The following is a 72,089-nucleotide window of genomic DNA, read 5'->3' as shown; positions in this document are numbered from 1 at the left end:
GCTTCGGGAGTGAAGCTGCAGACCTTCGCGGTGAGTGTTACAGTTCTTAAGGTGGCGCGTCTGGAATTGTTTGTTCCTCCCGGTGGGCTCGTGGTCTCACTGGCTTCAGGCGTGAAGCTGCAGACCTTCGTGGTGAGTGTTACAGCTCATAAATGCAGTGTGGACCCAAAGAGTGAGCAGTAGCAAGATTTATTGCAAAGAGCAAAAGAACAAAGCATCCACAGTGTGGACAGGGACCCGAGCAGGTTGCCACTGCTGGCTCCGGCAGCCTGCTTTAATTCTCTTATCCGGCCCCGGCCACGTCCTGCTGATTGGTAGAGCCCAGTGGTCTGTTTTGACAATGCACTGATTGGTGAGTTTACAATCCCTGAGCTAGACATAAAGGTTCTCCACGTCCCCATCAGATCAGTTAGATACAGAGTATCGACACAAAGGTTCTCCAAGGCCCCACCAGAGCAGCTAGATACAGAGTGTTGATTGGTGCATTCACAGACTCTGAGCTAGACACAGGGTGCTGATTGGTGTGTTTGCAAACCCTGAGCTAGACATAAAGGTTCTCCACATCTCCACCAGACTCAGGAGCCCAGCTGGCTTCACCCAGTGGGATCCCACACCGGGGCTGCAGGTGGAGCACATCTCCACCAGAATCAGGAGCCCAGCTGGCTTCACCCAGTGGGATCCCACACAGGGGCTGCAGGTGGAGCTGCCCGCCAGTCCCGCGCCCCACGCTCGCACTCCTCAGCCCTTGGGTGGTTGATGGGACTGGGCGCTGTGGACCAGGGGGTGGCGCTCGTCGGGGAGGCTTGGGCCGCACAGAAGCCCATGGAGGCGGTGGGAGGCTCAGGCATGGCGGGCTGCAGGTCCCAAGCCCTGCCCCGTGGGAAGGCAGCTAAGGCCCAGTGAGAAATCGAGCGCAGCGCCGGTGGGCTGGCACTGCTGGGGGACCCAGTACACCCTCCGCAGCCGCTGGCCTGGGTGCTAAGCCCCTCATTGCCCCGGGCCGGCAGGGCCGGCCGGCTGCTCTGAGTGAGGGGCCCGCCAAGCCACGCCCACCCGGAACTCCAGCCGGCCAGCAAGCACCGCGCGCAGCCCCGGTTCCTGCTAGCGTCTCTCCCTCCATACTCCCTGCAAGCTGAGGGAGCCGGCTCCCGCCTTGGCCAGCCCAGAAAGAGGCTCCCACAGTGCAGCGGTGGGCTGAAGGGCTCCTCAAGTGCCACCAAAGTGGGAGCCCAGGCAGAGGAGGTGCCAAGAGCGAGCGAGGGCTGTGAGGACTGCCAGCATGCTGTCACCTCTCACTATGAATCTTAAATTTGGAAAGGAAAAAGAGAAAATCAGTAATTTTTACTGTCTGCTTCACTGGATTCCACAAAAATACATGCAGAAGTCTGACTGGTAAGAAAATTTTACTTTTTTTTGTTTTTTTGGCCAACTTGTCAGGTCCCAGTTTCTCTAGACTGTGGCTTCTAGAAGAGTAGAGCTGTTTCGTTACCCTGCTTGCAGGACCAAAACTGTAGGGACCAAGAGAGAAAGCTTCCTCCTTTACCTTCTGAAGTTCACTGAAAATCAACTTACAAAAGGCAGATTAATAGGAACAAAAGCCATACAAAATTTATTTTAACACTCATAGCCTGGGGGAATTGCGGGGGAATGATCACCCACTAACCTGATGTAGTACAGAAGCTTATATTACCTTCTTAGAGGAAGAAGGAGATGGGGGATGTAAGCAATTCTTTTGAGGAATAGTTAATAATTGTATATGCAGCCTCTATAAGCTGGCTGAAACTGATTTAAGAACTGTAATAGCTTATCAGGAAAGAATGTAAGGTCAGTCCTTTGTCCAATCAGTGTTGTAGTGGTCTGGGTTTAAACCAGTTGATAGCACCTGTTGTTAGGGAGCTGAGCAAGGGTGTGGGTTTTCTTATTGTAACAGGAAACCAGGAACCCAGTTTTCTTATTGTAATAGGAACCCAGTAGACAGAGTAGACAGAAATTAACTTGTAATTGATTCTTTTGGACTTTGAATGAGCTGAGAGGCAAACATTGCTTGAAAAACGCTGTCCAGGTATGGTTGCATTCCTCAGTCTTGCTTTCTGAGATAGATAATGAGATTTCAGGGAAGGCATGGAAGGCAATTGTGTTCTTTGGGGGTCTGTTACTTAGGTAGATAAGGAAGCGTTAGTTCACAGCCTTATCTTGTGCTATGGGAGAGACAAAAGCGTTGAGACACAGGAGTAGGGGTGAGGTTAGAGAGACCTTGAGGTTGCTTCTTTAGCTCAGCATGTTAAAGAAAGTGCCATATTTTGGGACACAGTTTTCTCTGCGCCAAATTAGCATGCCTTGTAATTTGTTTTTAAAGCTGGAATGTTGAATTGTGTAATAGGAACTGAAGTAAGTAAGCCTTTTGTGTGTAATTTTGATATGATTTGCTGCTGTAATCCCCAGTGTTGAGGGAGGGACCTGGTGGGAGGTGATTGGATCACGGGAGCAGATGTCCCTCTTGCTGTTCTTGTGATAGTGAGTGAGTTCTCAGGAGGGTTGGCTGTTTAAAAGTGTGTAGCACCTCCCCCTTTGCTGTCTCTCTGTCCTGCCGCCCTGTGAAGAGGGTGCTTGCTTCCCCCATTGCTTTCTGCCATGATTGTAAGTTTTCTCAGGTCTTATGTGGCCTCACAAGACCTGTGAGTCTTTAATTGCCTCAGAATTTAAAGCATGACTTTAAACTATGAGTCAATTTAACCTGTTAAGCCTGTGGAACTTGCTTCCTGTTAAGTCTGTGGAACTGCGAGTCAATTAAACCTCTTTTCTTCATAGATTACCCAGTCTCAGGTAGTTCTTTATAGCAGTGTGAGAATGGACTAACAGAGATTTCATGGTAATCTAGCTAAGAGTTTGACTGTTTAATGTGTGCTGTAGCTGTAGGTGCCAAAACCTTCAAATTCCCCTAACATCCTTATTTTTGGCTCCCATCTTTGCTTGGAGTTTGCTTTTGTTCCGCTCCTCAAATTCTGTCTGTGTCTTGCAGCTCTTTCAGCTGTAACCCACTGATGTTTTGCTGGAAGCTTGTTGTCATGGTCCTAAAGTATGGGAAAAGGGAGTCTTGTATACTCTTCAGAATAAATCGCAGTCTGTGTTTTGGAGCTGTAACCTTCATACGTGTTTCCCCACTGGTAAAAGTTTCCTTCCTCTATTCTCTTCCTTGGCTGCAGTGTTCACCATCTATTTCCTTGAAGCTCTGGTCCCTGTGATGATCCCCCATAGGTTACACAGAAAGATAAGAGAGAGCTGTAGTTGGGATGAATTATCTTCTCTCTGCTGGGATAATGCTTTGGAGTTGAGCTCTGACAATGTCCTTTCCCTGGATGCAAGGCCTTTATTATAGAGAAGACTTCAGGCACATTTCCCAATGGTTACTCTTCTCCTTTGCCAGAGCTATAAGGATTCTTTCCTGGATTCTCATTTTGAAAATCTGGTGGGGTTCTCAGGGGAAAAGCCCACAAAAGTGTTGCATTCTTTATGAGACTGCAGCCCCTGGAGGGTTCTCACTGTCTTGCTATTTTACCTTCATTCTCCAGTCATTCATCAAAATTACCATTTAAGTGTTTTTACCAGCTCACGGCTTAATTGGCTTCTGCTCCACATCAGCACCTTTCAGCTGGTCTGTCCTTCTGGATGTGACTTTTCAACCAGATTTCAAGGTGGCCACTTGCCTTGTGACATCAGTTCTGGGAAGGGGCAAAAAAGAAGATTGATTTTCAGCTTGTCAAATTTTATCTTAAAGATGAGAGTGACAACTTCTAAGCACTACCAGTGTTTCACAGCTGAAACTGGATATTCCTTCTCTGCTTATTTGCTTATGTATTTATCACAATCTAACAGGTTTTATCCATTTATTTAATTATTTATAGTATTTTCCCCCACAAATTGGCATAAAAAGTTTAGTACAGGCATGACTTTCTGTCTTTTTAAAAGATTTTTACTGCTGTATCATTAAAGTTTAGAATAGTATCTGTTTTATAATATTACTCAATGATGTTTATTGATTTAATGAGTTTATGTTATTTTAAATACATATATATACACTCTAAAGTTGTCAAATAACCCTACTTTCATTTAATCTCCTTTTCATTTCCTTCTTTTGATATCTCTTTCATATGCCATTCTGTCTCTATAACATTCTACTTATTGGCAGCAATCCAAGATGAATGCCTGATCATTCATGAAAAAACAATTGGTTGGATGGTGGTTGTTTAGGTAATTCAACCATTTCTGGAATAATTGATTTCAGAGATGAGAAATAATTTTCATCTCATGTACCAATTCTATTAGATTAGTAGTAATTGCTTAGAAAGCTGTGCTATGAAGTCAGATTGAAAATTTCACTGTCAATGAGGTTTGTTGTTTTACTTGATAGGAGGAAAGAGTTATAGCTCTCTTGGTCTGTATGTACCATCTCTGGCCACTGGCACAAAAGCATAAGTTAATAATTTCTAAGTAGGTGGCACATGGCTTCCATAGGCATGTCTTAGCTGTGCACTTTCTAAATTAGTCAATTCCTACAACTATGTGTATATAATTTTAATAACATATCAAATGCTATTATTATATAATTATATATCATATAATTATTTAAACAAATAATTTTAACTTGATTTTAGTTCTTTCCAACAAAAGAAAACATCTTTATTTAATTTTTATTTTATTTTAAAATTTTATTACTATTATTTTTGAGACAGGGTCTCTCTCTCTCTCTCTCTCTCTCTCTGTTGCCCAGAGGTCTTAATCTCCTGAGCTCAAGTGATCCACCCACCTCAGCCCCCCAGTAGCTGGGACTACAGGTGTGTGCCACATTGCCCAGTTCAGAAAACACCTTTAATTTCCAGTAACTAGTGAGCTTTCTATAAATATGATTAATCTTAGTTCATCTTACTTAACATTTAACTTGTATTCTCAAATAGCTTATGTATGTTAGATTTTTCCATGTGAATAATATTTTCATTAGCCCTATAATATTACATTCACTAGGATCAAATGCAATCAATTTAAAAACCATTTAGATAGATGTGATTTCTGGGAATTCATATTCAGACAAGTGGTTGGAATTTAACATCTTTATTTTAAATGGTAAAAATTTTCAACAACTGGCAGTCTAAAGTTATGAATATAATCACTTAAATCCTTAGGAAAGCCTACCAGATAGCATATCCAACCCAAAATAAGAAGGTGGGTTTTTGTATCTTGTACAGGAGAAGTATTGAATAGCATATTTTAAACATTTTCTTTTTCATATTGGTACAACACTATCAGTAAAATCATTTGGACAAAGAGCTTCTAAGTTTCAGTTTTAAGTCTAAAAAGTACTAGGAAAATTTTTTCCACTACACGTTAATTGCAGAATGAAACATGGTGGCTACTTTTTCTCTTTGTAAAAGCCTTGACACAATGTAGTCTGGCTTCTTGTCACTGAGATATTTATTATTATTACATTATTTGATAATTTTATATTTTTTTGAATTAAAATTAATTCAGATTACTGGTAGTATTTTCAAAAATTAACAACTCTAAAATAACCTTAAAACAGTTAAATTCAGGGGACTAAACCTGTATTATCTGAAAGCAGTGTAGGTTTGATTTGCTGAAAGATAGAGATGAAGCACAGTGAAGTACAATAGGATGTATACCATTGATGTATTTGGATTGAATCCAGGTCTGCTTTAGAAATTCCATTATTTTTATCCCATAGAGTAGTTCAATATAATTGTTTGATATCCTGCCCTTACTGACCTTCTCCTACATCATGTCTGTTTTGGTTCCTTGGGCTGGCATTTAAGGCCTGAGAGTAAAGCATGAAGTAAAATTAGACTTGGTTATATGATCTAAAATGCCTTAATGCAATTGGATACATTAAAACCTACCTTAAGAAAATTATAAGAACATTTCAATTTTAAAAGTCACTAAACTAGAGCTAATCTCTCTAATATGTCTAGGGACAAGCAATACCTTCCTTTTTTCCTTCTCTTGATTTACTTTGCTTTGCTGCTATGGAGGTATTAATTTTGTTCCATCTAGTTTTTAAATATTAATTGCACGTGTCAAAACAAAAAATTTCTCCTGGAACTGGATGTCATATAAAAATGTCATACCGAAAGAAGCTGAAACATGAACTCTAAAAGCTTTGGTTAGCTAAATGAATATTGACTGGCAAATACTACATACAATGAAAAGCACTTTATAGAATCTCAATTAATAATATGAAGGCTGCGTCTCAGTTACCAATGTTTTATCACATCTAAAACATCAACAATGTAACATTATTAAGACGGTCAGACTGATCTGAAAGTATCTGTAACCTCCTATTTAGTCTATCAGATGTGTGAGGACTAGAATAGAGTTAAATATGTAATTGTCTTCACTATATAGAATTTATTGTGATGGCTAAAGTGCTAGAGCTTAAGCATTTTCAGGTATTTTTTACACTATACAATGAAGAATCAAAAGAAGTTGCATCTTGAAATGATTACATCCAAAAGTTATATCACTGACAACTTCTTTCCTACAATGTTCATTTAACAGCATTTTATGGAATATGTTATATACAAAAAAAAGTTCCAGGAAAGATAGGAGGCAACATTTATTGTATACCAAAGATGGTACTAAGCACTTTGCATGGAATAAAGCACTTAATCTTCAGAAGTACTAGAGAAAACATATTTTTATCACCCCCTTTCCAGGTGCAAAATACCGAGAAGGCATGGAGAGCTTAACTCACTTGCTGGGCCCCCTAGGGCCACATGATTAGTAAACGGATGGTGGAATTTGGATGAATCCCAGCATACTTTACCCTCTGCCCTGTTCTCAAATATAATAAGCTATATTCTTAGAAACATAACTAGAGGCAAAAGTAATTAAGGAGAGATTTGAAACATAGTTCATCCACTATGAGTATTAGGTCTCCTCGCCCTGATTTATTTCTTTTGTTGCTGCTGTGTAGATATAGTATGGTAGGCAGAGTAGCAGCTCCCCAAAGATGTCTTTGTCCTAATTACCAAATCTGTGAATATGTTACCTTACAAGGCAAAAGGGACTTGGAAAATGTGATTAAGGATTTTAAGATGAGGAGATTATCCTGGGTTATCCTCATGAGTCCAATGTAACCACAAGGATCCTTACACGTGAAAGAGGGAGGCAAGAGAGTCAGATGATGGAATGTGGGAAGAACCCAGTCCATCATTGCCGGCTTTGAAGATGGAGGAAAAAGTTTATGAGCCAAGGAATTCAGACAGCCTCTAGAAGCTAGAAAAGGCAGGGAAATAGACGGTGCCCTAGAGTCTCCATAAGGAACAGAACCCTGACAACATTTTGATTTTAGTCTTATGAAAGCTATTTCAGATTCTTGACCTCTAAAACTGTAAGAGAATAATTTTTTTTTTTTTTTTTTTTTTTTTGAGACAGAGTCTCCCTCTGTTGCTCACGCTGGAGTGCAGTGGTGCAATCTTGGCTCACTGCAACCTCTGCCTCCCAGGTTCAAGTGATTCTCCTGCCTCAGCCTCCAATGTAGCTGGGACTACAGGCACCCACCACCATGCCCAGCTAATTTTTGTATTTTTAGTAGAGATGGGGTTTCACCATATTGGCCAGGCTGGTCTTGAACTCCTGACCTTGTGATCTGCCTGCCTCAGCCTCCCAACGTGCTGAGATTACAGGTGTGAGCCACCCTGCCCAGTCCGATTTGTTGTTTTAAGTCATTAAATTTTTGGTAATTTGTTACAGCAGCAATAGAAAACTAATATATAGGCCCAAAGCAAAATCTTTACCAGAAAGTCTCCCTCCCTCTGTCCCTCCCTCCCTCCTTCCTTCCCTTCCCCTTCCCCTTCCTCTTCTTCCTTCCTTCCTTCCTTGCTTCCTTCCTTCCTTCCTTTTTCCTCCCCTGCCCCATATTCTATAAAAGACTTGGAATGTTTGGGCAACGTATACTTCACTGAACTTTATTACCAGCCACCCTGTTTAAGAGATAATCAAAGCACCAATCACTGCATTGCATGCTTTAAACATGCAATGTCCTGTCACCCCAACCCCCTACCCCCAACCCTGATCTCTGATGTTCTCAATGTTAGTTCATTTAAGGCAAAAGATGGATTTTCATTTCAGTTGCCATGCTGATTATGATCAAATGCTAGTGTAATCTTGAAGTATAAGTTTCAGAAAGATTCTGAGGCCGTGATGAGGTTCAGTAGAAAAAAGCACTGTGGTCAATTATCAATGTAAATGTTTGCCATGAGCCCTGGAGGATGGAAACAATGCCACAACCAGAGGTGAAAGAGTGAGAAGGCCCACTTTAGAGAAATGAAGGAGAATTGAGTCATCGGGAACTTTTAGAGTTTATAAAGAATCTTGGAGGTATTGAGTAAATGGTGAGTGAAGTACCCGAAGGGAAAGATCTTGCCTTATTTCAAATATTTTTTCTTAGAGATTAGTTGGAATGGTATGTCCTGGACCTCATGACTTGCTTAAGAATGTGCATGTCACTGTGTATTTGAATAACAGACTTCCATAGCCTTCAAGGTTTCTAGCCGACTGTAATCCATGCATAAGAGTCCCTTTGGCTCAAGACGACTTACAGACTGTTCAAAACCATGAGTTTTTTTACTCATTATTACCATTGATAAAACTACTGTCAGCAACTTTTTGTAGCTACCAAGTATATCACAAACTTAAAAGGCATATGGCCAAGGAAAAACTGAAGATTAAGTGGCACAATTATGAACTTTGGATTGTATTTGTTGGGCCATAGTTAAATATCAGATTAGTGATTTTTCTCCCTTATCTATCCTAAATCTACTAACTGGCAATCTATTCATGTTGAGTTTATGGCACACAGCTTGTCACCAATCAAATGAATCTTGTCAGGTTAAAAAGAAAAAAATAAGTGCTGTGTGAGTATTCCAAAATATAGATTCCTAACATATAATAATCATTTAAGACTCAATCTAAATGTCTGTGGTTACATATAAGTAGGGCATAACACATAGAGAAGTGGAAAGAGAGCGATGTTTTAGGATTGATATACAGTGAATAGCTTTGCACAAAAAAATTAAGATTCTTCTGAACCTACCTTAAATAAAGCATCCGGCACATGATAGAGATGGATCACTTGCTCTCATAAATCTGGCATTTAAACTGAACTAGTTATGAATATTCTTGACAGAAAGATTTAGCTGTATGCCTCGTCCCCCCACCAGTGACTAAATAATTAGTCTTTCAGTTAATCTTCATTACCATTGTCATCTTCCACCTTGTCCTTTGAAAACAAGATTGAAATAGAAGGATATCTAGAAATTCATGTTGAGAAATATGAGGGCTGTGAGCCATTCGTATGACAAAGGTGCTTAGAAGAGACAGCAGAAGTTATTTCATCTAATCTATAGACACACCAATGTCAAATTGACTAAAATTTCAAAGGAGATTTCAGCTCATGGTAATTCTGATGAATAGTCCATAGACAGCAAAGGGTAAGATGAAATGCAGGCTAGGGGGAAGCACTAAATTGTCTTTCACATTCTTTGTAGCTCTCTATTGTTCCTGCTCCCTGCCTCCCAACATATCTAGCTATTATTTCAATCTTACAGCTCAAATTCACTAATGGAAAGGAGCTTAGGTGGTATGAACTAAAGTCACAGATATGTCTTTTGATTCTCTCATGGATTCTATAAGAGAACAAGAGGCTGGGCTTGGTGGCCACGCCTGTAATCACAGCACTTTGGGAGGTCAAGGCGGGCAGATCACGAGGTCAGGAGCTCGAGACTAGCCTGGCCAACATGGTGAAACCCTGTCTCTATTAAAAATAGAAAAAATTAGCTGGGTGTAGTAGCGGTCACCTGTAATCCCAGTTACTTGAGAGGCTGAGGCAGGAGAATCACTTGAACCCGGGAGGCAGAGGTTGCAGTGAGCAGAGATCATGCCACTGCACTCCAGCCTGGTGACATTGTGAGACTCTGTCTCAAAAAAAAAAAAAAAAGAAAAAAAAAAACTAGAACAGGAGAGACTGATTGAAACTTTTTCTTAGGCGTTAAATACTCCATCAACAGAGGGCAACTTCATTTAAGCACTATTGGCTGGTAAATCACCAGAAGTAGAAGTTTGTTTATTTACAACAAACAAAAATCAAAACTAAAACTAATTATAATACTGCTTATTTAGCATTTACTAGGCACTTGGCAATTTGATCACATGTCTAATTTTTACCACCATTCTACCCTGTAGGTATTAATTTCCTTTAATAGATGAGAAAAGGGCAAAGAAATAAAGTAACTTGTTCAAAGTAATCGCAAGTTTGTCATTGAACAGGAGCTTAAAATGATATTTGTAAGATTTCAAGCAAAAATTGTCAGATGGTTTTACTTGTTTGAAGCACATCACAGTGACTTCTTTTTTTTTTGGTGAATCAAGGAGGAAAAAGGGGCATTGAGAAAAATTAAGCTATGTGGAGAAAATTTAAAGTAAAAGGAAATAAACTTAATCAAAGGAATATAGTGTTTTCTTAATGTTAGATTGTTAACCTGCAATTATGCTACTCATAGCCATTTTATTAATTAAAATAAACCTCTTTGGCTGCACATCTGTCCAGGAATCACAAGTTTCTGTATAGGCAAGTTGCATTGATATTAGCTCTTATGAAATACAAATTGAAGCTATTGTTAAAATACTGAGGTTTCATCCTTTTTTGTTTTTGCATTACAGACAACTTTTTAAGGAGGTTCTCTGAGCTCTTTACCTGACCTCCATTCTTTGTTTGCACAAGTCCATAAACAGAAGCTTTATTGGCACTCAACCATAGTGAATCTTTTCAGTGAAATTTAGAGAATTCACCTTCCTGTCAACAACAGATTTAAGAAAGTTTTGTTTTCAATAGTCTTACATAACCTGAGTCACTTATTTTTCGATACTTTCTTTTTTTTTTTTCCTCTTATTTTTCCTCCTTCTTCTTCTTTTTTTTTTTTTTTATTATACTTTAGGTTTTAGGGTACATGTGCACCATGTGCAGGTTTGTTACATATGTATCCATGTGCCATGTTGATTTCCTGCACCCATTAACTCGTCATTTAGCATTAGGTATATCTCCTAATGCTGTCCCTCCCCCCTCCCCCCACCCCACAACAGTCCCCAGAGTGTGATGTTCCCCTTCCTGTGTCCATGAGTTCTCATTGTTCAATTCCCACCTATGAGTGAGAACATGCAATGTTTGGTTTTTTGTCCTTGCGATAGTTTACTGAGAATGATGTTTTCCAGTTTCATCCATGTCCCTACAAAGGACACGAACTCATCATTTTTTATGGCTGCATAGTATTCCATGGTGTATATGTGCCACATTTTCTTAATCGAGTCTATTGTTGTTGGACATTTGGGTTGGTTCCAACTCTTTGCTATTGTGAATAGTGCCGCAATAAACATACGTGTGCATGTGTCTTTATAGCAGCATGATTTATAGTCCTTTGGGTATATACCCAGTAATGGGATGGCTGGGTCAAATGGTATTTCTAGTTCTAGATCCCTGAGCAATCGCCACACTGACTTCCACAATGGTTGAACTAGTTTACAGTCCCACCAACAGTGTAGAAGTGTTCCTATTTCTCCACATCCTCTCCAGCACCTGTTGTTTCCTGATTTTTTAATGATGGCCATTCTAACTGGTGTGAGATGGTATTTTTCGATACTTTCTTTCAGGACCTAGTATCTAAATCAAGCAAGAACATCTTGTATTGTCACCAAGTGATAAATTTATTTATGAAAAAAGGTGTTGCTCTTTTTTCATTTAGAAATAAATAAATGCATTTTTCTTCCTAGACATAAATTAATTCGTGCTTTTCTGTCCCAGACATCTATGACATGAGAAGAATGTAAATCCACAACTATCAAGGTGATTAACATTGTAAACAGAAGAATTGCACTAGAGAAGTCCAGCAATAAATTTATAAACTTTTAAGTCTATCATAAGCTAATAAAATATGTTGCAAATTAAAAGGAAAAAGAAAACTCATTTGATTTCCAATGAGTTACTCTCTAGTTATGCTATGTTATCTTCCATGTATCTTCCTGTCACAGTAAGCTATTAAAGCTGAAGTAATTGGTTACTTTAACACACAAAATTGTGACATTTTCAGTGCCCAATCTGGAAGAAACTAATGCCTTTGCTCTTAGGTGCCCCTTCCTTGGTGGTGAAGTTTCTTCTAATCAGGTTAGAACATTAGTTAAAATCATTATGATTTAAAAGGAGAAAGCTTTCGCATCTATTTTAGAGATGTAAATATTTTGAAGCTAAACAGCAACACAAAAGCATAGAAGTTGGGCTCTTTTCAAAAGTTAGATTCAGGGAAGCATTCAGTCACTCCTTAAGATACTTTTAACTCAAAACCTGATTACTGTAAATCACCAAAGAGTACCTAATTAGGTGAAATTAGTTCAAGTCAGGAAGAATAAATATGGGGTGCTTCATCATGCTTCCAGTCAAGAAGGACATTGCTATTTGAGGCCACACTGATTCTAGAACTGGCTATAAACTCATTTTGGAGAGTATTGTGTTTGCTATATTCCCTGGAATCATATTCATAAAGTTGTATTTTAATATTATGTTGCTAAGTTTTCTTAGAGGATATTTAAAAAAACTCATAATAAAATTTCTGTTTGAATTGGGTGTACAAATTTTGAGGACATGAATCTCAAGAATAAACCTTGTCTCTCCCTGATAAATTTAAATTCTTCCTCCTTTCTAATAAGATCACATAACTATATGCTATGGTCTGAATGTGTCCCCAAAATTTATGTGTTGAAAACAATCTCCAGTGCAACAGTGTTGGGAGGTGGGGCCTACTGGGAGGTGTTTAGGTCATGAAAGCTCCATCCTCATGAATAGATTAATGCTGTTACAAAAAAGTTTTTGGGAGTGGATTCCCTCTCTTCCACTCTTTTGTTATGTGAAGACACAATGTTCCTCTCCATTTGCCTTTCCACCTTCTGCCATGTGAAGGTGCAGCAAGAAGGCACTCACTAGACACCAGATGCGTGCCTTGATCTTGGATCTCCCAGCTTCCAAAACCATGACAAACAAATTTCTATTATTTTATAAATTATCCAGTCTGAGTTTTGGGTTATATATAGCAGCATAAAATGGACTTAGACAAAATGATTTTCATTTTTATTTGACTGTTGGAAAATTCAGATCCAGATTTTTTTTTTTTTTTTGAGATAGAGTCTTGTTCCATGTGGCATGATCTCAGCTCACTGCAGTGGTGTGACCTCAGCTCACTGCAACCTCCGCCTCCCGGGTTCAAGAGATTCTTCTGCCTCAGCCTCCCCAATAGCTGGGACTGCTGACATGCGCCACCATGTCCGGCTAATTTTTGTAGTTTTAGTAGAGATGGGGTTTCACCGTGTTGTCCAGGCTGGTCTTGAACTCCTGATCTTGTGATTTGCCCGCCTAGGCCTCCCAAAGTGCTGGGATTACAGGCGTGAGACACTGCGCCTGGCCCAGACTTTAAGCAAGCACAATCACTTTAGATATGTTTGGGCCATACACCATCAGCTAGAAAAATGCCTACTATTTTTTCAGTGATGTTTTCATTGAAAAAAGAGAATTCTTGTTCCAAGTAAACTTTGACATATTTGAATGCTTAAGATTTTAAAGCTCATGCAATGCATTAAATATTAATGATGACATAAGAACTTGGGTTTTTGAGGTTCTTAATCCCTTGACCCAAATCCATTTGCATAGACATACCTCTTTGTATTGTGCTTTACAATTATTGTGTGTTTTACAAATTGAAGATTTATGACAACCTTGCATCAAGCAAGTCTGTTGGCACCATTTTTCCAACAACATTGTGTCCCTGTGTCACATTTTGGTAATTCTCACACTTTCAAACATTTGTATTATTATTATGTCTGTTATGTTGATCTGTGATTAGTGATCTTTGTTGATATTATTGTAATCGTTCTGAGGTGCCACAGACCATACCATAAATATATTTATAATATAGTAAACTTTATAAATAAATATATGTGTTCTGATTGCTCTATTAATCAGCCATTACCCCATATCTCTCTCCCCTCTGGCCTCCCTATTCCCTGAAACACAATATTGAAATTAGGCCAATTAATAACCCTACAATGTCCTCTACTTGTACAAGAAAATGAAAAATGCTACTCCAGTGAACACACAAATTATAAGAAAGTGAAACAGTCTATTTCTTATATGTAGAAAGTCTGAGTGGTCTTGATAGAAGATCAAACCACCTACAACATTCCCTTTAGCCAAAGCTTAATCCAGAATAAGACCCCAACTCTTTTCAAACCTATGAAGGCTGAGAGAAGTGAGGAAGCTGCAAAAGAAAAGGTGGAAGCTAGCAGAGGCTGGCTCATGAGGCTTAAGGAAAGAAGCCATCTCCATAACACAAAGTGAAATAGCAAGTTATCCAGAAGATCTAGCTAAGATAATTGATGAAGATGGCTACACTAAACGATAGATTTTTAATGTAGATGAAACGGCTTTCTGTTAGAAGATATCATCTAGAACTTTCATAGCTAGAGAAGTAAATTCCTGGCTTCAAAGCTTGAAAGGAAAGGGTGAGTCTCTTGTTAGGGGCTAATGCAGCTAGTGATTTTAAGTTGAAGCCAATGCTCATTGACCATTTAAAAATCCTAGGGCCCTTAAGAATTAAGCTAAATCTACTCTGCCTGTGCTGTATAAATGGAACAACAAAGCCCAGTTGACAGAATATCTATTTACAGGATGGTTACTCAATATTTTAAGCCCACTGTTGAGACCTACTGCTCAGGAAAAAAGGTTCCTTTCAAAATATTACTGCTTATTGACAATGCACCTAGTTAATCAAGAGCTCTGATGGAGATGTACAAGGAGATTCATGTTGTTTTCATGTCTGCTCACACAGTACTTATTCTGCAGCCCATTGATCAAGAGGAATTTGACTTTCAAGCATTATTATATAAGAAATGTATTTCATCAGACTATAGCTACCATAAACTTCTCTGGTGGATCTGGGTGAAATATATGGAAAACCTTCTGGAAATAATTCACCATTCTATATGCCATAGGAATGTTTGTGATTCATGGGAGTAGGTCAAAATATCTACATTAACAGGAGTTTGGAACAACTTAATTCCAGTTTTCACGGATGACTTTGAGGAGTTCAAGGGTTCAGTGAAGGAAGTAACTGTAGATGTATTAGAAACAGCAAGAAAATTAGAATTAGAAGGTGGAGTCTGAAGATGTGACTGAATTGCTGCAATCTCATGATCAAACTTAAATAGATGAGGAGCTGCTTCCTGGGGATAAGCAAAGAGAGTGGTTTCTTCAGATGGAATCTACCCCTGGTGAAGATGCTGTGAACACTGTTGAAATGACAACAAAGAACTTTGAATATTACAGAGACTTAGTGAATAAAGCAGTGGAAATTTTTGAGATTGACTTTAATTTTGAAAGAAGTTCTGCTGTGGATAAAATGCTAACAAACAGCATCACATGCCATTGTGAAATCTTTTGTGAAAGGGTGAGCCAATCAATGAGGCAAACTTTATCTTTGTCTAATTTTCAGAAATTGCCACAGCCATCTCAACCTACAACAACCACCATCACCCTGATCAGTCAGCATCCATTAACATTGAGGCAGTACTGTCCACTAGCAAAAAGATATGACTTGCTAAATACTTAGAGAGTCATTAGCATTTTATAGCTAGAATGTATTTTTTAACTAAGGTATATAGATTTTTTTAGACATAATGCTATTATGCATTTAATAGACTATGGTATAAACATAATTTTTATCTACACTGGAAAACCAAAAAATCATGTGACTTACTTTATTGTGATATTTGCTTTATTTTGGTTGTCTGGAACTGAACTCATAGTATCTCAGAAATATCACTATATATATGGATTTAGCCCTATTTAGCATGAGCTTCCCAAAATTCTCATGCAATTTAGGTCTTGGGTCTTGTAATTTGATTGTTACGCTTTAGTTCTTTAAAACTTACTTACAACCTTAGCTGTGACATATAAACAGATTTTATTTTCATTTCTGTTCAAAATTGCAAATGACTGGCACTTGACTATAGAAATAAGGTGGTGGAGAGATATTACATTTGCCCAAATGAATAATTTCTCGTTTTAGGGAAAGAGAAATAATGCTAAGTTCTAAAACTATACAAGCATATAGAGTTTCAAAAGCATTACAAATCTGTTATTCAAAGATTAGTTTACTAACTTTAAGAAATTTCATTGTTTTGTGTCACATACATGCTTATTAATGCATCAAACATTTTATGATAAACATACTTTCAAACACCATATAAATTCAATAGGAATTTGCAACTGAAAACATAATATATTTCATTTAAGCCTAAAAAGATCTGTTTTTCAAAGCAGGGAGTTCCTTTTTTGGCCATTCAAAATAGATAATATTCCCTAAGTTTTGTTTTCCTGTGCTTTTGTACAGTAACAGTCATCCAAGACAGTGATTGTGAGATCGTGACCCATAACAATTAATTTGTACCCTGAAAATAAAACAGTGACAATTAGCATCTTACTATTTCATAAACTCAAATTATATTCCTGTGTATTTTTGACAGTTTAAAATTTATTATTGTAAATCCTTATGTAACCCATTGCCAAACATCTCCAACAAATAATCTACACTCTCTTTTACACTATACTTTTAATGCATGTAAAATACGGATAAGAATTATTATTGAACCTTTCCTCGCTGTGTCTTAAACTGAAATAATTTCTTTTATGACAAGTAGTTAACATTATAGAGATGCAGAACAGACAATGGTTGCCAAAGGTTAGGACAGGCGAGACCGCTGTGATTATCAATGAGCAGCATGAGGAGTTCCTTTGTGATCATGAGCCGGTTCTATATCTTGATTGTGGAAATGGTTATAAGAATACATACATGTGGTAACATGTCATATAATTATACATGAAAATAAAAAGAGTGCATTCAAAAATTGGTGAAAATGAAGTACAACCTGTAGTCTAGTTAATTGTATTATGCCAATTATTTTCTGCTTTATATAATGCACTTTACTTATGTAAGATGTCAACACTGGGGAAAGTCGAGTAATGAATACCCAGGACTTCTTTAAAGTATGTCTGTAACTTGTGAGTCTAAATTATTTCAAATAAAAAGTGTTTTTTTTTAAAGTAATTATGTTAGCTGAGAAAGTATGGTAGGTTTTGGTGATTTTGTTTTCAGTAGGCAATGACCTAATACATAACAAAAAGAAAATGACCTATGTGTCAAACAGGAATAAATACATAAAGGAACCATGTTTAAATATTTTTGAAATCAATTTCCTACATTTTGATTTTAATCTGATATTATAATTGCGTAAAAATTTCTATTCTATTCTATTCTATTCTATTCTATTCTATTCTATTCTATTCTATGTTACAGAATGTAAGGTTTCCAATTCACGTATGTCTTAATCTAGATGAGTGTGAGGCTGCTTCAGATGTAATACCATTGTTCCTGAAGAAACTACAAGAACATCCAGACTCTGTGCCACACATTCTAAAAAGGCTATTTCCACATCTCCTTAGGGTATGTGATGTAATTTATGGAGAATGTCCCATCAATATTCCACAGTAACTTTTCCATGTACTTTATGACAATAAATAGGTAACATCTATTGAGTACTCATTATAGTAACAGGGACTGTGCTGAAAGCTTTATAAATTATCTCATTTAATACCCAAAGTGAGCCAGTGAGATGATAGGTTATTGTCATTCTAGTTTTACAAATAAGGAAACTGACGGTTAGTATAAAAGATTAATCTGTAGGTCAAACAGTTAGTTAAATTACGGAGCCAGAACAGCTAGAAAAATGGTGGTGTCAGAACTTCTATCTAGGTCTTTCTAGTCTGCAAAACAAATCTAGCCAGTGAAGCAAATATTTAAAGTCACCATTCTTCACTAACCAACTCTAACATTTATGCCCAGTTATAGGTGCATTTTCTATGAAGGGATATAACCAAATTCCTGGTGAAACTCTTTGAGACCTTTAGAATAAAAGAAATCTATATTCTCATGTTCAAAATTATGTCTATAAAGCAAACATGTAGAATGTGGGGCATATCTCTTCTCAGTTAATTTTATAGATGTTCTATTGAAAATGTTTTTCCTACTGATTAACCAATTAAAGAAAAAATAATGGTGTTATAAATAGAAGAGAAAACTTTACTGTACTCTTCATGGAGCAATAGAATACAACACAATCTGAAGAATGTTTCAACTTTAACACAAGATTGGCATAAATATGGCTGAGGTTTTCTTTGTAAACATGGTCTTTGTAGGCACTGTATTGAGGGTTCTAAATGTTTGCCATTAACCTGTATCTACTAAAGTGTAGACTTTGATCTAAGGTCCACATTGTCTATTTTGAAACAGCATCATCATCTCAGGCTAGCCCACAAAACACTGCAACTTTTCAAAGTTCTCCAGCACTACATTCAACTCACGAGGTTCTTCCCGCTCATCAATGAAACTAATGCATTCAGCCCAGTTTATAGTTCAGATTTCTAGAATGAGGTACTATTGGCAGCATCAGCTACCCCAAAAGGTGTGTCTCTTATCTAGTAGTTGAAATTTCTGTTTCCACAGTAAGGGCCCAATGAGACTTGCACAGTTGCCGTGATTTATAAAAAGTGCTGTATTCGTCTAGACTTCAGAAGGTTCCCAGTTCAATGTTGCATAATTAAGGCAGGTTTTACAAAACAAAACAAACACTTGTTCCAAACTTCATGCAGATTCTTCAAATTTTAAAATGATGATGATGATATAATAAAAAATGTAACAATAACTACACAAAAGATCCACTCATTTTTAGTGAGGAATTTATTGACTTACCATGTAGATTCTGTATAAACTAGATTTTTGTAGTCGATTTCAGCACAACACAAAATATGTGAGAGCCAAGTAAATCTTGCTATTTCTTATTATTAACCTTAACTCATCATTTTGAAATTTAATTTTTTACAAGTTTAGCTCTTTAAAGTTCTCTGAGAGCAGTAACAGTGTGAATTCACTCCCATAGTAAATTTCTATCATATAAAAGAACCAGTAAGTATGTGATGAATTAGTATTTGTGGATAAGAAGTATAGCTGATTTTTTTTAAATGCTGTAATACATCACAACCATTGAGAATAACTGAATCATGATATCTCTTCAAATTGCCACTATTAAGAAAAATTCTGTATTTCATATTTCTATTGTTACATGTTTCTATAGGGTATAATGTGTTATGAATTATATATTTGATATAAATCATTATAAATATGTTTATGTACATATATGTTATATATATTCATTATGTATATACATTCGACTTATTCTCCTTAAAATACTAAAACTTTTAATAGAATAATTACAAGTAAAAGTTAAAGTAGCAGCTAAGTTTAAGAAATGGTGTTTGGGTCAATTCCTCTTCAACAAGTAAATTAACTATTATGGTACTATTTTTAAGATAAATTTTGGAAAATTTACAAATTTTTCAGTTCTTTAGCCTACAGAAAATCAGCAGAATGTCTTGAACATGCAGGAGAGTAAGGATGCAGAAAATAATTGCCATGCAAAACAACTCAATTGGGATCTAAATTTCTAAACAAACCTGCTGTTTCATCATTTTATATTAAGCCCTGTTAAAAATAGTGCTTTAATCCTAATTCCCCCTCCTGAATTATTAAGGCATAAACACACAGAGAAATGTATGTAAAAGAAAGTGAAAAGCATTTATAATCCCAGCTCCCAGAGATGATTGCTATTAACGTGTTGGCATGTAAATAATGATCCCGAACCAAAAGCAACCTAAATGTCCATTAGACAAAGTATGTAACATCTATATGATGGAATACTATTCACCAATTAAAAGGAACAAACACTGACATATTTTAAGTCATAAACAAACTTCAAAAATAACATGTTAAGTGAAAAAAGCCAGAACGAGAGATCACATACTGCATGATTCAATTTATATAAAATGTCCAGAAAAGCTATATTTATAGAAACAGAAAGTAGATTGTTGGTTGCTAAAGACTGGTAATGGGAAAGGGGATTAACTAACTTTAAGAGGGCAAGAGGAAGGTTATTGGGGGTAATAAAATGTTCTGAAATTGATGTATACTGATGGCTTTACCACTACCTGGTAGAGTTACTGAAACCATTGCATTGTATATTTGAAATCAGTAAATTTTATGATATACATACCCGATAAAGTGGTTAAGCATATATGTGTTGATGTAAAACTTTCTCAGCCTTCTCTAATGCATATAAAGGCCCATAATATATATGCTGGTTTACTACACACACACACACAAATACACACACACACAAACATGCATATTTATTGAGCATATACAATGGACATTTTCTACTTTAGCATAGTGCTACATCACCATTTTTGATGAACTATAAAACACTATTGTACAGGTATACAATAATTATTATTTTTCTAGTGTTTCATCTTTTACATTCTTGTAAATAACAAGAATGTTTTAATTTATGCAAATAACCAAACCAATGTGTGAAGGTATATACATAAATCATTTTTCTCAATTTTTCTTATATGTACATCTATATATCTTTACACATTGTTTATTTGCATAAATTAAAATCCTATAATTTGAAATTCTGAGTAGCAAAATTATGTACATATTCATACATAAAATTATGTATTATTCCTGTATATATATATCTATTTTTCTATTAGCAGATTGTCCTCAGAAACATTGTACCAATTTTTATTTCATCTTTATATAGTGGGAATAGCCATTTACCTTACCCTTAGAAGGAAATGGATATTGTCAATCTTATTAAATCTAAGCCTATCTTTAAAATATTAATACAGTGCTACATTAATTTCTAGTATCTACATGGAGAGGTTAAACATCTCTTTACATATTGCATGTTCATTTGCATTTCTTCTTTTGTGAATTGCCTACTGGTTTACCATTACCATTTTTTCAATTGAGTTGTTTTTAATTTATTGCTTGGTAAGATTTATTGATTAACATTATTAATAATACACACTTCATATAGTTTTCAAATATTGTTTATAATTTTTTCTATTTAACATTTTAAATATTTACGATATGAAAGTTTTACATTTTTATGTAATCAAATCTATTAAATTTTTGAATTCGTTTTTCTTTTTGATGTTATGCTTAGGAAATCTTCCCTCTTCCAAGGTTATAAAAACATTCACCTAATTTTTTTTCAGTACTTCTTTGGTTTTCATGTTAATTTTAACTTCAATAATTCATAACTTTAAGGTTTGTGTGGTGGCTTGCGCCTTTAATCCCAGCATTTTGGGTGGCTGAGGCGGGCAGATCACTTCAGGCCAGAAGTTTGAGACCAGCCTGGCCAACATGGTGAAACGCTTTCTTTACTAAAAATACAAAAATTAGCTGGGCGAGGTGGCACACACCTGTAATCCCGGCTACTCAGGAGGCTGAGGCATGAGAATCACTTGAACCTGGGAGGCGCAGGTTACAATGAGCTGAGAGTGCACCACTGCACTCCAGCCTGGGTGAAAGAGTGAGAGTCTGTCTCAAAAAAATAAAGAAATTTTTAATTTAGTTCTATATAAGTGTTACGCAAAAAATCCAACTCTACTTCTTACCTTTATGACTCAGTCTTAGCAATAGTGACTGAATAATCTATTTCTTCCCTAAGTTAGTTTGAAGTCAGCATATGGGTTTCAGCTAATTTTGAGAAAGTACAAGTATTACAAACCTCTGGCATGGTATTCTCATTCCTGGGAGACAATTTTGCAGCTGTTAGTTATTGTCACCAAAATCAATAAAAATTTATGGCAATGTTTTCTATTTCAGAGATGAACTGGGAACCTTGTCCCTAGGGATGCAGATTGGCACTTGACAGTGAGTTGTCTAATAGGAGAGATGCAATGTCCTTTGTTACTTCACATAAACTTCTGCTTCATCACTGATTTGGAGTGAATTCTCTCTGTGTATTACTCCTTTCTGGATAGGGGGTATTTTAATTTAAAAGAAAATGTACAAATCCCTGTGAATTATGATAGATATAATAAAACTGTAAATATAAAATAATAGATTTTATTTTATATTTATATAAAATAATAGATTTTATTTTATATTTATATAAAATAATAGATTTTATTTTATATTTATATAAAATAATAGATTTTATTTTATATTTATATAAAATAATACAGTACTTAAAGTATAGCGTTTAGAGCAAGCACAGATTGCCATGCTTTATGATGTATCATAGAATATGTACATGTATTTGAAGACAAATTATAAAGAAAAATGTGAAGAAACCACTTGCCTTCTAGCCCAGGGTAGAAAGGGCCCTTGGCTAGAAATAATAAACACTGGTATCTATTGAGTGTTTTCTAGTTGGTAGGCACTGTTCTAAGCAATTTATACAGGTTGACTCCTTTGATCCTCACAATAACTCTATTATGAGTCCATTGAAGCACCAGAGATTAGGTAACTTGCTCAAGGGCTCACACTTATAAAAGGCAGAGTCCAGATTAACTCCAAGCAGTCCGCTCTCAAGTCCACGTCCTTAACCACTACTTTGCCTCTCTCCAAAGACTCCAGTGATTCCCAGCTCTGCATCCTTAATGGCCTTGTGCTCTTGGAATGTCACCCGCTTATGCAGACTTAAGTTTCAGCTTTTACTCAAAGGGGTGATATATAGACTGATTTCTTCACAGTATAAATATAAAAAACAAATTAAAATGCTGAACATACTGTTAACAAGTTAAAACACAATGCAAAAGACGAGTTTCTATCAGCATTACAAAAAAAAAAATTCCTAATCATTTCATGCTGTTCATAATGAAAGCCCAGAGTAATGGCTGTAGACTTTATACTTACATATACATCCCACACTTACTCATCTATCATTCATTCAAGTAATAAAAAAAGAGAGCTTATTATGAGTCAGTCTTTGTAAGTGTTGAAAATATAGTGATGAACAAGATAGTAAAAGTCCCTTCTCACATGGAGCTTTCGAGAAGTTTGGGTAGGAGAGGAGGGCTTTGTAGAAAATAATCAACATTTTAAGAAATGTAGAGTTCCAAGATGATGCTGATTAAATTAATCCAAAGGAAGCATAATTTTCTATACTTAATACCATGAAAATCAATTCAACTGGAGAAAAATCTTATGAAATTCTTTTCAAAATTAAAACCATATCATGTTAGAAAGCAGAGTAATTCTGTAACACGGAAAAATGTTTTAAAGCTGCTACATCTCAAATCACTATTGATGAAAGTTATGTCACTCTAGAAAAAGATTCTTAACAACAAAACTAAGACTGAATACTGTGTAATATCAGTGTGTAATTTTTTCTATTTTAGTGCTGGCTTAAAAGCTAATACTTCAGAACTAAGATTTTGAGCCTGACTATAAACCAAGGATAGCAGTAACCAAGTAAAAACTTTCAGTTTCCTGTTTCTGGAGGAAGCCGGCAACAGAATTAGCCAAATTGCCAATTAAGCATTTTGTCAATACCTGAGAACAAAATATTAGATTCAACTAATCTTAATAATTAGCCAGGAAAAACAACAGAACTTCCATCGAGTAAGATAAATAGGATTGTAATACCAGTAGATCTATTTTACTGCAAGATCAGTAAGTGAAGATGTTAATCTAAGCCTAGTCTTTGGTTTTATTTTATAGTTGTCAGCTTAGCTAGATAGTGCCGCAAAACTAATGTGACCATAAAAGGAAGGAAGCTAAGTAGAAACCATACTCCAAGACAAATTGCAAGATGTTAGTAATCTTTTAAATATTAATATCTTGCTAAGAGATGTCCTACATGGTAGGGAGTCTGTCCTCTTAGCTCCTCACGGGCTTCCTTACTGTAGTTCATTTATATGCATTTCTATATTAATGTATGTATTTTTCTAGATACCCCAGCAGTAACGTCTTAACACCAAAATCTAGTGAACAAGGTTAAGCTATGAATTTCTGAATTTTAATATGAAATATTAAAACCAACTCATTTAAAAACAGCCCCAAATATCACCATCAGCCATTATCCAAACTGGATTAGCTGAGTCAACAGCTTCCAAGATCTTCAATTCTCATATCTACTATTTTCATGTTTTCTGTCTCCCAAATATGACTGAGGTTAACTCCTTAATTTGGTATCTCAGTATCTTATGCTTTTCCTGATATTGGCCTGTCTGCATTTTGGACTAGAATACCAATGTCCTCAGAGTATAACTGGTGCCTTTTTACTCACCATTGCATCATCATCTTATACTGGGGCTGACATAAAATAAGTGTTTAATAAATACATATTCTTAGTAGTCTGATGTGTTATTAGTGATTAATATTTTGAAAAAGTGAATTCAATCTAGTAAGATGAGTTAGAGATTTCAGAACAGGAAGAAGAAATGTTAAGAGTTGTATTCTGTTAGTTTTTATAGTTTTACATCCACATGATGTATGGGATGCTGTTTAATTAATTAAAATACTTTCATCTTTAAAGGTCCAGAAACCCAATCAAGATAATACTTATAAGAAAACTTAAGATTGCTGTTGGCACTAACAATTATTCCCTTTTTGTCCCTGCCCCTCCCACCAACACACATACACACACACAACAAAAACTTGGTGTTCAAAACACACAACAAAAACATGGCGTTCACAATTTCCAACTAATTCAACAGTGCTAAAAGTTTCAGGAGGAAGCTTTTCAGAGATGGAGCATGTAGAAACTTTACTCCTTGTCTTTTAATCAAAGGAAGGATTCATTCCCGAAAGCTGTCCATCTGGTTCCTTTCATGAGCTCTAAATTTACATGATAAAAAGGCAGAAATATAATTAATATATTTTTCAATAAGAGACAGTTTTAGGCATGTACTTCAGCAATGAATTGTGAAAGATTTGACACATCTAATTTTCAAATAGATGTTTCCACCCTGAGAAGGATGAAGGAGAAGGCAGGGCCTGCAGCCTTTTGCTTATGTGAAGATCTTTTTAGTGATCTATAGCTGCAATCCATGAGAGGGTAGTTTCAATTTTGCTCTTGAAACATGTATCAAGCCCTATTTCCAACATAGTCTTTCCTGTCACACATTTCGCTGATTCTAAATCAGTGAAGGAGCTATGTCTTCTGGCAGGATTACTGCATTTGAATCTCTTCTCTTTCAAATCCAATCTGCAATTGCTAAACCTGGCGATCTGCATTTTAAGAAAAAAATGGCAGTGACTGTCATAATTTTATGCCACTAATATTCCCAAGAAGTGAAATTACCAGAAAAGAGCCTACTATAGTACAGAGAAAATATGTAAGAGAAGCCCATAGTATATTTTCAAAAGTGAAAAGTCTAGGAGGAAGCAGGGTATGATTGTCAGTCCTTGAAGGTTAAATACATTGATTTCACTGCAGAAGTTCAGTCACAACAACATCAGCATGTGACTGACACGTGCAAAAAGAGAAAGAAATGTATAGTTGCTGAGTAATATACTGGAAACTTGAGACCTCTGAGTCATAAATACCAGATTTACTAATAACTGTTGCATGGCAAACCACTTATTTTCTGTCAGCATTTTCTATAAAATATTAGACATTAGTTGAATCTACCTAATGAAATTCTTGTGATTAGTGCCTAAACTAGCACTAGGAATGATATTACAGGAATGAGGCTTATAATTTTGGGGTTTGTTCTTGCTCCTTTTTCATTGATAACAGATGCCTATAAATTGAAAATTAATTATTCTTACTGTATAGCCCTTCAAGGTGTTGTCCAACAGGGGTGTCCAGGATGCTGACAGTTTGAGAGAAGTATATTAGGATACAATTCTGTTAGAAGCTTTCACAAATACATATAAAAAACATAATGAGGCTAGGCGCGGTGGCTCATGCCTGTAATCCCAGCACTTTGGGAGGCCGAGGCGGGCAAATCACAAGGTCAGGAGATGGAGACCATCCTGGCTAACATGGTGAAACCTCGTCTGTATTAAAAATACAAAAAATTAGCCGAGTGTTGTGGCACACACCTGTAGTCCCAGCTACTCAGCAAGCTGAGGCAGGAGAATCACTTGAACCCAGGAAGTGGAGGTTGCAGTGGCCGAGATCGCGCCACTGCACTCCAGCCTGGGCGACAGACTGAGACTCCGTCTCAAAACAAACAAACAAACAAACAAACAAAATGAACCAGATTCTTCTTCACTGGTTAATATGAGTTGGTAGAAAAGGTTTGGAAACAAGCATTGTTGTTAGAATATGTTTATGGAAAGAAGAGAGAAGTCACTTATGCCTGCATATCCATGCCAACTGCATATTTTGAGTAGTGACAAGTTATTGTCTCATATGGCTTAGAAAGCACCGCCTAGACTTCCTAGGCTGCCATGTCCAGAGAATACTGCCTGGTAAGGCAAGATAATTTACTTTTGAATATACGCTGCAGTCCACCCAGGAAACACAGACATTCATGGAAATTTGAACCCAGTTAACTCTTGACAGAAGGTAGGGAAAAGTTATAATGTATAAGAAAATAAGACATTCTAAATAGAAACTAATCATAACTATTAGTATAGTCATTCTATCAAAGAACCAGAAGTTTTTGCCTACAATCTTTTTAGTGGGTCTTCTCTTCTCTTTTCTTTCTTTCTTTCTTTCTTTCTTTCTTTCTTTCTTTCTTTCTTTCTTTCTTTCTTTCTTTCTTTTTCTTTCCTTTTCTTTCTTTCGTATCTTTCTTTTCTTTCTTTCTTCTCTCTCTTTCTTTCTCTCTTTCTCTCTTCCTCCCTCCCTCCCTCCCTTCCTTCCTTCCTTCCTTCCTTCCTTCCTTCCTTCCTTCCTTCCTTCCCTTCCTTCTTTTCTTTCTTTTACTTTTTTTCAAATCAGAAGTGGATTGACCTGTGTATTCAAATCAGCCCCCTTTCAATATGTGAACTGTTTGTTCATTTTGAGTGCCTAACTCAATTATTCCCATAAATATCCAGTCATAAGCAACACTTTAAATTAGTGTTTGAAAACCATATAACCTGCTCATTTTATACATGTTTAAATTGTATCTCCAAGAAGGGGGTTGGGAATCTGTATTTTTTTTTTTTCTTTTTGAGATCGAGATTCGCTTTTGTCACCCAGGCTGGAGTGCCATGCCCAATCTTGGCTCACTGCAACCTCTACCTCCCGGGTTCAAGCAATTCTCTTGCCTCAGCCTCCCCAGTAGCTGGAACTACAAGTGCATGCCACCACTCCCAGCTAACTTTTTGTATTTTTAGTGGAGACAGGGTTTCACTATATTGGCCAGGCTGGTCTTGAACTCCTGACCTCAGGTGATCCACCCACCTCAGCCTCCGAAAGTGCTGGGATTACAGGCATGAGCTACTGCGTCTGATCGGGAATCTGTATATTTTAAAATAAAAATCCCTAATGGGATTCTGAGACAAGTTAGGGAAACAAAGTCCCAAATTATTACCTTTTTCTAATATCTGTGAGTGATCAGAATTCCACATATTGGATAAATATATTTAATCTTGTTTTATACTGAAGGCAATGTAGGGGCTGATTCCTTGAAGGTGACAGTGACAGTCTATGTTAATAATTATGTTGTTGAATACTAACATAATTTAGGTCAAAAATTCTGAATAACCTAAACTATTTGTGCAATTTATGAGAAAAATAATTTGTCCTTCTTTGGACTCACTATGTAATTTTTAGCAGATGTTCCGAGTGACTTGCATTTCTCTGGTCAACCAAATTACATGAAAGATGTTAAATCACATCGGTGATCTGTCATCACATTTTAATAGCTCTTAGGCACTAATGGAATATTTTTATAATCTTGTGTTAATTACTAACTGCCCTATTTGTGGGAGAAAAATAACTAAGGGAATGAAGACTAGGCATTAGTTTTGGTACTTAGTCAATAAGTTTGATATTTGATGCTATTTGTCCTTAAGTTGCTAAATACATTTATTCACACACTATTACAAGGTAAACAAACAAAACCAAAAAAGGGTGAGAAGGTGGAATTTAATCTTTTAATAATCTATTTCCCAAACAAAAGTTTGTAATATAAAAGTGTCAGCTATATTTTCTTCTAAAAATTTCCACAATGTCACCTACCATATGATGAAATTATCTATTAATTAAATCACTGGTGATTTAATGAATAATTGAAAATCTACTGTGGGTTAAGAGCTGGAGAAAATAAGTCAGACTCAGCTCTTACCTTCCTGGAGTTCATAGTCAGGATGGAGTCAGGTGGTGGATGGGGTTTATTACAAATTTGCAAAAGTTCTGAAGCAAGGAAGAAAGTGATGCTTTTACAAAACTACTTCCAGGGCCATGGATACAGTTGCGGGTGCAGGAGGGAATATAGCCTTGAGGCTGACGTACCTCCCTGTTTTCATTGAGGGCACACTCTTCCTTGGAATGTACATTTCTGTTCATCACACATTTTGTGGAAGTCCCAGTTTTCTCGGTCTTTTATTACCAGGATAATCCCATGCAGTGCCCATCCCCCAGCCTAATGTCTTCAACTTCTACAATGCTCTGATACACAAAGACCTCCAATCTATAGTGGTCTAGGCTCTTCATGCCTAGCTTCATGAACATACAACCTGCCCCGCATAGACAGGTCAGTGCTTAGTTTAATGCTTCACTGCCACCATCTTGAAATTTTAAATATTTTACCCTTGAAATTTAAATAATTTTTAAACAAGGGATCGCACATTTTCATTTTGCACTGGACCCTGATAATTCTCTAAAAGTCTCAGTTACCTGCCCTGTAACTGATAAATTAGATTCTTGAAATTTGAGGGATTCTTTTTGGCCTACAATTGTTAATTAAAAATTAATTAAAAGTTGTTAATTAAAAATTAACCATTGTTAATTCAACTCTTCAAACAGTGGTGCATTTTTAAAAGATCTTAGAAATTTTACCTTCTCAGAGAGGTTTTACTCAAAGTTCCATCTACTCAGTCACTTTCATTCATGTTATTGCTTATTATCGCTAATACATCTAGGATAATATTGAACTATTTTGCTTTTTAAAATTTATTTCTCTGCTGTAAGTATGCTTCATGAAGGGAAGGACCTTATTTAGTCTTATTCACTACTTTGTCTCCATGCCTTACAGTATGAGCCAATATTTATTGATTAAGTAAATGAAGATAATGAAGTTCAGTGAATCTGAAGGCTAGGAAGCATGAGAGTGAGACGAGATAAAGCTGTCAAAGTTACAAAGAAACACAAATAAGGGCTGTTTGTCCTTAGTCTCTCAGAGAGGGAAGATATACATTGGAGTGATTTTTTTCAATGTTAGAAAGTTTGAAATTACATTTTTGTTTAAAACTGCCTTTGCTGATAAAAATGTATTTTTCATTATAAATCATCATATATCCTGGTACTTTACATAGAGGAAAAAATATGAATAATGGATATTTTAAGCTTTTTGGACTTCAGAATATCTTAATACTCTCCTTAAATGTGCAACAAACACTATATTTTGAATATGAGAATAAAATAGACTAATTATCCTGAGTTTGGTGCTATTTAAAAAATATAGCTGCCATTTTGCTAGTATTTCTACCTTTTTCTCAGGAAATATAAAAAGGAAGAAGAAATAATATCTAAATTAAAATCTCCATGGTCGCCGGGCGCGGTGGCTCACGCTTGTAATTCCAGCACTTTGGGAGGCCGAGGCGGGTGGATCACGAGGTCAGGAGATCGAGACCAGGTGAAACCCCATCTCTACTAAAAATACAAAAAATTAGCCGGGCGTGGTGGCAGGCGCCTGTAGTCCCAGCTACTCGGAGAGGCTGAGGCAGGAGAATGGCGTGAACCCGGGAGGCGGAGCTTGCAGTGAGCCGAGATTGCGCCACTGCACTCCAGCCTGGGTGACAGAGCGAGACTCCGTCTCAAAAAAAAAAATAAAAAAAAATAAAATAAAATCTCCGTGGTCGTTGTGTGTATCACCAAATTTCCACGTCATTCAGCACATGATAGTAGCTGTAGTCCAAAATTATACTATTTTTTCTTATGAACATCTTTTCTTTCTTGGGCATGTATTCTTTCCTCTGAAAAAAATTATATATTCAGTTAAAATGATCTTATAATCAAGTGAGTAGGCGTATAGAAATGTCAAATAGGAATGATAATATTTCCCACCTACTTGCCTTCACAGGGTGCTATGAGAATTGATATGAAAATGTCTTTGAAGTGTTTTGAATTCCTTGGAAGAAAGATATAAATACAGAGTTGTATTTTTGAAAGTATGATTCCAATAGTCCCTCTGATAAGTCCTGTCACTTTTGAGCTAGAAGAGTTATAGTCACTTTCTTGTCCTAACTGCTCCCCATGGACTTGAAGCCTAGAGAAGTGATCTTTTTGCATGCCACTGTGATGCCTTTTATTTTTCAAGCAAGAGTGGACATTGATTCAGTGGATACTTAGCATTGATTTCATAGGTTTGGGCATTAAAGATGCTGTACTGACATCTCAATGTGTTAGCTGGCTAAGGCTGTTGTAACAAAATACCACAGACCAGGTTGCTTAAACAACAGAACTTTATTTTCTCACAATTCTAGATACTAAAAGTGTGAGATCAAAGTAACAGTATGTGTGGTTTCTCTGAGGCCTCTCTCCTTGGCTTGTAGATGGCCATCTTCTCCCTGTTTCTTCAATTGATCTTCCCTTTATATCTCTGTGTCCTAGTTTTCTTTGGAAAATCAGTCCTGTTGGATTAAGGTTCACCCTAATGACCTCATTTAAACCTAATTACCTAGTTAAAGACCACATCTCCAAATACAGTGGCATTCTGATGTACTCAGGGTTAGAACTTCAAAATATAAACTTGGTGACAATGCAATTCAGTCCATAGCACTGGGTTTGGGCCTAACATGGGTTAGGGCTTAGCATGAAGCATGGGCTGAGCCTAGCATAATGTTGCTTATTAGTTATTCTATATACCCAAACTATGGCCTTTTAATGTTTCCCATTCTTGGAATAAAATGTAAACCCCTTCTTACAACCCACGCGGACCTGCAGCTCTGGCTTTGGTCACGTGACATTATCCCTTCCACTCACTTTTTTTCCAGACACACTGTCCTCCTTTTAAGTTCTCAGACAAATCCAGCCCTTTCTTTCAGGATCTTTGCAATTACCTTTGTCAGGTAGGTTCTTTTCTTTTCTTTCTTTCTTTCGTTTTTTTCTTTTTTCTTTTAAGACCGAGCCTCACTCTGAGTCACCAGGCTGGAGTGCAGTGGCATGATCTCAGCTCACTGCAACCTTCACCTCCAGGGTTCAAGCAATTCTCCTGCCTCAGCCTCCCGAGTAGCTGGGACTACAGATGCACGCCATCTCACCCGGCTAATTTTTGTATTTTTAGTAGAGACAGGGTTTCACCATGTTGGTCAGGATGGTCTGGATCTCTTGACCTCGTGATCCGCCTGCCTCAGCCTCCCAAAGTGCTGGGATTACAGGCATCAGCCACTGCGCCCGGCGGACAGGTTCTTTTCTAAGCTCTTCATATCACCTCCCCTCAGATCTTAGCTTAATGTTATCTTCACAAAGTGGTCTTCTCAGCCACATTATGTAAATTAGTCCTAGTAATATTTATCACCTTTTTCTGTTCATTTCCTGTATAATCTATGAGAGAAAAAAAGCAGTAGCTTTTGATGCTTAAGAACTGCTATGACACTCAAACATAGGCCTCAATATTATTATTAGAATATTATTAATACAAACTGATCTGACTCCTATAGCTAAGGCATGTTGTTCTCTTGTTGAACATAAAATTCTCACAAAACATTCCCATCTGGACAAATGGGTAACTGGGAATCCACAAAACAACAACCAATCCCCTTTCTTACTGAGTGGCTACTACTTTTCTAAACCAGTTACAGTTTTAACCCTGCTCTAATCTGCGCTTTCTGCAGATAAGATTTATTGAGATATTCAAGGACATAAAATCACCCCTGCTCTATGACAGAACTCAATCTAGAGCGATCTTGTTCCCGTAACCTCCTCCCAGTGTTACCCAACTAGAGCACAAATCCCTTAATAGTTTTTCTCTAATGTGTTCTCATTGAGATGCACTACACTTCCCTAATGCGTATGCTCTCCCTCCCTGCAACAAGTGATACACACAACGTGCTTACCTGCAGGTGTTCCTGGTAATCGTGGGCTGAGTTAACTGTAATCTAGGTTGCTTATTTGGAAGTGCAAGCTACCTGAGGGAAAGACCTAGGCTTTCTTCCTCACTTCCTCACTGCTAGAAGCTTTCACAACTTTCGCTTTGCCAGGCACATATCAGGACCTCAGTTAATATTTGGTAAGTGAATGAATCAATCAATGCCAGAATATTTGTGACTTTAGTTTATATACCCTCCGGTGCCTCTTATAAATTTTAGGCTTTCCTGGTAATATTATTGTACTATGAGGGGCAGCATATTTCTTAATAAGGGACTGACATATTGTAAATGGTATACGAGGAAGTTTATTCCTGCTGCTGGAGAAAGAACGGATTCCACAGAAAAGAAAATAAAGATTATTGTGTTAGGTAATGAAAATGAGGTTTCAGATGGATGCTAGGGTAAAGTAAGCACATGGCCTGTTTGAGAAATATACTACATAGTAGTGTATCTTGAACATATATTGGTTATAAGGAGCCAAGATAATACGTTAGATAAAATAACTACAAGATTGTGAGTCTCCAGAGTTATCATTACATTTCTTGTTGTTCTCATTCAATATTCACTGTTTGTGCCGTGATGGAAATCTACAAAAAATGTGGACTGCTTTCTTAGTCGTCGTAAACTTACATTGTATAAATGGCTTGTATCTATTTTTTTAAAGTCATTTTTATGTGGGATAGGTAGATGAATTGTCCATATCTGATCTCTACACTTTAAGTTATTATATGAAAACATTTGGTAATTTATGTGTCATGCAGTTTTTGGTTTTTAAAATTGTTTCCTTTCAAAAAACTAAATTATAGCTACACAATTCATGGAAACAAGTCAACACAAAACACTTGAGCTCAATTTAAAGATCTTATTAGGAAAGAAACTATATCCCATCAAGTATGAAATATTATATTAATAGAAAAATATTTAATTTTACAAATATTTTTGAGAGCTAAGTTTTTGTAAAATAATGTACAACATGGGAATAACAGAGATAGGAGACACCTAATCTCTGTTTTGTATCTAATTTACATGGGCAATCCATATAGTAAATTCTAATTCTAAATTTTAAATTCTAGATCTGTTGCTTCAATGCATTTAGGATAATCCTACAGAAAATAGATGTTCTGAACTTTATAATAGGATTATAATTTGCTCAAAAACTTAAAAATATTGGATTCAAAAAATAATGAAAATGTGTATTGTTTTATCTAGAGTAATATAAAATGTTAATTTAAATCTCTGCAAGTAATGATAATATGTATCCAGATGTTTTTAATTTCACATAACCCTTGTTTTGGACTTAGTGCAAAGCAAAACAAAATAAAAACAAATAATCAAAAATAACACCCACCACAAAACTTCTGATGATTGAATTTAACAATGTATAATTCTATATGAAAATTACTTCTGAATAAGTAAATAGTATTATATTTATGTTTTATAAGAATAAGCATAGACTCACTTAGGCAGTATCTACTTATAATCTGTTACATTTTTAATTTATGAAATCAAATTTGTTTTCGTGACCAATAATTAAAACTTCTAAGAAATAATTATACTTCTCCTAATACATATGTCTAGATGTTTCATTTCTAAATATGTAAGTTGAAAGCTTAACGCTTCCTTTCTATGGTTCAAGCTTCTAGGGACTTTTCACCTTTTACCATGAGTTACTATATTTAATTTCATGTCTTAAAGTCTTTTGAGCTGTGAGTTACACATTTAAATCTCCCAAAATATAAGCTTAAAATGCATTGTTTCTATCAGACAGGTAACTTTATTTTATGGAGTGTGAACAGCTGTGCTAAATACTGACTTAATGTTAGAATCACCACTGGGAACAAAAGTGTAGAGTTTTTGTTGCTTTAATTAAAAAACATATTGTTTTCAAGTTCCACTTTCATACGTGTGACACAGGAACAAAAGTAAGAATAAAAACCAATAGAGGTTATATTATTCCTTCATGGGATTGGAAAACAATCCACCACAAGGATTTGCAGTATCCCACCATGAGTTGTCTCATTATAATTTTTTGTTTGTTTGTTTATATCTCTGCATGCAGCATCATGTACTCAAGTATATACTTGTTAAAACAGGTTTTTTTTTTTTTTGACTTAATTTCTGAACTGGTTAGTTTTTTGCTTCTCATCTAACTAAAAAAGTTGTAGTAGAACAGGGATTCTGGTGTGACTTTCACCTAAAGAGGCAAGGTTAAGGCAGCATCAAGGGAACGCACCGGTGGGTGGATGTTTCTGTCAGGAATTTATCTGAAATGGTGTTTGTAGTCTCTGAGTCATCTTGCTTTAAAACAAACACAAAGAGCTCCTTAATCTGAGGAAGACAAAAGAGTGGTAGGGGGAGAGCTTTAGAGTTTTTTCTTCAGCGGGTCTCCAAAGGAAGGCTATTTGCTTATTTTCACCAGAATATGAGATGAGAGTGGCTATAGTAGAGAAAGTTTATTTTCTCTTTTTTAGGAGGTAAACATGGGGCACTCATGTCCCAAATCTGGGCAGAAAGAATCAGCTTTCCACTTGGCCATTTTCTCCTTCCAGACTTCCAATATTTTGGAGAAAGAGCAACCAGTAGCCTTTATTTTTAAGATCCATAGCTATTGTTAGAATTAAAGATGAAAAAACCTGTATAGTAATCTATTTAATCCAATTTAAAAGTATTTGGTTCAGAAACTTTTGGGGAGGGTGATATTTTGAAGATTGGAATAGAATGGGATAATATTCTCATTTTGCCTCTATCTGCTGAGTAAGTGCTCTACCTACTAAGTCCCACATTCTTTTATACTGTCAACATTATAGGACACAGGTTTTCCAAAAAAATAATGCATGGATTCCTGAAGCACAGCCAATTAACCACTAGGGACTTATAGGATAGTCCTTGTTAATGCTCATATTTATGATTTTTTAAAAAGGACCAGATTCTTGATAAATAGCATTTTTATCTTAAACATTCCACAATTCATGAATGTTCTTCCCAAAATTACTCCATCTATTTTACCTGTATTAGTTCTGGTAAATCTTCTACTTTTACTTTGTTTTTTTTTTTTTTTTCATTTCAACAGGATTTTACTTGACACTTTCTACCATGGTTTACACATAAATATATTTCTGAAATTAATAAGTAATCTCTTTGAGATACAGTTCTCTGAATTGTATCATGAACATTTACACCTTCTTTTCAGTATTTATATAAGTTCTAAAAGCAAGAATATATAAAGAAATTTATTTGTCTTTTGCTTCATCTAATACTTTATAAGACACTATTTGGCAACCATACAGCAAGTCAAGTTTTCTGCACAAAATTAGTCAGTTTCTGGGGTTCTGCACAGGTCTCACAGTGACATTTTCTGACATAGGTATTGAATTTTATCAGAAAAGGTATTAGAATATCTCAAATTGAACCACTGGTAAAATTATTTTAAACAAAAACAACAACCATGTTCGCTAAATGCTTTCAGTTAAAGGCCAAGTATTCTGGAAACTTCAACTTAAAAAATGGTGGACTTCCTCAGGTATCAGAACAGGGAGCACGAGCACACAATGAACTCATCTTCTATGTTTGGATACATAATCATTAGGACTTACCAGTCTGTCAGCCTATCATCTGTGTTTCTTCTTTTAGGTAAGCACTAGATAGCATGCCATCAATAATGCATTGGAAACTGGAAACCTAATTGCATGCTTATATTTGTAAAACTTTCTTCTTTTTTCCTCTCACTTAAGCGCACTCATCTATTTCCCTAACAATTAATTTCCAGAACTGTGAAATTCCATTTCTTCCAACAAGCTATATGAATACTTTAGATAATATTAAAAATATTTTAAATTCCATTCCTGTCAAAATATGTGTCTGTATATGTCACTAAACTGGCATTTCCCAAACTTGTCTCATCATCAGAATTATATGGGAAAGTAGAAAGAAGGAGAAAGGAAAGGAAGGGAAGGGAAGGGGAGGGGAGGGGAGGGAAGGGAAAAAGGAAAGGAAAGGGAAAGAGAAGGAAAGAAAAAGAGAAAAGAAGAGAAGGAAAGACAGAAAAATCTTTAAGTAGATATTTGGGTTCTATAAATTTGGATTGGAGCTTAGGAAACTATTTAAGTACGCTATTTAAGTATCAAATTCTTGTGCATGTTTGCGACAACTGTACTAGATTTATTTATTGATCTTCACTCATATTTTATAAATACTTATTAAAAGCTAATTTTCACTTAATGTTTTTGATAGCATTTTCTATTATAGATGATAATTTCTACTAGAAAATGAATCAAGCTGACTATGAGTTTTATTACTTTTCTTCTTACTATCATGGTCAGCTACTTACACACAGAAATTCCAATGAAGATTAGTTGGCTAATTTATTAGCTACTTCCTATCCTTGGCTCCTCTTCTTCCCTTGTCCATTATTTGTGGCTCCTCAAGGTATTTGGCCTCTTTGCTCTTCTGCTACATTCCCTCAGTTGAAGATGTTATCTGCCTGCTTATATTTAATAATCATTTATCAATAAATATCTCTTAAGTCTGAATCTTGAGCTTGAACATCTTCATGCTCCCTGCAATTTTACATAACTCCAAATCCAAAGTACAATGTATGTAAATTCAACAAGTGCTCAACAAATATTGAATTTATTGAACATTGATAAACTGTTTATATTTGTGTACATATCTGGCATAGAATTTGTTTAAGATAAATTTATAAAGGAAATGATGCTGACTTCTAGAGACACCAACGTATCTATCACTGTAAGACACCAAAGCAATCTTTACTAAGCTAGGAGTACAGAAGAAAATGATGGAGCAGCACAAGCTAGAAAATTGAAGACACAGGGTATAAATTTGAATCCTGGTTTTGCCATTTAGTACATGAATTCAGGCTATCAATTTCTCCAAACCTCAGTTTTCTTATTTTATTTAAAAATAAAATTATATTTTTTATTTAAAAAGAAGATAATAATGACATACAGGGTTGTTGGAAGATTAGACAAATTCTTATGTTAAATGAGCATATTGTAAAGAACTGCAAAATGATATTTAATATTATTGTTGATGTTGTTATTACTACTCTTTTTCATTACTTGCAAGGAATCTGATTTTAACAGAATAAATATCTGTTTATGCTTTGGGTACACTAAGTATACAGGATGAAGTTGAATTAAGTCTCTCAAAACCAGCTTGTTTACTTCTTATGGCAATGGGACTGACTGATCCTACACTATAGCTCTTGACTATTGTATCTGAGTAACTATATAATCATTCCTATTGGTTTTTGGAGAAAGACTAACAACTTGGATTTAGTGGATTATACACGAATACATGCAAGGAGGAAGAAAAAGATATTTTTACATTGTAAAGTTGTCATCGAGAAAAAGAAGGCCACAAAGTCAAAGCGAAAGCCATCCAAAAGGCAATAGTTATCTCCCCTTTACAAAAACACGCCTGGAGGAAAAGTACATCCTTGAAATTTAAGAGTTGGTTGCATCCTAAATAGTATTAGGCTGTGTCAGCAGTCTACAGGGTGTTTGCCCAAGGACATTTTGTCATCTCTTCCATGATTTTCACAGGCTTCTGATGTACTTTTGAAAAATCAAAGTTTTGTTCAGTATTTGATATTTGTAGCTGACTCTGTGTAAAAGATGAAGAGAAACCATTAGACTGATTTTCACTTCCTTATAATTTTACAATATTCTATTTTGAAGAGTGATCATGCTATGCAGAATATACTGTTGTCTTAGTTTTGCTAAATACGTTTCCAGAAGGTTGAGACATTTTCAGTCTTCCTTACTTCACAGCCCACTTTCACATGTTGTCTTTTTCTCCTGTTAAATCACCTGCCATGTGCTCTTCTGAGATTTATAGAGGTATATGAGATAGATTTAATTAAGAGTAATTTAAACCAGGCCTAGAAATGGCTTAGGGAAATTAAGGATAAACCTCTAGAATTTGTTTTGTTTTGTTTCTTTAAAGAAACTGGGTCTCACCATGCTGCGCAGGCTGGCCTCGAACTCCTGGGCTCCAGCAGTCCTCCTGCCTCAGCCACCTGTGCACCAACTCAACCAGCCTATAATTCGTTGATTTTTGACTGCCTTGGAAATGCGTCAGAAATGAAAATCAGAACTAGATTCTAGTGTCTATACTCTCAGTATATGTTATAGATTTTTTTCTTTCATTTTGATGTTTTGAGTGTGTTACCCCTCTGTCCATAGCTGCTGCCTTTTCTAATTATTTTTTTTCCATTTCAGTGTGTAGAATACAATCTCACTGCTACAAAAGTTGTACAATATATTTTATTAATCTTGAGGAGGATAACTAGGAAGGTAGAAACAAATGCCAGTAGAGTAATGGTTTTTTTCAGCAAAGAGGATTATTAATGATAAATTTCTTTTCTAGGGGACACTTAACAGAAATAAAAATGTGAGTATGTCTGCCAAGATATCAGCAATGCTGAAGGAGCAGAAAAAGGGGATATCTGTTAGCCCCAGAATCAGCCCAAGTACCATCACTCTGGTCATTTCAACAGGGAATTGGCATGGGAAGAGAGGAGTAGGATTGGAGGTGCATGATACATATGTTTTGAGAAACGGTAAGATAGATAAGAGGAGAAGTTCATCAAAGATTAAAACTCGTTCTCCACTACAGCAAATGATCCTGAAACTTTAATCACATTTGCCTTAAGTTCTCTTCCAAATGGCCACAGAACCACTGTCAAACAATAACCAATCAAACGAAAACATTTCTGCCCCTCTACCTGAGGATGCCCTGAACTTTATTATGGGGGAATCAAAAAATTGTGGGTTCAAGCCCAGCTGTGATCTCTCCAAGACCTTGGGAAGTCACATACCACATAGTTCTCATGGGAAGTCACATACCACATAGTTCTCAGTTTAATCAATCACTGTAGAAGAAAATCATTGAGTAATGAGTCCAATCAACATAATGCTTGAAAAATGACCAGATCATTCCTGTTTTAATTGAGTAATAGGATTTTGAAAATAAAATAAGGATTATTCCTAAATGAGTTAAGCCTTCAGGTAAAAAATGCTTTGAACTAGAGACAAATTATTGGACATCATGATTCCTTATGGCCTACCCTGTTTATCTCAACCAATCTATGCTTAGAAGTATTTTTGTCATACAGCTGTAATTGCAAATAGTAACATTTTACATAACATCATTGTTTTGGCTTCTTGATTTTTGACACTGTTGATTTCTTATGGGTAATTTGTAAATCAAGATATCACTATACAGTAACACTAAAATCTCTATCACCAATCATAAGCCATCACAATAGAAATAAAATACGGATACTGATAGAGACAAATAAAACAGAAGTGTAATATTTATTATTGACTGAAAATTTGTTTTTTGTTAAAGAATATGTTTCAAATTCCCAGTTGAATTCGATGATAAATTCTTCCTTAAATGCCTCAGATACTACTTTTGATAAAAGGAGTGTGACTATTAATGGAGATGCTAGGTTGCTAAAAAATACAAATAATTTAATATCTTCTTGTATGAAACTAAAAGCTTGTATAAAAGACTGTAAGAATGAGCTGGAACTGTAAGGAAGGTTGATATATAAGTCTGTGTTTTAAAAATAAATATTTAAAAAATTCAGTGATTTTAGGGCTTAACTGCTTTCATAACTAATATTGTCACTGTTGCAGCTAGGCTTTAAAATTTACTTAACAATGCATGGATGACCATAGCTTCTGCCCATTTTATGACATGAGCAATATCTTTTGACATATTCTATTCTTTTAAATGGAAGATAAAATGATAGGGAGGAGCTGGAAAGAGAAATATGTAAATATGTTTCAGATTATTTTATGATTACTGTGCCTATGAAATATTCAGAAAGAATTACATCTATATGTTTATTCTATTATTTAGGAACTACAATTAATATTTCTAAAATGTACCTTTTCTTGTAATACATTTTCCAGTACATTGTCTTTTAATCTCAAAAATGCATTTTATTTGTAAATCAAAATGGTGACAGAGATTGCTTTTCTTTCATTGTGATTGTTCAGAAACTAGAAATTACCTGATGGGTCTGGTGACTAAGAGACAAAGAATTAAATATGATCAAAGTTTCATTTCTTAAAGTTTGCTTTCCAGCTATGTATTCTGATTCCTCTAGTCAAAAGTTCATTTTATGGTTATAGAGGGGTGGGCCATATCTAGTGGGTGGTCATTTGCTAAAGCAAGCTGTTTTGTGACAGGAGACTATTTGCTATAAAAGAGTCTGTAGGTGGGGAGATGGTTTCATTTATTGGCCTATTTGCAATTTTCAATGGAAAGAAATGTGTAGGCAGTTGTTTAATCTGCCCTAGGAAACGTAGAGTAATTAGAGGCTTAAGGAAATTCTCATTGATGTTATTTGTGAGTATAAAGTAAGGCAGAAAAGCCTCATGTCATTCCTTTTTATATTTTGTTATTATTATTATTTACAGCTGTTGATATGGTCTTTGGGTCTCTGACAAAAGGTGGACTCTTACAAGGATTGGAAAGTAGTATACCATAGGGGGCAATGTATTTTATACTTAGCAATAGCAATTCTACTTTGAGTTCTATGAGGAAAAAGGTTTAGGTATTGATCCAATGGACCAGTTAGCTTGTAGTTTTTGGAAGGAATTGAGAAAGCTAAATAAGAATTCAGCTTTTGACTGCAGTGACTAAAATGTTACCGGGAACCATCTAATCTTTTTTTTTTTCTCGATAGTGGATTCATTTAAGAAAAAAACAACCGTCACAGAATCTCTATTTTATCTGGAGAATTAGTCATTGTGTTTTGCCTTTTGATGTACTATTGCAATAAGGATCCACACATAGATTATATTAAGCTTTGCTAATGTTCTATCAACTCTGGGACCTGCAGATTTAACCTATAGAGAGAATGTAGCTTTCACTGCCAAAATCAAGTTTTCCCTAAAGCACACATCAAACTTCCATCTTTCACTCTAGGGCATTTCCTTTCCAGAAAAGATCCCCTAATGGATATTAGACTAAAATAATAGCATAGCAGCTAAATGTATGGTTTCTTTACAAATGTTTCAATACAGAGACAAAGGGAGCGTGCTAATTTCCCTCCTTTTAGTCTCACTTAAAAATTCATATTAGCTGAGTACCTGGCAATCAACACTTAATCAAACAACCAACAGAGAAATTATTTGTAAAATAAATGTGATCTAAACTGTCACTGTAAAAAGGCTGAAGTAGAATTCATTTTATGTAGACTTCAAGCAACTCAACTTAATTTCTGAAGCATGATTTTAATGGTGGCCTTTACTAAAATGCATATTTTAACAAGGCATATTTACAGTGCATAATAAATGTTTAAATGAGATTAATTAGTATGTATAGTTGAGGCTTTCTTACTGTTTAGAATTATTTGCCTTGCTAAAGTAGTAAATCTAGATGAGCTGAGCACTCAAATGATTCTAATAACAACACTTGGCATTTGTACAGTGCACTATATTTCCTAAGTATTTTATAATTACAGTATTAATTAGTTAAGTGACACAGTGATCTTGTGAAGAGGTCTGCATCATTATCTCCTTTTACAAATGAGGAAACTTTAAATGCAAAGGACACAGCAATTCACATAGCAAGTAAATCAGGTTAAGAGTAAAAAAGCTTTTGCTTGACTTGTGTATGTCTGATGTTGCATTTAATCAAGAACAATTTATTTTGATGTCATATTCTGTTGGCTTAACATAGCTGGGTAATAACCCCATATGGCAGGTAGAGATTTCATTTTATATATATATATATATATATATATGCAATGAAAAAACATATATATTTTTTTTTCAGAGAGCTAGTAGATTGAGGAAGAAATAAAAAAGAGAAATTTCTTTAGTTTCATTATAGTCTGTCTCCATAATCAACTCTCATTGCATCCTCAAGTCTGAGTCGTTGAGCATGGTACCTTTATGGAGCATTGAGTAGCCTCTTGAAAGGGCTCTTGGTAACTTATCAGAAGGAAGCATAGGCTGTCTATTTCTGGAGCATTTCTAGTGTTTCCTGGCAGAAAAGGGGAAAATAATAATTTTAAAGGCTAATGAGGCTTAAAAATTCATTGGAAATGTCAGAGGCATTTGAACCATAGCAACTCCATCTTGAATAGGAGCTGGGTAAAATAAGGCTGAAATCTACTGGGCTGCATTCCCAGACGGTTAGTGATTCTAAGTTACAGGATGAGATAGGAAGTCAACACAAGATACAGGTAATAAATACCTTGCTGTCAAAAGAGTTTGCAGTAAAAAACCAGCTAAAATCCAGCAAAACCAAGATGGCCACAAGAGTGACCTCTGGTCATCCTCACTGCTGCCCTCCTACCAGTGCCATGACAGTTTACAAATGCCATAGCATCATCAGGAATTCACCCTATATGGTCTAAAAAGGGGAGGCATGAATAATCTATCCCTTGTTCAGCATATCATCAAGAAATAACCATAAAAATGGGCAACCAGCAGCCCTTGAGTCTGCTCTGTCTACGGAATAGCCATTCTTTTTTTCCTCTACTTTCTTAATACACTTGTTTTCACTTTACTCTACGGACTCGCCCTGAATTCTTTCTTACATGAGATCCAAGAGCCCTCTCTTGGGGTGGATCTGGACTCCTTTTTGGTAACAGAATCTCTTTGTCTTACAGTCTTAATGCAAATTAGGTAGAGTTTCCAAAATATTATGAAATAATTTTAGGTTATTTTAAGAAAATAACTTCAATAAGCATTAATTAATCACTTATTTATATTCTGGTTAGGCTTCTGGACTCAGGTTACTTGTAGTTGAATAGGATATAAACATGTAAACAAATCAGAGCAATATCCAACAAATATTTATTAGGCACTTGCTAAATATCAGGCATAGTTTTAGAACATACGACAATAAACGAAACAGAAAAATTTCTGCCTTAGTGTAGTATACACTATAGTGGGTAAATGAAAAATATAGGCACTGTGATACAAGAGGGATGGAATACTAACAGGTAAGATGTGAAGGAAAGGGTGGTCAATATTTGTTACCTGAGAGATATTGTCATCAGCAAAGGCTTAATGATGAAGTGGCACTTGAATTTAATATTATATAATGAGTAACTTTTATTTGACAGCAAAAGAGAAAAACTTTAGGGTAGCCAAAGGGATTGGAGGATGTAAGGTGATTCAAGTGAGAAAAGGTTAAGTGTAGAGAAAACATACTAAGCAGAGAAAGTCTAGCAGATAAATAGTTAGGCATAGAAAAGAGTCAGGAGACCTGCAAGTATTTCACAAAGCTAGAACTTAGGGTATATGGGCAATTGGCTTTGAGAATTAGTAGAAAAACTACAAACCCACACAATCTGGAAAACTAGTAACATTTTAATTATGACTGTCCAGTACATTGGCAGAGAAGATAGCTGAGATAGGTGGTGCTGGCAACTAGTTGCCTGGGGGGGTAAAGGAGAATGACAAAGAAGGAATAGGTGAGGTTAATACATTTTCCATCTTTATCTGACTTTACAAAGGAAGCACTAAATAATATATACAAGAAAACAAAGAAAACTAAACTGCAGCAGCAACAACAAAAACGTTTCTCCTATAACCCTTTATTTGATTATTCAACTACTTCTTTTTCTTCCTCCAGTTATATGTATTAAGTGATCAAATGAGCATTACCAAAAGCCAAGCCAAGCCAAGCCAACCAAAGACTATTGAAATTCACAGGGTAAGATGAAACAAATAATAAGATTCAACAATGGATAAAGATTAAACATGAAAGGGAATCATGTTACAGATTATTTCACAAGTGTCTTTGTTTTTGAGTTATAGAAAGGTTGAGTGGTTTCCCACATTTCTACAGTACATGAAGACCTCTCTTTATTTGGATTTAACAATTTCAAATACTCACAGTGTCCACTAACAGGCTATGAGAAATGTAATATACTTTTTGTTTTTTTTTTTCCATGTCATTATGGCTACTCCCACTGCTCAGACAACTACTCTTGTTGTTTGTGGACCACTTTTTATCGATATATCTAGTACCTAGTCCAAGTGCCTAGCACACAGCAAGAATCAAGTGTCATTTATTTGTTGAATGAATTATAGATAGATTTACAAAATGTTGCCTGAAAAGAATAGTACTGATGCTGAATAGAGGGATTAATGGGTGTTAAGCAGTTTTAGTGTGCACTGGTTATTAACTTGTCTGAATCCAGTAAGACAGAACACCCACATACGTAAGTTACCTAAAGAAAGTTTATTATTTACAGATAGGTGGCAAGGAACAATAGAATCATAGGATACATTATGAACCAGTCTTACAAGGCAGATGGAGTTTCATTTGTGCATACCCTACAGGTACTGAAGCTGAGGGGTGCTGGAAAGTTGTCCACTCTGGTTTTTTACCTTGGGGGTCACAAGATATGCTGGGTTAAAGCCTTGAGGGACATACTGATTCCAGGGTGGGGACTGGAAGAGAGCCTGAGTTGTTCTGACCAGCTCGCCTCATCTCAGGATGTTGCATTCTCACCACAGTCTAAAGCTATTCTTGAGAACTACAAGCGAGAAAGGGGAGAGAACTGGGTTGGTACAAGAATTGTTCTGCAATGGAGAATTAGTACCCCAGTGGGATTTTTATCCCCTTAACTTTTATTTGTTGAAAGAATTGAGAGATAATTATTACACAGGGGAAAAAAAACCACTTTCTATAAAATGGATTTTGAATAGAGGTCTAAACCTAAGCATTTTCCATATTTACTGTTCTCATGAGTGAGGAAGAACTGTTTTAGTAGTTCTGATTCTCTTAATCTGTAAAGTATATTTGCTTTTAAAAATCTGGTTTTAAAACTGAAAGTCCAAAACCCTGCATCTACAAATATCATCAAAATCTATGTGTATTTGCTTTCTACTCATTATTTTTCTTCCAAGTGTAATATAATATTAACAACAAAGTATTTAATAAGTTGTGTCCAATAACACAGTATTTTTTCTTTATTGAAAATAGCTTTATATATTTTCTTTACCATACAATAATTTGTCTGGATCTAATTTCCTTCCTTCCTTCCTTCCTTCCTTCCGTCCTTCCTTCCCTCCCTCCCTCCCTCCCTCCCTCCCTCCCTCCCTCCCTCCCTCCTTTCTTTCTTTCTTTCTTTCTTTCTTTCTTTCTTTCTTTCTTTCTTTCTTTCTTTCTTTCTTCCTTTTTCTTTCTTTCTCTTTCTTCTTTCTTTCTTTCTCCATCTCTCTCTTTCTCTTTCTTTCTTTCTTTGTTTCTTTTCTTTCTTTTTGAGGTAAAGTCTCATTCTGTCATCAGGGCTGGAGTTCAGTGGAGCAATCTTGGCTGACTGCAATCTCCACCTCCCGGGTTCAAGCAGTTCTCCTCCCTTAGCCTCCTGAGTAGCTGGGATTACAGGCATGAATCATCACACCCAACTAATTTTTTTATTTTTAGTAGAGATAGAGTTTTGCCATGTTGGCCAGGCTGGTCTCAAACTGCTGACCTCAAGTGATCCACCTGCCTTGGCCTCCCAAAGTGCTGGGATTACAGGTGTGAGCCACCACCCCCAGCCCTAATTTTCTTCTCATGTAAAAAATAATGAATTAATATTTTCATTATGAATAATGAATAATGTATCAATTTCCATCACTATGTTTTAATAATGGTCTTGGAGTACTAAGCAATGCAATTAGACAAGGAAAATATATAAGGTAAAAATGCTGAATAAGAAAGAAATATTATCATCTGATTTTAGGACTTTATACCTGAATAGCCAATATATTTTACCCCAAAACTATTACAAACATTAAGACATCAGAGCAGGGTTTCTCATTACAAAACCGATACAAAAAGTTTATGGCTTTCTTATATAAACAAAATGGAAAAATATTCCATTTATAATAGTAACATGAAAGATGAATATGCTATGGACTGTATTGTCTTCCCTCAAAAGTCATATGTTGAAGCTCTAACTCCAGTGTGACTTTATTTGGTGTAAGAAAGAAATTAAAATGGATCATAAGGATTGGGGCCTAGTCCTATAGAATTAGTGTCCTTATAAGAAGAGACAACAGAGACCTTGCTTTCTCTCTGTCTACCATGTGAGGATACAGCAAGAAAGCAGCTGTCTGAAAGTTGGGAATAGTGTCCTCACTAGAAACCAAACCTTGCTGAATCCTTGCTGTTGAAGTTTCTAGCCTCCAGAACTATGACAAAATACATTTTCTTTAAGCCACCTGGTTTATGATATTTTTAATGAAAGCCTAAACAGGCTCATACAGAACATTTAGGAGTAAAATTAGTAGAATGTGTAAATAAACATTTGAAAATAAGGGGACTTAAATAGATGGAAATGTTACCTTATTTGAGAATAGCAAGACAAAAATACTATAAACATAGCAATAATCTCTAAATTAGTATACAAATTCAATGTTTATGAATGAAAACATCAATGAAAATTTTTTAGCAATTAGAAAACTGCTAGATAATATATGAATGTATGTTCTAATATATAGAACATATATGAATAAACATAAAGAAATATATAAGACAATTTCAATAAGTGAGAATATTGAAAGAGGAGTAACCAAAAAGTAATAAAATTTAATCCATAAAACTCTGGCCCTTGGAAAAATATAGACAAAAGAAATATGGAGAATAAATATATGATAAGAATGGCATTTAAATTACCTGGGGGAAAATGTAATATTCATTCAATTTTTCAGGGTACCTAGCTATCCATATACATACAAAACAGGCTAAATGCCCCAGTAAAAAGACACAGACTGGCAAATTGGATAAAGAATCAAGATCCAATGGTGTGCTATATTCAGGAGACCCATGTCACGTGCAAAGACACACATAGGCTCAAAATAAAGGGATGGCAGAATATTTACTGAGCAACTGGAAAGCAAAAACAGCAAGGGTTGCAATCCTAGTCTCTGATAAAACAGACTTTAAATCAACAAAGATCAAAAGAGACAAAGAAGGGCATTAGATAATGGTAAAGGTATCAATGCAACAAGAAGAGCTAATTATTCTAAATATATATGCACCCAATACAGGAGCACCCAGATTCACAAAGCAAGTTCTTAGAGACCTACAAAGAGACTGAGACTCTCACACAATAATAGTGGGAGATTTTAACACCCCACTGTCGATATTAGATCAACGAGACAGAAAATTAAGGACATTCAGGGCTTGAACTCAGCTCTGGACCAAGTGGACCTAATAGACATCTACAGAATTCTCCACCCCAAATCAATAGAATATACATTCTTCTTAGCATCACATAGCCCTTATTCTAAAATCGACCACATAATTGGAAGTAAAACACTCCTCAGCAAATGCAAAAGGACAGAAATCATAACAGTCTCTCAGACCACAGTGCAATCAAATTAGAACTCAGGATTAAGAAACTCACTCAAAACCGCACAACTACATGGAAACTGAACAACCTGCTCCTGAATTACTACTGGGTAAATAATGAAATTAAAGCAGAAATAAATAAGTTATTTAAAACCAATGAGAACAGAGACACAACCTACCAGAATCTCTGGGACATAGCTAAAGCAGTGTTTAGAGGAAAATTTATAGCACTAAATGGCCACATAAGAAAGCAGAAAAGATCTAAAATTGACACCGTAACATCATAGTTAAAAGAACTTAGAGAAACAAGAGCAAACAAATTCAAACTTAGCGAAGGAAGAGCAAACAAATTCAAAAGCTAGCAGAAGGCAAGAAATAACTAAGATCAGAGCAGAACTGAAGGACATAGAGACACGAAAATCCCTTGAAAAAATCAAGGAATCCAGGAGCTGGTTTTTTGAAAAGATTTACAAAATAGATAGACTTCTAGCCAGACTAATAAAGAAGAAAAGAGAGAAGAATCAAATAAACACAATAAAAAATGATAAAGGGGATATCACCACTGACCCCACAGAAATACAAACTACCATCAGAGAATACTATAAACACCTCTATGCAAATACTTTAGAAAATCTAGAAGAAATGGATAAATTCTAGATTAAATATATTAAACGTGCAGATAAAACCTGCACTTTCTGCACGTTTCCTGGAACTTAAAGTATAATAAAAATAAATAAATAAAACAACCTAATGTATACCACATTACTATAACAGAATGAAGGCAAAAACCACATGATCATCTCAATTAAAGTTGAAAAAACACTTGACAAAGTGCAGCACTTTTTTATGACAAAACCACTCAACAAATTAGGTATTAAAAGCAGAATCCTCATGTGATCTAAAAATTCCACTTCTGAGTAGATGCCCAAAAGAATTGAAAGCAGGGTTTAGAAGAGGCATTTGTACCCCCAAGCTTTTGGCAGCATTATTCACAACAGCCAAGTAGTGGAAGCAACCCAAGTTCTCCTCAACTGATGAATGGATAAAGAAAATATAGTGTATAAATACAATGGAATATTAATCAGCTCTAAAAAGGAAGGAAATCCTGCATCATCCTACAACATGGGTAAACCTCAAAGACATTAAGTCAAGTAAGTTAGTTCTAAAAAGACAAATACTGTATGACTGCACTTACATGAGGTACCCAAAGTAGTCAAATTTATACAGACAGAAAGGGGAATGGCAGTTGTCAGCAGCTAGAGGCTAAGAAGGAATGATTTGTTGTTGTTTAAGGAGTATAGATCTTCAATTTTACAAAATGAAAAGAGTTTTGGAAATTGATTATATAACACTGTAAATGTGCTTAACACTACTGAATTACACATGAGTATATGCTTAAGATGAAAAATGTTTTATGTTTAATAAGCAAAAAAGCAAGGTACAGAATATTGTACCATTCATACAATCAAAAATCATAATGGGGCAGAAGAGTTGAGGATAAGGGAGAAATAGGAGGACTAATTTTGTGCTTTATTTTTACCTTTTGGTGTATTTTGGAATTTTTTTCATGAGTATGTATTACCTTTAAGAAAAAATACTGGCCGGGCGCGGTGGCTCAAGCCTGTAATCCCAGCACTTTGGGAGGCCGAGGCAGGCAGATCACGAGGTCAGGAGATCGAGACCATCCTGGCTAACACGGCGAAACCCCGTCGCTACTAAAAATACAAAAAATTAGCCGGGCATGTTGGCGGGCGCCTGTAGTCCCGCTACTCGGGAGGCTGAGGCAGGAGAATGGCGTGAACCCGGGAGGCGGAGCTTGCAGTGAGCCGAGATCGCACCACTGCACTCCAGCCTGGGGGACAGAGCAAGACTCCGTCTCAAAAAAAAAAAAAAAAAGAAAAAATACTTAGGAAGATAGATTGATATAGATGGATAGATAGTTCAATAGGTAAATACGTAGTTGGGTTGGATCAAATGAAATTGATCAATTCTGACGCATGACAATGGCAATCTCATAAAATTCAATAAAATACATGAATTAATAATAGAAAACAAGTAATTTATTAGTAATTTATCTAATATTTAAATTTATTTTCAGTTTTGATTTTATAAATTAAAAAAAAGCTTCGAAAAGTAAATCTCAATTTAGTGTTAATAAGTTAGACGTCTATTGAGTTTTTGACATCAAAGCCCAAATTGCTTCATTTGAAATTCTGCTTGCAAAGTATTGGATTTTTTTTTTTTAGGCATTTTAGCTCATTGAGTTCTAAGATTAAAAATTAGGCCTTACTATATAGTTTACACATGGCACATTTATTGAGACTTAAACAATGCAGACATGTGTAGCATCTTAAAGAATATTTTTAGACACTCTTTGTTTGTTGATTATTATAGAATGCTTTCCATGCAATAATTACATAAAGAGAGAATAGTTGCATGTTTTAGAAATGGCATTGCTCTTGTTGAATCCACATCAGCATAAAAGATTCAGCAGAAAAACCATGATTGTGAATGGGGAGAAGCTCATAGGGTCTGGTTCAAACATTTTTTTTTTTTTTTTTGCTGGTGACGCAGCTCATGTTCCTTAGGCAGATGATGTATAGTAATAGTTGAAGCATATAATAGATATCCTTTCTTACTAATGTATTACATTTTATTAGCTAGATCAATATTGCTGTAATTTCCACCCATTAGCATCTCATTGCTGTAAAGTACATAAAAATATTTACATTAACACTGATCAAAATTGCAACAGCGTATATTAAAATATGAATGACATATAATCAGAATTTTCCGTTTCTACTGCCTCCGGTTATTTGTGACCCCAGATATGAAGTTCAAGTTTATACTTAATAGCACAATTATGTAAATCTGTAATTCTAACACTGAATTACAGCTGGTAATGATCAATAATTATATTTATGTATGATGTGAAGTTAATACTGCCACCATAGATTAATGTAAACAACAAAATTATTTCTGCAGTCAAGAGCTAACAAATCATTATAAACAAAGAGAACTAAAACAATTTCTACAGAGCCTAATTCCTCCAGTGGAGTAAACAGATTTTTTATTCCCAATGAATCTTAAAGCCCCGATTATAGAGAACATGACTCCACCATAAACATCACAATGTCTGAGTGTTTCACTACACTTTTTAATTCTTATTTCAGCCTTCAGAGAAGGGAAAGTGTTCTGAAGTATCTGATAAGGTTTTGTTGAGAAGACTGCTGGTAAAGGTGAAAGACAGAGAAAAATAGAGATTTCAGAAAAATACAAGCAGCCAATTTAGCAAACCAATTGGCAAATGTATGTATCTTTTTGGTACATTATAGATTTTGAGATCTTTTCACTAAAAATTTATTCTTTGCTAACACAGCATACAATTATGTAGAGCTATGATGATGTTAAGTGTGACCTTTATTTGAATTTGAGCCATGAATGAAAGGAAAAAAAGCAGGACATGTTCCACGTGAGACAGAGTTTAATTTTCAACAATTAGGAATTTCTGAATCGGGGGAAGACATAGGAATTAGACATAGGAATCAGGTTATCCATCTTTGCATTATTTAGCATTCTGTAAACAGTACACACTTCATAAACAGACACAGTTGTAGATGAGCCATACTGTAGTACAATGAAATGCACTGAAGAAGAACAAATCCAATGTTATAAAATAATTATGCTCCTCGCTAGGACTACAATCAATATCATATTTCCTGTTTCACCACTAAGGTTAAAAGAGGAGGAATTGACATGGAAAGATAGGCATTTTATGTCTGTTTTAGTCATTCATCATTTACTTAACGTTTAAATTATATATAGTGTTTCCGATGGGCCAGACACTATTCCAGGCACTTTGCATACAATGACTTACTATTTCCCACAATTACTCTGTGAAGTAGATGCCACCAATATCTCTGCTTTATAGATGAGAAAACTGAAGTACAGATGGGCCCAAGCTCACATAGTTAATAGGTGGAGGAGGTAGGATTTATACCAGATTTGCCTGAAACTGAAATTATGTTGTTTGCTTCAGATTATGCTGCATAATACAAATTGTCAGTATTATGTAGTGGAACTCTGTTAAAATGCAACTTTTGGTTTCCTCATTTAGGCCAAGTTAGAGGTTATGCTTCATCTGCCTCTACTGCAGGGCGTGTCATCCACAAAACTATTGATACCTTGGATCAAATAACTCTTTTGTTTTGGAGGCTGTCCTCTGCATTGTAGGATGTTTGGCCTCATCTTTGACTTCTACTCACCAGATGCCAGTAGCAACACCCCATCCAGTTGTGACAAGCAAAATGTTCCCATGGGAGCAAAATCACTCCTGGTTGAGAGCCAGCGAATCTTCGACAAATCTTAACAACTGTGGATAGTAAAATGGATTTTCAATGAATGTTTATCAGTAACATTCAATAAGTGTCAGATACCATCTCCATTCCCAAACAGCCTAGAAAACTTAACATCTTGATTTTATCAAGGATGATTCTGGGAAGTGCAGATTGACCATAAGAATTAGTCATTTTAGTGTTATAACTTCTCATGATGATGTTGCAGGTGATGGGTGGCCTCCCTGTTTTTTATGAATTCACATCTCTGACATATCTTATTTTTCACTTGTGGCTATATTGAAAATCTAGAGAAACAATGGGAAGGAGATAGTTTCTACTCCTTTTAACCCATTGACATAACTACTTCATATATCCAAAGATTGACTGCTTCTGAAGTAGTAAGTTAAAACCTCCTTTACAATGTATTTCTCTTATTTTAGGTAAAGTTCTGGTTTCTTTTAAAGATAGTCTTAACAGCATAATTCCATTCACTCTCATGATAAATACACATTTCTTGAGTTGGCAAGGGGATTATTGGCTGTGAGCTCAAATCTCTCTTTGAACAATCCTAGCTACCATACAGCAAAGGGGAAAAAAGTGGAATAATTCTAAGCTTTCTTGCAGAATTTCTTGTGGCGTGATACTCCTCTTACATTGTAAATTTTCATCTAGTGACCTGGTCTGATAGACTTGTACATTTTACCTGGTCCCTCTGGGAATTTCTAGGATTCTTAATGAAGGACAATTGTGTTCTTTCTAGCTTTTCACTATAAAGATGATGCAAAGACAGTGCCTTTATAGGAAATTTATTTATTCAATAAATATATATATAGCATTTATTACATACCAGTCACTGATCTAAGAGATTCATAGAAATTAGCTCATTTAACTCATGAAGTACTTATGAGGTAAGTCCTACTATTTTTTATAATCACTCTCCTTTAGAAACAAAGAAACTGAGGCACAGAAATTTTAGATAACCTACCTAAAGTCACATGGCAAGTAAGTAGCCATGGGACTACTAGAATTTGAACATAGTGTGTTCCCATAGTGGGCATGCTCAGCAGTGGCCATGCTGCTGCCCCAGAATGTTACGAATCATTTTTTCATAACAACTAGATGGGGAGGTGCTGCTGGTATCTGGTGGGTAGAAGACATAGATGAGGCCAAATATCCTACAATGCAGAGGACAGCCCCCAAAACAGTAAGGGAGTCTATTTCTTTTCTAACTCAAAAATATCTCTACATTTCTGCCAAGAAAGAGTTCCCCTTATTCATATTTTTATTCTTATAAGAATTTTCATAATGGAGCCCCTAGGCCAAGGTTCTGACTGCAGGAGTGTGTGTGTGTGTGTGTGTGTGTGCGTGTGTATGTGTGTGTGTGTGTGTGTCATTTTGGACCAAAGTTTTTATTATTGCATTAGTTCCCAACATTTAAAAAATTGGAAAATTTCTCAGAATAAATATGGATTTCTGGTTTCTCTCGGAATAATTGGAAGACCAAAAAATAACAGATTTAGTTTTCTTATATGGCAACAATCTGTCACAGCTAAAGCAGTTGTACTTTTTATTTGGGACATGCAAGTCCAAAACTCTCTAGTGTCTTACATCTTGCCTGTCTCATTTACTGTTTCTGCCTGGCCTCTGGATGAATTTAGACTGAGCCCTCTACACTAGTCCCTGAAATGTCTGACAGGAGCAAGGCAGAACTTAGTTCTCAGAGTTCATAGGAGTCCAAGAAGGGACCAATTTCTAGAACTTGAGAATAAGGTGGATTCTTAGGCCCTCTCAGAGAAATGTCCAGAGACTAATGATTAAATCTGGGTTACAAATTACAACATAAAAATCAAAGTCAGACTTTATGTAAAATTACTATGGCATTACTCTGGAGTAGGTACCATATCTTCCTTTTGATGAGAAATAGGAATTAACTGAATTAACTTAGCAAGTGGGGCAGAATTGATTGATAAATTGGCCCAGATGTGCAGAGTGAAGATTTGCAAGAGAAGTCTTGTCTTTCTATTATTGGACATGTAAAATGTGGTTTATGTTGATGAAAATTTCATTATATTTCCGGACTTTTTATGTTACTTTAGCTTGATTTTGGCTGAAGAATTATATAAAATGTAAATTTTTCTACACGATTTTCCAGTAACATATAGAGGAGCATATTCCTGGAATTCCATGAAAAGAGAAAATATTTAAGGATTTACTAAGTGGGAGAGGAGAGCTATTAAAAATGTTTTCATTTTTACTTAGCTAGACAGTGGAATTTCACAAAAGTCCAACAGTGGTAAGATAGTTTTTAATATGGAATCATGGACAATTAGTTAGGGGAAGCAGCTGGGAGACTTCGTAAATGATCTGTAAGTGAACATAAATGACTATGTAGCAAGATTTAAGTAGAGCAGTTAGTGAAATGCTTTGAATCTAAATTTGGAGCACTTAATTTTAAACAAAAAGGGACAATTAAGAAAGAAAGGACCTATGAGTAAAGAAATCTTCAATGTCACACTCAGTCTATTACATTTTTTTTTCTATAGAAAGGCAGAAACACTGTAATACCTCTAGGGTCATAATTGCATCAGTCACTTCATGAATGCCATTTTTAAGGAAACATTTTGCAGAAATCCTTACACATTATAAAAGCACTTATTGTAATTACATGGATGTACTCACTGGTCTTCTGGTATTCAGCATCAGAAATAGTTTATACTATGGTACCTTGATGATATCTATGAAACTGAGACTAGGTATTTAGCAATTGCAGGTAGGCCAAACTTACTCTGCAACCAGCAAGTCAGTCTGAAAATTAAATTAAAATGTGTTTATAGGTTAAAACCAAACCTTTGTGATAAAAGAGTGGAATTCAAAGCAGTATGAGTAAGGAGAAACTATTTGAGGTCTTCTGGTTAAAGATCTCACCAATTCCCAAATGAAGAAAGCTGGGTAGCTGCTGAACCACAGGACTTTATATGTCAACATTGTATACTTTCTGGTGTGTTTGCCCATATAGTTTACATTGTACATTATATTTATTCTCTGTGGTTCACTTTAAGGTATAAATTTTGTCCCTGTCTATTCATCTTTCTATGGCCATTTTCAAGTACAGAATTAACATAGTTTTTGTTTAAGAATTAAAGAGGAATCTTTCTAGGTGGATCTGACTGCCATCTAAAGATTTTATTCTAGATGGTCCAAACCCGGGTCATTAATCCAAGGGTCTACTGGGAAAGAGAATGATTAAGCATCTTATCTATTATCTATTGCTGCCTAACAAGTCAATTCAAAATTTAGGGGCTTAAAACACTAAATTTACTATTATGATTATCATCTATTGTGATTTTGGACAGTTCATTTGCTGATTTTGTCTGCTGGTTTCTCAAGCAATTGTATTCCACTAGAGCAGCAGTCCCCAACCTTTTTTGGCACCAGGAACCAGTTTCGTAGAAGACAATTTTTCCACGGCCATGGGGTGGGGGTGAGAGATGGTTTTGAGATGAAACTGTTTCATTTCAGATCATCAGGTATTAGTTAGATTCTCATAAGGAGCACACAACCTAGATCCCTCGCATGCGCAGTTCACAATAGGGTCCCTGCTTCTATGAGAATCTAATGCCACTGCTGATCTGACAGGAGGCAGAGCTTAGGCTGTAATGCTTGCTCGCCCACTGGTCACCTCCTGCTGTGGGGTGTGGTTCCTAACAGGCCATGGACCAGTATTGGTCAGGGGCCCAGAGGTTGGGGACCTCTGCACTGGAGAATCTGCTAGGCTACGACGGCCAGAATGGTCTAAGTCAGATGTCTGGCATATGGTGCGGACGTTGGCTGGGCAGCCTCCGTTTTCCATATGGCTGCTCATCCTCCAGGAGTCTAGTGGACTCCTCTTCACATGGCAGTCTCAGGACAACATTGTCAGTGGGGGTGAAGGCAGAAGTTGCTAGATGTTTTGAGGTCTAGTGTCCAGAACTTGCAGAACTTCAAGTTTGTTACATTTGTTACTACTCACAAAACTAGTCTTGATGCATTGTGTGGGGAAATAGGCTCTGATTCTTGAATAGGGAGAGTTGCAAAAAATCTGCATCCTTAAATATTAGACCAGAGGCATTGAGCCAATAGTGGGCATGAAAACCAGGAAATCACAAAAATGTTCATCAGAGCTAGAGAATGAGGAAACACAGCATACTTTTCAAGGCAAAATGGGAGTGTCCATAGTAGATGTTTGAAGTGTAATTCCTATACCTACTTTGATATATGATTTGGGTATGTTTAAACATGTCTGGAGGAGGGAACTCCTATAGAATGTGACCTAAATATAAATTTTTTCCATGGCAGAATGGTAATTTTTTTTCTGTATACTGTATATAATATTTGGCTGGAACAGGTATTTCTGCATTTCTTTCACTATAATAAGCTTTTAAATGCTTTGGTTACAAAATTAGCACTCAAACTGAACTTATTAATTCTAAACGTGAATGAACAAAGGATGTTTTGTACTGTTATTTACTTTTTGTTGAAAAACAAACTCAGAGGATTGTTCTTTCAGAAGCAGAAGACAATTATGTATGAATCTTAAAACTCCAGGGCATATTTTCTGATATAATGGAGTTGTAAATACGGAATTTCTGTTTTTTTGTGCTACTCAATGGACCACAAATTAAAGAACCCAATATTGTTGCAATATTGGTGGTGATCTCAACGAAGGAATCATGGTCCTTAGCATATCTTATAACAGATTTATATAACCGTATGAATTGAAGAATGGTCAGTGTGGTATTTTGTGTTGTCTACAACTGACCTAGGCTTATCTTTATGTGATCATTTGATTACTGTGCAATCTAATGGATCGTGTATTCCTACACAGCACAGTGTCCTGAATAAATTTAATGAATAAAAGTGATTATCTGAGTTTATTCTTCACGTGTCTACTGTATTCATATGGTGGTCCAGATATTTTAACCAATGATATCTTGACTTCTTTTAGTCTTAATTTTCATTTGAGGTCTTAATTATTACAGATACTAAATCTAAATTGCCATCTTTAAATTAGATCAGAGGTGTGATTGGATTATACTTATGACCAAAGCATCATTTTTCACTTACTAAGAAAAGCGTGAATGAAGATGCCCATGCCTCCACTCATCACATTAAATTCTAAGTTTCCTTCCACTTTGCAAAGATGAGTTTTATTTCTCTTTTGTACTTCATACAACAGCAAGTACACACCACTTTCGATATTTAACATCTACTTGTATCAGGCTTAGGTGTGGCTGCATATTGCATCTCTCCATCCTAAATGATAGTGAGCTACTAAGTTGACTTTTCTCTCATGTTTAAAATGCCCTGAGGTAGGCAGAACAGGGCTGGTTTGACAGCTCCACTAGTTGCTTCAGGTACCAGCTTCCTTTTAGCTCATCCCTCTGTCACCTCTAGGATGTGCCCCTGTAATCCTAGACAGCTACTGGAACTCCAGATGTCACATGTGGATTCTAGGCAGCAGGAGGAGGAGGAATTTACTCTTCTTCAAGTAAATAATACTTCATTATAACTATTTTTTTTTTGAGACAGGGTCTCGCTCTGTTGCCCAGGCTGGTGTCCAGTGATGTGATCTTGGCTCATTGCAACCTCTGCTTCCTGAGTTCAAGTGATCCTCCTGCCTCAGCCTCCCGAGTAGCTGGGATTACAGGCCACGCCACCACACCCAGCTAATTTTTGTATTTTTGGTAGAGATGGGGTTTAGTCGTGTTGTTCAGGCTGGTCTCGAACTCCTGGGTTCAAGTGATCTGCCTACCTCTGCCTCCCAAAGTGCTGAGATTATAGGCGTGAGCCACCGTGCCCAGGCCATTATAACCTTTTGATCCAATCTCGGTCACATGTCTACATCTGCTTCAGAAGCTGAGAAATGTAGTCTTTTAGCCGGGAGCATGTCAGCTTATTAAAAATTGAGATTCTATTGTTAAACAAGAAGGAGAGAATGGATATTGGGAGGCAACTATCAGTCTCTTCTACCGTACTTAGTAAGAGTTAATTGAATTGAATAGAAATCATTATGTAGAGATGTCTGATGTGTGCTTTGAGAATCACTAAAACTCGACAAGGTATTTGAAATCACCTAACTTCATATTATTTGTTGCTTCGTGTTGTTCAAAAATGTAACCTGCATTTAGATTATCAGAAGATACTGTAACCTCTTAAAGTATGAATCTATTTATCTTCAATTTCTGTGCTGAAGGCAACAGCTGCATCTTACCAATGAACCCCATCTGATAGAAACATGTGTCTGATTTCTATTTTAGTCTTGGCATAGTAACTGTGAAAGACTTTGGTTGGCACTTGGTTATATTGCTAATATGTCACCTACTATTATTGCTGCTGCACCAGCTTTTCTGTCACATCTCTTATCATGTAACATATCTATAACTCCTATAAATAAGATAGAATTATATGCTTTAATAAAAAATGTAAATCTTAATTCTATTCCTAAACATATACACACCCATTGACTTGTGCATTTCACATTTTGTTTTCTATTTTCACTCAAATTCTGATATCATTATTTAAAAACTGTCAAACACTCTAGAAAGACTGAAAAGAAGGAAATCAACTAGAAAATTATGCAGTTGGCAGCATTGTGCTAAAGAATGATAAAACTGTATATGCTTATTACTTTAAAAACAAGAGATGATTATAATGTTTCCTTTTTTTGGTTTCTTAGACAGCACATGAAATCTTAAAATTCTTGCCTGACTTATCCTTTACTACCTTTAGGTAAAGCATTGTCAATACCCCAAATCCAGAATCTTACGAGGTTTAAAACAATTTTTTTTAAACCAATCTCCTGCACTGGCCATAGTATTGATTTAGGAACTTCCCAAGACTATTTAATAATTATAATTATTTCATTTTTTTGTTCTGCTTTTGAGACTTGTACTTAGGTAGACAGCCCCAATGGGTTGAATCTTACTTTTCTAACTGATTCTTCGTTAACTACTATTTTCCATCCAACCCATTGACTTAGGACTTAATTCTCAACTGGATCTGTTTTTTAAAATGTAAACTTTAAGTATAAAATACATAGAGAAAAACTAATTATTCTAAATGTATATATTGATGAATGTGTGCAGAATGAGCATACCTGTTTTACCAGCAAGATAAAAAAACAAGAACAGGATTGGTGCAGTGGCTCGCGCTTTTAATCCCAGCACTTTGAGAGGCTGAGGTGGGCGGATCATGAGGTCAAGAGATCAAGACCATCCTGGCCAACATGGTGAAACCCTATCTCTACTAAAAATACAAAAATTAGCTGGGAGTGGTGGCATGCGCCTGTAGTCCCAGCTACTCGGGAGGCTGATGCAGGAGAATCGCTTGAATGCAGGAGGCAGAGGTTGCAGTGACCTAAGATCATGTCACTGTATTCCAGCCTGGAGACAGAAACAGACTCCATCTCAAAAAAAAAAAAAAAAAAAAAAAACTAGAACATTATTAGATCCCAGATACCACTCATAGTCACCTTTTTCTAGACAGTATCCACTCCCCTGACTTGTAGCAAAATTATTAGTGTTACCTATTTTTGAACATTACATTAATATGATTATGCAGTAATATGATTTTGTGCCTGGCTTCTCTCATTTAAAAATATGTTTTTATATTCATAGATGTTTTGTGTGTGGTTGTAATTCATTCATTCTCTGGAGACTCATTTTTAGTTTGCTTTGCTTTGCTTTCTGGCAGTTTTGCTATGGTGTGCTTTGGTATCATATTCATTGTAATTATTCTGCATGAAATTCGCAATATTTCTTGACTCTATGAGTTGGTGTATTTTGTAAGTTTTGGAAAATTTGCAGTCAGTATCTCTTCAAATATTGTTTTGCACCCATTCTCTCTCTCTCTCCTTTCTTTCTGCAAGTCCAGTTTACACGTTAGGCTTTTTCATTTGTCCCGCATTTTTAATACTTTTCCGTGGATGTGTCTTTCCATTTCCCCCCTTTTCTTTGTTTATCAATTTTGATATACTCTATCGACCTAGAGCTATTCTATTCTGTTGAACAGTCTTCTTCTGTGTCTAATATGTTGTTAGTTCCATTTACTATGTTCCTGATTCCAGATATTTTATTTTACAGTTTTAGAATTTCCATTTGATTTTCCTTGAAGGTTTTAGTTCATTGTTAACATTTTCATCTATCTTCATTTCACTTATATTTGTGAATATATTTATCATAATTATTTCAGAATTCCTGCCTGCTAGCACTGAAAATTGGATAACCTGTGGATCATTTTTTTTTAATTCTATTTTTCTTTTGGTTTTCAGGCATGTGGTTTTGTCTTTGATATGCTAAGTAATTTTTGATTGAGTGCTGGAAATTTTTAATAAAAATTGTGGAGCCTGTAGATGAATTTATCTTTGATAGACAAAAGGGGGAAAAACTAATCTCCTTAAACAAATCAAAGACTGTGCTACTTTGATGCTGCATTGCAGCCCTCATATGGTTTAGCCTACCTCTGGTTCACCCTGGATCTTAGAGTGTTTTCAACTGAGTAGATGGAGAGAACTTTAGGGTCTCATTTTTTTTGAAGATCTCATATTCTAAGTTTACTTTTAGAGCCTGGTGAAAATCTCAACCTACTTTTTAGAGATTTTATGTTAGCTTTTAGCCTTCTACTCTGCACAGTCCCGTAACTTAGTCATTCTTCTAAGGTAAAACCCAGTAATATACTTGAACTCACCTTTGAAATCTTACCAGAAAGGAGCCCTAAGGATTACTAGTTCTTTGGGTTTTTCTGTTTCCTAGGAGTAGCACTCTTTTAGTCCAAAGCCCCAATTCTCAGACTCCTGCCCAACACTAGAACTGGCAAATGTCCCATGATAAAAATCCACTATAAAAGTCAGCTGGCTCACTCAAGATTCTCCCCTCTCTAGTGTCTTCGACTCTCCAATCTTGGTGAGTTATCAGTTTTCCAATGCCTTCAAACAGATGTTTTGAGTGTTTTGTCATATTCTCCCTAGTTGTTCTCTGTGGGAACACTGGATTACTGAAAGCTACTCAATTCCACCTGGTATGATATATATTTTAACTCATAATTTTTAAATTTTAGTTTAAATAGTATATTTTGCTAGTTAGAAATTTGTCCCTCTATCTTTGTAGTCTGCCATTGGCAAGCTTTAAATATCAAGGGTACGAATGTATACTGATAGTATATATAGAGAGGTGATATGGTTTGGGTCTGTGTCCCCACTCAAATCTCATGTCGAATTGTAATCCCCAGTGTCGGAGGTGGGGCCTGGTGGGAGGTGATTGCACCACAGGGGCAGTTTCTTATAGTTTAACACCAGATCTCTTGGTGCTGTCATGGCGATAATGATTTCTTGTGAGATCTGGTTGTTTAAAAGTGTGTTGCACCTCCCCCTGCCATCTTGCTCCTGCTCCTGCCACATAAGATGTGCCTGCTTCTCCATCAACTTCCATGATAATTGTAAGTTCCTGACACTTTCCCAGAAGCCCAGCAGATTCCAGCATCATGCTTTCTGCACAGCTAGAAGAACCATGAGCCGATCAAACCTCCTTTCTTTATAAATTACCCAGTCTCAGGTATTTCTTTATAGTAGTGTGAAAACAAGCTAATACAAGAGGCATATTATTTCATGAATTAAAACATATAGAAAAGAGTGAATTCCAACAATAAATGTATATACTAATTAAATAATTAAAACTTTCTAAAATTTGTTAAAGCTTTGTGTTATATAAAGTCTTTAAAAGTAGAATTTAACTTTAAAATAAATATATATAGAGAAAAACTTTTCAAAGTCTTAGAAATGTTCACCTGGTGGTACTGGGAGGAAGAAATGGAGTGTATCTTTTGTATGTTTGTTTCCAAATCCCTAATTTTATTTTTAAGTGCTTTTCTGATTAACGTATGTTATCTTTATACTTGGATATAAAATAGATTTTTTGAAAATTATAATAGATCTCATATTTTCTAATTTTTATTTACAGTTTTATCTTTCTCTCTCTCTCTTTTTTTTTTTTTTTTTGGAGATGGAGTTTCACACTTGTTGCCCAGGCTTGAGTACAATGGTGTGATCTCGGCTCACTGCAACCTCTGCCTCCTGGGTTCAAGCAATTCTCCTGCCTCAGCCACCTGAGTAGCTGGGATTACAGGCATGAGGTACCATGCCTGGCTAATTTTGTATTTTTAGTAGAGACAGGGTTTCTACATGTTGGTCACACTGGTCTTGAACTCCAGACCTCAGGTGATCCACCCGCCTCAGCCTCCCAAAATGCTGGGATTACAGGCGTGAGCCACCGCGCCCTCTTTTTCTCTTGAGTATACTCATCTATGTCTATTAATTCAACCACCAGCTATACACATTCCCACCCCAGACTACTCCTTTGCACCCAAGATCTATGTATAGGAAAATGTATTGTGATTTAAATATCACATAGAAACTGCAGACTTAACTTGCTAATTCTTCATCTATACCCCGTGACTCACAACTGCACTGAACATGAAGTAAGCATATAATTTATATTAACTCACTGACTTATTGAATGACACCCCTGAACCTGCTCCAGTTGTAAACCCTAATCTCTATTCCTTATCTTGGTTAACACAAGGGAGACACCATCCCCTTGAAATTATCCTAGGCTCCAAATATTACTTTTTATTTCTCATTTTAAAAATTGTCTCTCCTTTTCAATAAGAGATTTTCCTCAAATTTCTGGAAGAATTTGTCTTCCTATATCTATTTAAGAATAAAGCACAAAAATCTATCTGGAAGCTCACTGTCTATTGCTAGAGCTTATTGAGTAATTGATTTCATACCAGTATGATTGGGAAGAGACATGTCATTTATGTTGGAGAAACCCTCAAATGTCACCCAGTTTTTCCTCAAGGGTTATTCAGTTTAATCAGAAAAGAATCCTTAGGACTTCTTTCTGGGAGCTATAGAACTATGGACTTGATGGAATATGTTTTAGGATCTTTATTCTCTCTCTTTCTCTGTGTGTGTCTGTGTGTGGGGTGGTGGTGATGGGGTGCGTTCACTAGTAAGTATATGAACTTTTTTTACTATCTCAGGTTTCTGTATAGTAAGTCAGATTTACCCTTTGGCATTCATTATGTTCCTAATCTATAAGCTCTCTAGCTGAATTTCTCCAAAGAATAAATCTCCAAGCTTCAGTCAGGTAAAAATCAGGTAACTAACTAGCATTTCCAGTCAGTGGAGAAGTCCATAGTTTAGGTGGTCCATGCTCCCATAAAATTCTGGTGTAACTCTACCACAACATGAGTTGTAGTATATTTTACCATGGCAGATATTCTGCCTATGAATTCCCTGAAACTAGACACTACTATCACAATGATAGTATTTAATAAATGTTTAAAGAATTGAAACAGTTGGGTTAGTTAAGTGAAATGTTTAAAATAAAGGTTTGCCTTTATTTTAAATGTTTAAAATAAAGGTTTGCAGGCAAAACATAGAGTTTTTGAGACTTTTAATAAGAACTTTTTCAAAAGGATATTAAAAATATATATACATATATATTTAGGTTCATACTTTTTTAAAACCACATTTCATTCACAAATTTTTATGGAGTAAGTGTTATACATGGATTTAAGAAGCAGTTATACATCAACAAGCCAACCGACTGAAAAACGACCTGTAACTTCTGAACTGATAATAGAAAACAAACATTCAACATAAATGTAATAAATAAATTATATAATGAGGCAGAAGATAATAAATGCTATGAACATGAAGGCAAATTAGAAAAGGGTGAAGAGGCTTGAGAGTGTTGGGGAAGAAGTTCAGTATGTAGCATTATATGTGTTTTTTAGGCCTCATTGATAAGATATGATTTGAGCAAAGACTTGGAGAAAATGTATTAGTTAAATAAATATTGACAGGAAGAATGTTTTAGATAGAGGAAATAACTAGAGCAATGACTCTGATATGGTTTGGTTCTGTGTCCCCACCAAAATCTATCTTGAATTGTAATCCCCACATGTTGAGAAAGGGAACTGGTCAGAAGTGAATGGATCATGGGGCAGTTTCCCTCATGCTGTTCTCATGATAGTGAGTGAGTTCTCATGAGATCTGATGCTTTAAAAGTGTGGCACTTCCCCCTGCCCTCTTGCCTCCATGTAAAGAAGGTCCTTGCTTTCCCTTTCGCCTTCCACCATGATTGTAAATTTCCTGAGTCCTCCCTAGCTATGCAGAACTGAGTCAATTAAACCTTTTTTTCTTTGTAAAGTACCCAGTCTCAGGTATTTCTTCATAGCAATGTGAAAATAGACTAATACAGACTCCAATGAAGAAAACCAAGTAGTTCAGTGTGACTGGAATGGAATAAAGAAGAAAAAGGAAAAGTAATGGAAAATGAGATGAAATAAGCTCCAGTTAACATCAGGATTCTGAGGTCATTCTAAGAATCTTGGCTTTATGCTAAAAGAAATGCAGTGTCATTGCTGAGTTTGGATAGTGATATGACATGATCACAAGTACATGTTATAGGAGCACTCTGGTTGCTGTAGTAATAATACTGCAGGGGTGAAGAACAAAATCAGGTAGATCTGCTAGAAGGGTATTGCAGTGGTGGTGGGAGAAGATGATGGTTCTGATCAGGATAGTAACAGCAGAGGTAGTAAGAGGTGGTTAGATTCTGAATATTTTAAGGTGAAACTGGTGGAATTGGCAGATTAATTAAGGATGGCTTTTGTCTTGAATAACTGAAGGAAAAAAACTGTCAAAAGGTGGGGAGTAAAAGGCTGTAGGTAGACTGGCTTTTGTAGAGATCATATCAGGTTATATATTGAATTTGCCTATTAGGTATTTACATGACTATGTCAGGTCATCTGTTTAGGAGAGATATTTAAGCTAGAAATATACACTGAGAGTTGTAAGCATGCATATGCTACTTAAAAGCCATGGGATTATGTGAGATCCCAAGGAAGGGGGCATAGATATAGAAAAGAGAAGATCAAAGAATGAGTTCTAGGGAAGATCCAAATTAAAAGTTTGAGAAAGGAGGAAGAAGAAGTAAAGGAGATGGCAAAGGAGGTACCAGTCAGATAAGAGGAAAACTAAGAGACCATGAACTAGAAACCAGGGGAAGAAAGTGCACCAAAGAAGAGAGAATAATCAACTGTGTTGATTTCTGGTAAGTTAAATAGGACAAAAACTGGGAAGTGATCATTGCATTGAGTATCAGGGAGTTGCAATAAAAGAGATGAATTTGGTGGTAGAAGTTGTGGTGGTGAGAATGCAGACTAGAGTGAATATAATAGAGAATGAGAAGAGAGGACACAGAATCAAGTCTGTTGAGGAGTTTTGCATAAAAGGGAACAAAAGATGAAAATAAGGTCATCTTTAGATGTGAGAAATAACATATTTGTGTTCTGATGGGAAAAGTCCACCAAAGAGTGAACGATGGATGTGAAGGGTGGGTAGAATTGCTGGATCTATGTCCTTGAGTAGAGGGGAATGATGGGAACTTGTGTGAAAGTCAGAGTTTTATTTATAAAAGAACTTGGAAATGGCCTTGAAAATGACATCAGGCAGGAAAGCAGAGTATATGCATTCATGTTCTGGTAAATGTGAAGGGTAGATTCTTTGGAAGTTCTCTTCTGATTGCTTCAGCTTTTTCAGTGAAGGGGAAAAATGTCATCAGCTGAGAGTCAAGACAGAAAGAGAGTTTGGAGACTTGAGGAGTGAGAAGATGTGAACTACTTGTCTAGGAGAATAGAAATGTGAATGTACTAAAGACATATTTAACTATCACATGACATCATTACAGGCCCACTGCAGGCCATGAACATGAATATAAAATGAGACCAGTCCATACGATGGAGTGTTTTTCACTAGCCACATTCAATAGTATGAGTGTGGGGATAGAGGAGGAAGAGATTTGGATTTAATCAGAATAAAGATAAGGGCAAGAAAATTAAGGGTTATATGCAAGGTAATGATTATAATGCTTGACCACCATGGTGGTTGTTTTTTGTATGTTTTTAAATTTCAGATTAAATATAAAGAAATCAAACAGAATTCTTATTTTGTATAAACAAAGATAATATTTCCTGGAAATGGGAAAACAATAATGTGTTCATTAATCATAACATATTAAATTTTTAAAATTGAAAATTTAATTTTATTATATTTAAGTGTTTTGTCTGAAGTACCATCTGTTTTCAGAACTTCAGTGGGATATCACCTTTCATATTTCAGCAATTGATTATTTTGTATCTATTCTCTGAATGGAAGTACAGTAACTGTTTGGCAAGTAAAGTTTAAAAACAAACGCTGACTTTCCAGCCATTCGAAGCGTCTTTTGCATCAGGTAATGTTTAAGGAAACAACTGGAATAGGAGAAGATAATAGATAACACATTGAAGAGCATTGAATTCACTTCTAAATCTCATTTCCAGAATTAACATTAGAACATATACATATATATATCTCCATGATTTATCTGACCATTGAAATTATGCTGAAAATCTAGAAAAAAGAAAACTGCATATTGGATGAAATTAATACATCTTGCAAATAAGTACAAAATAGCCTTTCAATGATCCTGATACTAGAAGAAGCAATGCAAATGAATGTGTATACTTCTTTTGCAATATTGTCTATTTGATTTGGCCCATTATTTGGAGAAAAATATTTAATTAATCTTTAACATGGTACCTAATTGGTTATTTCCCATATGATTAGTTAGAAGACTCATTTCTAACTTAGCATTCTTATGAATATTAAAGGAAGTTTATTTCAATATAATTATATTGCAGGGTCTCTTAACCTGAAGTACATGAACTCCCTCATATTGTTTGCAAAAGTGTTGTGTGTGTGTGTCTGTGTATGTGTATGTGGGTACTTATATACACACTTGATGTTAGAGATCCCTACTTTTACAAGCTGCTCCAAGGCCTCTTTGACCCTCCTAAATAGTACTGACAACTCATAAGTTCATGATAACAGAGCCACATATATTCATTCCTATGATCTAAAGAGAAGTAATTTTATTTCATCCTAAATCTATTACAGAAAGGGTAAAAAATTGTCTGGATTATTCTAATTTGCATATAATGAAACTAGGTTACTAAAGGAACAAGCAGATTTACCCAAGTCACCCAATAGGCAACTGTGTTAAACACAAAAACCACATTTGAAAAATTCCCTCTCCAGTGGACTAACCAGGAGGCTGCAGTTTTTCAGCTGTAAGCAATTGGCTACTGATAATCTTGTTCATTAACAAATCAAGCAGCTGTTCTGATCTGCAGAAAAGCCCCTATGTTGTCCCTAAATACTCCAGTATAAAATCAGTGTAAACCAATTAAGTTACATGATGGAAGAAGCATGAGATGTATAACTGATGATTCACTTAACCTCAGCCCACTCTTCCTTCAGCTTTCTCAATAATCAACCTCCAGAAAAATGATAAGCTTTTACATCAAACTTGAATATATATGTGTGTGTATATATATGTGTATATATATACGTATATATGTATGTATATATATACGTATGTATATACGTATATATATACGTATATATGTATGTATATATATACGTATGTATATACGTATATATATACATATATCTTTAGCCGTAGGTTACCTTCAATCGCTGATATAAAATATTTTTTTCAGTGTTAAAAATGATTAAAGTTTAGCCACAAAAAATGTATATATATACGTATATATACACATATATATACACACACACACACAGACACACTACGGTGAATTATATCATTTAAAAAGAAACATGCATTTAAAAGAAATTTAATTTTTTGTGGCTACCTGAACTTTAATCATTTTTAACACTGAAAAAATATTTTATATCAGTGATTGAAGGTAACCTATGGCTAAAGATTTTATTATTTATGTTAGGATATCTGTTTGTACTTTAAAGGTGTAAACAGGCAAAAATGGTGGAGATATTGTTTTTAAATTATATTATTATAATTGACTCAAACTACCAAAATGTGCTTAATTCATATATGTCAAAAAGAAATCTAAATTAGAATTTAAGAGGTGTGTCAAATTTAACACAATTATACATATTGTTTATATTTTTCATACAAATGGAATAAAGCACATGTTGTATCTCAGCCTTTTTAGCTATTAGTATTTTAGAAATAATTCAGATCTAAGCTCACTATGTAAGAGCTGAAATTTTATCTATCCGCAGCTTTTTAATTCATCTTTACAATTTTTTCTTTCTTTTGTTCAGATAATATCAAAATTTCAGAAATTAGTCACACAACAAACAAAATTTTAAAAGCTGATTATGAAAATATACTTTAAAAATAATAACCTTTTTGTAAAGAATATACATTTTTAAAAGATATTTGCAAGAGGTGTTAATGCTGATAGTTTTAAAACATTAGTTTTAAATATTGGTTTTAAACACTGGCTTATCTACTATACTGGTTTTCATCTTGCAAAACTACTTTGAATTTTGGTAAATATTAATTTTAAAATCATAGAATTTTTAGAACTTCAAAGGCCTCTCAAGTTTCTTGGTTACAACTGCTTTATTTTACTTTCCTAATAAAAGCTCATTAGGAAAATAATCTGATTTTTCACATTTATTTCTAAAAGGAACACACATTTCTATGCTTGGTCACTCAGCCTAGCTCTCTCAATGAAAGGAATGACCTTGAATTGAACTACAGAAAGTAAATGGAAGAAAAGTTTACTGAAAAAAGTTTAGGAAGGATACAAGAGATTAATGCATATATTTGTGTTGGACACCCTTCCTTGTGCTACATATTCAAAGTGATGGGATCATGTTATTTATTGTATTTTTCAGATCATTTGCAATGTTAATTTATATGAGTTTGATATCGCTTTTGTCTTTTAGTTGTGTATTATTCTGAGAAATCCCTGGGGAAGCAAAGGATTTATATGCTTTGTGTACATGTTCTGCAGACTAAGCACTCTGGCATAATTATTTTTGGCACTCACTAACTGATTAAAACATCCAATTTAACTCATGATCAGTAAGATTAAACCTCTTTAATATACCTCAAAAGTAAATTATCATTTACTACTCAAACATCTCTTTCTGCACATGCCCCAATAAAGCTGTTCTTTTTTCGTTAATGTACCTTTTAACGAGGATTCCCTTTTATTTCTTCCTTTGGGCAAAACTGCCTTATCCTTTATAGCGAGGTAGGAACAAAGATGAGATGGAGGCTGACTAGATAAGTACATGGATTTCTAATGTCATACCAATTACAAGTCTTTATTTCTGTGATATTCTGTAAAGAATTTGCTGTTGAAGAAAACACATTCCTGCTTTGTGTTTATTTGATGTACAGATAAATGTGAATGGTTAAGAATAAATAATATTTGGAAAAAATTATTTACATGACGGGCAAAAAGCTTGTGTCATCCTTTATTTAATTCTACATCAGTTACTTTTTAAAATTTATATTCAGTCTTGCCATGAAGCCCATTTAGCAGAATATTCAAAACATAGTTCAATATTAGAAGCATTTGAATGGAGAAGAAATGTTCCCAAGGATTAAAAAAAAAGCATGGTATGATCCTAAATTAGAATAATTGCAATTTGCAATTCCCCTAACCTGCTGAGGATCCTTGCAGGGGTTCATCACCATAATGAGAGAGGAGGAAAGTAAAATGTAACAGATAACTTGCATTGGTTAAGTTAGGGCTTCATGGAGCTTTGAAACAGTCATAGGTGTAAGCACCTCACACACTGGGGAAGGTAGGAACAAAATCAGATTAGTAGAATCCTCCTGTGTGGAGGCTAGAATTTTATTGTGTTCAATATCCTCGTTACTGTCTTTTATGCATAGGATTAACAACAAATGAAACAAGAATTATGGAATAGAGCTTTAGATAGAAAATAGGTCAAGTCAACTCAATAAATATCCTGTCAAAATTTTGATCCAGATTTACAAATACTTCACCAGATTGCTAATAAGCCTGTAACCGTGCATGTAAATATTTGAACAGTATGAAAAATGCATCTGAGTTAAACAACACTATTGTGCTCCAAATAGGTTGAACTACGGAAATATTGTCATAAACCAGGCAGAAGGGACACTTTTCTGGAATATGTGCTAGATAGACCAAAACCACTGCCAAAAGTTGCTTTATAAATTGTCAGGAAATTAAAATCTCCAAGTGGAGTAAATCAAGCAGTTGGTTACAAAAATTCTAAGAACTAGAAAAAGCAAGCTTACAAAAACTTAGCATAGATTTCCCAGTTTGGGATCTGTAAGTGTTGGAGTCTTCTGAAAGTACCAACGGAAAAATTGGCCATTCCTAAAAATACCCTTAAAATTATTATATCCACAGGATGGTCTGCTCTCCGAGATATGTTCTGGATATGGGACTATCTTGAGAAGCCATTGATAAATGTGATCTTTTATTAGTTTGTGTTATATGTTTGTGCCAGCACTCTGAGCCTCAGGGGCTGCACATATGCATAAGCTCAGTGGGCAAATAGCTTCTCCATCTCCTCATTTAACATAAAATTCGAGAATAACTTACTGTTGAGGAATGTCATACATATTTCTAGGTTAGTGTAAAGCTTCTATGAGAGCTATCAAATTTCCATTGTATCACCTAATCTATGATCTTGATTTTTTTCCTCAAATTATTTATTTGGCCAAATATGAGAATAAAGACTTAAAGTAAAATGTTTGTTGAAAAAGCAAAAACAATAATAATAAATGTTCTACTTTCTTCTGATTCTGTCCGCCATTATACCTAGTTTCTAATACATTTTCTTGATACTAATTGATGAAATAATAATCGGCATCCTTTTCTAATGAGAAGCAAGTTGAATTACTGATAAAATCATCTGTAAAAGTGCAATATTTTATCACTTTCCAAGGGTGTTATCTATTTTTAACCAAGAATTAAAACTTAACCTTGAACATGGGAGAGGGTAAGCTTGTTGTGCTTATATTTTCATAAATTGGCGACTTTTGGCACAGGTGCCAAAAAGAGAACAAGAATAAATGTCTCCAGCCTTGGTTGTTAGGGTCTGATCATAAGCATTGTGGTGTAGAATTCATGGATTATTCATGTGTAATTACAGATAGCTATTGTGCTCCTTTAAATCATCCCTATGGCCCATTATGGCTCATAACAACTGAAATAGCAATTGTCATAGTAAGGTTTGGGCTCTGTCATAGAGTGTGGACTCTAATCAATAATGATGAATGGTAAAATTTTACATCAAGCAGTCCAAAGTCTGGTTGGCCCTCTCCATAAATCTGTACAAACACCAAACAGAACAGCTGCAGGGTCTAGAAATTTAAAAGCCAACACTCGCCTTACCCCCTACAAGCATTTACCTTTGTAAAAGTTAAAAAAAAAAAAAAAAAAGGCGGGGGAAGGAAAGGAAATGCTCAATATATCAATTGTAATAATTCACATGCTGTTAGAAGAATTTCCCTCCTTTTTAAATGGGAGTGAACCCTACGTTGTTTTCAAGGTCAATTTCAGGTGAAAGGGGGGTCATCTAGAGGTCACTTCAGCTCCCATGCAGGTCAATAACGCCTCTTCACTTCCATAGCAGACAAGCTGCTCACACCCAATCAATCCACCAACGCGGCTGCTGCACCAAGCGTAATGAACAGTGAATAAATGTAGCCTATCATCACAAAACATGCTTTTTAAGTACCTTTCCTTTTCATGTAAAACCTCTCGCTGTCAAATTCTACATTCACTCATCCAGCAGTGAGTAGCAAAAGTGAGAAATCAGACTCTCATTGGGGTTGGTAAAAGGTCACAGCTGACAGACACGGAGGTTAAACTGCCGAGTTAAAATACTGTTCATTACCCACTGCAGCTTTTTGCTAACTACACTTCTTTGTGTTATAGTCAAGCAGTACATCAATATGCCCCTCCTCCTAATTTATTAGCAATTGTTGAATTGTATGGGGTGGAGGCTAAAAGAGAAATTGATGTCTTATATGTGTGCATATATATATTTTTTTCTTTTGCTCTTTGAATACTTCTAATTCCTTATCTATTTTCATACTCAATACTGTATGTGACAGCGTGTCTACTTGAGATGCACCTTAATTATTAGGGAGACATAAATTCTAAGATCAGAAGAGACTAGACAGTCTAAATTCCAAAGGGCTGGGGTCAGTTGTTTGGAGACTTTTTTTTTTCCATTGAGATTTTTCTCTTAAAATAATTG

Source organism: Symphalangus syndactylus, chromosome 11 (genome assembly GCF_028878055.3).
Source record: "Symphalangus syndactylus isolate Jambi chromosome 11, NHGRI_mSymSyn1-v2.1_pri, whole genome shotgun sequence".
Lineage (NCBI taxonomy): Eukaryota > Metazoa > Chordata > Mammalia > Primates > Hylobatidae > Symphalangus > Symphalangus syndactylus.
This window is presented reverse-complemented; position numbering follows the sequence as displayed.